We start from the raw sequence: 71,138 nt of genomic DNA on the forward strand, positions 1-71,138 counted from the left end.
AGTTTATAAATTGAAGGGTCTCTAAAATTGACTTGATGCTTTCCAGGAAAGCACAGGGCACCTGCTGGCCTGTGTGTGAAAGCTTGGACCCTATATGTGTGCCCCCTGCCGCTGCTTGGAGCATCTGTGCCAAACCTGGCATCTTGCAGAGAGGTTAAAGCCCAGAGACCTGAAGGTCCCTATTTTGGGAAAGGAGCCCCTTTCCTCTAGTGCCTCATAGGAGAAGGGTCTATATAAGACATGGCCTCTTTGTGCCACTCCTACCCATGGTCCCAATACCTACAGTTTCTCTGCTAATCCCTTTCATGGAACCCATTGTATGCTGATGACAGGTTAGGAATTTGCACTTAGAAGACCCATGAAATGAGTCTGGCCAAACAATTATCTTTCAGATAAATGACATTTCTTAGATTAAAATTGCCATTATTTTAATATGCTTTTATTTGCAGGTAACAGTTGGAAAATGGAGATCTTTTTTATATGAGAGTATTGGGGAATTGATCCTTTATGAAAATTCCTCAGGCAGAGGGTGTAGCTCAGAGGTGGAGTATATGCCTAGCAGACCACAGGCCCTGTGTTCCATCCCTGGCCCCTGCCCAAGCTCAGACAGGAGAAAGGGGCCTTCCCATGACTGGTGAGTATGGTGGCAAGTCTGGCCCTCCAAGTGATGATATAATACCACACACACACACACACACACACACACACACACACACACACACACACTTCTCGTAAGCCTGGTTGACTTTACTTAGAACTAAGGGGAAGGTGTTTCATAAGAAAATCAGTAGCAGTTCTATTCTGCTTGTGCTATCTCCAGAAACCCAGTAGATCTGTCCCTTGGTATATTCAGCTCAGCATCCTGGGCAGCAAGCTACTTTTCAGTCCTCTCATATCCAAGTGGGGAGAAAGATTTTGTCACAAAAGCTGCCTGAGGGCAGGTGGGTGGTACAGGTGAAGTGGAGGCTGCCCTTGGGCACTCCAAGGAAGAGTTATGGCACCTTCCCTGCCAGGTTAGTGAAATTCAAAGACAATTGCCTCTGCCAAGAGAGTATGGGAAGAACTGGAAACCTGGGATGCTGGTTGGGGCCCTGATCACAGAATAACTTCAGATATTCTTACACACACACACACACACACACACACACACATTTTATGTATATAAAATGCTTTGTGTAAAGTTCTAGTTTGTAGCTTGCTCTTATCTCCGTGACCTCCAATCTTGTCCTGTGATTGCTTTTTCCTGTGCTGAGCCTTGTGTTTTCACTCCGAGTCCCATGCTGGGCACTAGTGAACAAGCCTTGCTCTCTTAGTGTGCTGGACTTGAGCTATGTAGTGGTTGGCGTCAATGGCTCCTGGAGGCAGTCCAAAGTCTTATCTTCATGTCCTCCAGTCTTGTCCTGTGATTGCTTCCTTGATTTCCCACTAGAGAAAGAAATACTAAGAACAGTGTCTTTTAAGTTCCTGGTGAATTAATTGCTCAGACAATTTCTGCTAGGGTTGGCACAGATACAGGAAACAAGGCCTCATCCAGTGCAGGTGCCCACAGTGAGAGGTCTGTGCAGACTGTCATGTGTTCTTAAATATTTGTTTCCATGGCTGTAGGAAGGGAATGCATGATACCTATCCTCCAAGCCTGTCACCAGCTTCTATACCCAAAGATAAGTCTCCATAAAAAGGGTCATGTGTAGTCATTTTCAGGGAGAGATGTAGAACTCCAGGGTCCCAAGTGGTTGCTACATACATAGCAACACTATGTATGTAGCAACTGTATGTCTCAGTTTTCTACTTTAGTTCCTGTTCCTAGATGTTTTCAGCAAGGTGATTAGGAGTAGTAAGTTCTCTCAGGTATGGTAATCAGGTATGTAAAATAAACAGAACAGGTTTCTCCTGGAATAAAGTCAGAGTAACCAGAGGGACGCGTGTGCTTTTCCTTGTTTTGTGCCTGAAAATTGTGCTCCAGCCCTTGTGCTAGATGGGGAATGGGGCTAATCGTTCATTTGTGTGTCTTGAGGGGCAACTAGATTATAAACACTTAAACTATCAAAAGCTCCTGCTGTTTTCTAGTCCCTCCTCTTCCTGTCCTCCCTCCATATTTACCTTTAGACCATTTGTCTTTTAAGACTTTGGGTGCTTTTTGGGTGCTGTGTGAATACCCTGGCATTGTCTCCAGGAAACTGACAGATGGTCCTTTCTGAATTTATCATGAGGTGAAAGTTTTCAACATTTTTGTTGGTTGAAAAAAAAAAGACAGCTACTTGGAAAGGGCTTCCCCTGTGTGGAGAGGAACTGTTCCCAAGATTAAAGTAACAGACAGATAGTGGGTTCAAAGTCAGAAGCAAAAGTCAACTCTGAGCCTAGAGTGATGCTAGGATTATTGGAAAGGGGTTTTTGCCATGTAGGAGGGCCTGCCTTAGTCTGCCCAGGGTGCAGGCTTTGCACAGGGCCCCATACTACAACTATGGGACCAGGCCTGCAGGTTCCTAAACAGAAAGCTCCATCAAGAGGAACCACTATGCCTGTCTTCTGTTTCTGTTTTTTTGGTTTTGATTGTTTTGTTTTGTGCTACCAAGTTTCAAGCAGCATTAGAAGCACCTACCCTTACAGCTTTCCAAACAGGAAGTAGAATATAGGGACTTCAGGTTTGGGGGGGTGAGGGCATTGCTGAAAAGTGCCTTGGTTGGGAGTGAGAAGGATATAGTATATTGGGGAACCCTGGAATACACACAGGTTTTTCTAGAACAAGAGTCTCTGGGCCATTGTTTTGTGAAACAACAGATAAATTGGGTCTCATGAAAACATGAAGCCAGCTGGGTTTTCTTTGGAGGGTGGTGTTATTTTAAGCCTGTATAACTCAGGCTGGCCTTTGACTCTTAATTCTCCTGCCTCTACCTCCTAAGTGCTAGAATTACAGGGTTGGGCCATCATGCCTGGGTTCTGAAGATTCTTATGTTCTAATGTTGAAAGTAACACCAGTTCAAGCCCTTGCACATTTATGAGAGAAACAGTGCCCCCTTTTGTGTTCAGTAGGACTAAGCCTGATCCCTCTCCACCACCTAGGAATGATGAGAACAGAAATGAAGGACTACTGTGCATTTGGAGGCTAGTGATGCATTAACATTCTTTGACATATTGATGGAGATATAGGTTATACAGTTTAAAGTGTACAACTGTGGATGAGTTATGATAGGTGCCTGTACCCTTAAAACCATCCCCCACTGTCAAGTCAATGAAAATTCAGCATCTTAGCCAATAACTCCTCCTTTCTTCTCCTCTCTATCCCATCCTTGCAACTACTGCTTTCTATCACTAGTGATTAATTTCTGTGTAAATGGACTTCCACAATGTGTGTCTGGCTTCTCAGTGCCATTTTTAGATGTTTCCAGGTGTTTGTGTGTATATCCACACTTCATATTTATCCCAGTGTATAAATGTCCTCCAATACCTGTTGATGCCTGTTAATTAATATTTACATTCTCTCCAGTTTCAGTCAAATAAAGCTGCTATGAGTATTTGTATGCACATTCCAGCATGAACGTGTTTTTATTTCCCTTGAGTATGTAGCTAGGAGTGGGATAGCTGGTTCGTATGGCGACACATTGTTTAACTTGGGAAAGAACTGCTTAAACTTATTCAAAGTGGTTGTATTATATCTGCAATAGCTGTTATATGAGAGTTCCAGTTTCCTCCACCCTCACCAACACTAGTCTGTCTTAGTGTAGCCATCCTAGTGTATGGAAAGTTTAGCTCTTTGTGCTTTTGATTTGCATTTCCTTCATGACCATCTTTGCATGAACTTGTTGGTCATTCACATTTCCTTTGAGAAACATGCTGATCTCTTGCCCATTTCAATTGAATTGATTGTCTTCTTACAAAGAATTAGAGTTCTAGACATCAGTTCATCATCAAATACTTTTTAACAAATGTTTTTGTTCAAACTATATATTTTAAATTTTTAGTTTGTATTTTTAGGGGGTGCAATGAATAACTCTTGTTAAAAAAAGTCACTAAGACATTATCTTATGTTTGCTTGTAGAATTTTTTATGATTTGGATTTTGGTGTTGATAGTCTTAGGGTTTTGTTTTGTTTGGGTTGGGTTGGGTTTTGATTTATTTTCCAGGCAGTGTCTCCCTATGATGCCTGGGCTAGGCATTCGCCAGCCACACTCAGCTTTGAACTGTTACTGCAGAACATCCTTCCTTCCTTCACACAGACTTAAATAACTTTTAAGTCAAATGGTGCTGGGACTGAAAACAAAAAGCCTAGGTAAGAGGTCCAATCATACTGGGAGCAGTGTGGCCATAGCATGTTCCTAACCTGCCCCTGTTTCCTATCAAAGCAGAGTTTTAATAATCACTTTTAAGAGAAATTGAGAGACTTAAAAGATGGGTTCCCTTTAACATCAAACAGTCCATACTACAAAATTAAAATGAAACCTGTATAATACTTATTTTCTGGACTTTCACTCTTAATTTCAAGGTGCTTCAGGTAGGGAACCTAACAAAATTTAATGAATCTCCTGAAGCCCTGCTGCCCCAAGAGGTTGTTGTGAGAGCATCTCTTTGGCCTCTGTAAACACAAGTAGAACTTTGTCTGTAGAAGCTGGGGGAAAATAGAAGCCCTTAGGTCCTAATGCTAGCCAAGGCCACTCACTGCACAGGGGAGCAAAGTAGAAACTTGGGGAGCATGCACTAGAAGCAAAGCTGCAAGACAAAGACATCAGGGAGGATGCCAAATGTCCCACCTGGCAGAGCATCCAGCTCTGTAAGATCCCTCTAGCTTTGTGGATAATAGGCAGTAAACTAAAGTCAGGGGACAATTTTATATACCAACTTGGCCAGGCTGTAGAACTCAGGTTTTGGTAAAATAACAATCTAGATGAGGCTGTGAAAACAATTTTTAGATAAGACTGATATTTAAATTGGTGGACTTTGAATAAAAGTCCATTTTCCCCTGTTGTAGGTAGGTCTTGTGCAATCAGCTGAAGGCTTTATTTAAAAAGACTGACATTACCCAGAGAAAAGGATCCTGTTCCTGATGGCCCATGGACTTAACCATAGCTCCACCCTCAGTTGCTAGTTGGCTCAATTGTCACTCAGCCCCTACATTATGTGAGCCAGTGCTTTGAAGTCTCCTGTAGACTAAGAGATGATAGATTCCAAGATACTGTGAGAATCCTGACTAATAAAGCCATAAAGGCATAAGCACAAGCATATAGCTATTAAATTTACACTGGAAAAACTATTTAGCATTAAGAAATACTTCAATAAAACATAACTATGATGGAGTAGCACTGTCATGTAACTGGACTGATGTTAAATAAATAAGCAAGAACAGAATTGTACAGCAGTACAATTGTTAAGCTATATTTTAGAACTATGGATAAATGTCAACATTTCTTAAGAAGACACATTTTCCAGTATCTACAACACTTTTCAAAGTTATTTATGAGCAGGCATGTGACATACACCTGTAATCTCTGTACTAGAAAGGCTAAGGCAGGAGGATTGCAAGTTTGGAGATGAAATATGTAGCTCAAGTTAAGTGCCTAAGAGAAGGTCATGAGGGCAGGATCCAACCCTGTATGGCTGAGAAGCTATAGAAAGGGGACTTCTCAGGCAGAGATAGGCACATAGGGAGAATGTCATATGAAGGTGAGAGCAGAAATGAGAGACCTACCTGTACAGATAAGCCACAAAATGGCCAAGTTTACAGAAACTGCTAGGAGCCATTGGACTGGGAGTGGACTAGGCTTCCTTAAAAAAACTCAGAAAGGACTCACATTGATGAGAACTTGATCTTGGACTTCTAGCACTGAGGTATACTTTGTTATGGCAGCCCTAGAAAACATAAGGCCTACTTTAAATCCCACTTAAAGGTGATCTTGGTGGGTGAGATGGTTCAGGAGGTAAAAGCTACATAAGCCTGACTTGCTGAGTTTGATCCCTGAAACCTATAGTGGAAGGAAAAAATGATTCCTTGAAAGTTGTTCTCTGACAGAACCCAGAGAAAGCAGGCCTCCCAGGAGCTCTAACCTGGGCAGTATCTTAAGTAAGCAGACAGCAACACCCACCCAAACAGGTAGTAACTGGGACCCACTGGGACCCACTAGGACCCAGGAAGTCACTCCTGGCCCAGAGCACTGGTTCCTTCCTGTCTGCGCCTGAGCACTGAGCAGATCTTGGGCCCCAGCTCTTACCCCAGGAGTAATACCCACCCCACACAGTTCTGTTACAACCAAGATAATAGAAAAATAGACAGACAGGCTCCAGTCAGAGACAGGGCAGGTAGCACTAAGGAGATCCAGATGGCAAAAGGCAAGTGCAAGAACATAAGCATCAGCAACCCAGTGTACTTGGCATCATTAGAACCTAGTTCTCCCACACAAGAAAGTCCTGAATTCCCCATATCACCAGGAAAGCAAGGTGCAGATTTAAAATCACTTCTAATGATGATGATAGAGAACTTATAAAGGACATAAATAACACTCTCAAAGAATTTAAGGAGAACACAGGTAAACAGGTAGAAACCCTTAAAGAGGAAACACAAAAATCCCTTAAAGAATTACAAGAACATACAACCAAACAGGTGAAGGAATTGAACAAAACCATCTAGGACATAAAAATGGAAGTAGAAACAATAAAGAAATCACAAAGGGAGACTATCCTGGAGATAGAAAACCTAGGAAAGAGATCAGGAGTCATAGACACAAACATCACCAACAGAATACAAGAGATAGAAGAGAGAATCTCAGGTTCAGAAGACACCATGGAAAACATTGACACAACTGTCAAAGAAAATGCAAAATGCAAAAAGCTCCTAACCCAAAACATCCAGGAAATCCAGAACACAATGAGAAGACCAAACCTAAGGATAATAGGTATAGAAGAGAGCGAAGATTCCCAACTTAAAGGGCCAATAAATATTTTCAACAAAATTATAGAGGAAAACTTCCCTAACTTAAAGAAAGAGAGACCCATGAACATACAAGAGGCCTACAGAACGCCAAATAGACTAGACCAGAAAAGAAATACCTCCTGTCACATAATTATCAAAACACCAAGTACACAAAACAAAGAAAATATTAAATACAGTAAGGGAAAAAGGCCAAGTAACATATAAAGGCAGACCTATCAGAATTACACCAGACTTCTCACCAGATACTATAAAAGCTAGAAGATGCTGGACAGATGTTATACAGACCCTAAGAGAACACAAATGCCAGCCCTGGCTACTATACCCAGTAAAACTCTCAATTACCATAGATGGAGAAACCAAGATATTCCATGACAAAACCAAATTTACACAATATCTTTCCACAAACCCAGCATTACAAAGGATAATAGCAGGAAAGTTCCAATACAAGGAGGGAAATTATATCCTAGAAAGAGCAAGAAAGTAATCCTCTTCCAACAAATCCAAAAGAAGATAGCCACACAAAGATAACTTCACCTCTAACAACAAAAATAACAGGAAGCAACCATCACTGTTCCTTAATATCTCTTAACATCAATGAACTCAATCCCCCAATTAAAAGACATAAATAGGCTAATGTCTGGATACATAAACAGGACCCAGCATTTTTCTGCATATAGGAAACCCACCTCAGTGACAAAGACAGACTCTACCTTAGAGAAAAAGGCTGGAAAACAATTTTTCAAGCAAATGGCTCTAAGAAACAAGCTGGAGTAGCCATTTTAAAACCTGCAGCCCGAGAACACATGGCTCCACCTGTATAGGTAGTTGAGGGTGGCCTTGACAGGCATCAGTGGAAGTGGACAGCCTTGGTACATGAAAGTTTGGATTCCCTAGTGTTGGGGAATTTCAAGAGCAGGGAGGTGGGAGTAGGAGGATGGTGGGAGCACACCCTCATAGTAATTGGAGGAGTGGGGATGGGATGGGGTATGATGTTAGCCATCAATGGAAGTGGAGGCTTCTAGTGCCTGAAAGTTTGGATTCCCTGATGTTGGGAAATTTGAGAAAAGGGAGGCAGAAATGGGAGGATGGTGGGAGCACACCCTCATAGAAACTCCCAGAATTATATGGATTAGACATGACAGAGGCAGGCCACCAGAAGACTAGATTTCAGAATTCAAACAAAAAATTATCTTGATACTAAAATTTGTTTTGAGAATTGTATATTGCAGAATACACAGCCTTGGTGTATCTACTCATCAAGGAAGCTGAGCAGACCTGCTCAAACCTCTGATGTCCTGGAATTCCAGTCGGATGCAGTGAAGACACAGTGTCAGAGGCTTATCAATTTACTCTTCCCCCAACCCCTCTTCTAATATCTCAACGCCTGTAATCAGCTTGAAGAAGTTAATGAAGAGTAGTCACCCCTATTCCCTGGGCTTGAGGACTGAGGTGGTTAATATTGGGCTGTCTTTCTAGGGAAAAGTAGTGGTTTTGTTGGAACAGGGAGGATTAGCTAGGATTTATTGCATACCCATAACCTATTGGTAGAAATATGTATAATTGTTATTAAGATGAAGTTATAATTTAAGTGGTACAAAATTTACTGTGATTTCAAATATAAGGTTTTCATTGGTATGAGCTTCCTATTGATATAAAAGTGAGATTAATATTGTTACTCTCATAGGCATTGTGCCTGTATAACACATTTAGGAATAGAAGCCTTAGACCCAGTCCTTCTTTAACTTTTTAAAACAGATTTGAGATGGTTAGCCTGTGAGTTAAGGGCCTATAGCAAATTTGTGGCTCTGAGTTTATTGTTAGGGTGTTTTCTATATTTTATTTAGAAATAGCTGAGAGGAGTTAACAGACAACAGTCCAGATTGCCTTACATGGATAGTTGGTTTTCAAAACATCAGAAGTCCACAGAATTGACATTACAAACATTACAGTATTAATGTTCATTTTGATTAGAGACCTGTCTGTTCCTGAAAGCCTTCTATCTTAGATTCTAAGAAGAAATTGAGCATCTTTGGAGTTACTCCAGTTGTGGTGAGACAGCCACTAGGCAAGAATTGCCTCTTGTCATCTACAGACAAATCACTATCCAGAAAAGGACACATTGTGGAATAATTGACTGATTATATCTACCAAGACAGAGTAATCAGCCCTTAATAATTCTGCATCACTAGGTCTGTCAGATGCTCCTGGGCCAGAAGGCTGAAGATTGGATGCTCCAACGTTTTGTAGTATAGGGACTGTCTAGGTGTTCAGTAGTCTCTATAAATTGGCTAAGTTTTAGAAGCTATGCTTTGTGCTTCCCTTAATTTCAGTTAACTCAGTCATCTTGGATTTCTGACAAGGTTGAAAACGTATAGTCTCATAGCCAATCCTGGCTATTTACTTTGAGAGAAAAGATTTGAGTTGATGTTTTTCAGCTGACATTCATTCTAAAGCCAAGGAAAAAGCCAGGTTTGGAACTAAGTGTTTTAGTTAGGATAGATGACAGAGGTTCTGGTTAGTCAACAAAATGATGGACTGGGTATTAGGTCTATCTTGTGCCTTACTGACCCAAATTGGTATAGTTATGCTCTAATTGTATTTTGAGAGTAAGTTTTATTTTAACAGGAAGGGTGATGTGTAGGAGGAGCTAATGGGGGAGGAGTATGGTGAGGAGGAGCAGGAGAGGAAGAGCTAGAGAGAAAGAGAGAGAGAGAGAGAGAGAGAGAGAGAGAGAGAGAGAGAGAGAAACATGGAGGCAGATGTCCGTGTGTCTCCGACAGTCAAAGACAGTTGATATATCTAGGTTGGGTATTGTGTTACACTTCTGATTGATGTTGAGCATTACCAAACTTATAAAGTCTTTGATTAACATTTAAAAAATTGTATAAAAGCAAAAAGGAGAAGGGGGTATGGAATAAGGGTTTTCTAGGGAGAGCAAATGGGGAAAGGGGATGGCATCTGAAATGTAAATAAAATATCAAAAAAAAGAGAAAGTTGTCCTCTGACTTCAACAGGCGCAATATGGCATGTGCACATCACACACACACACACACACACACACAAAATGATAAAGGAAAGATTAAAAAAAAACTCTTCAATATTGAGAAGTTAGGACAATCTATATACAAGCATTACATTGTGAAAGAAATGAAAACTGAAACCACGAGCTATCTCTAATACCAAGGTAATGAGATGTGTAATAGCAAACCTTTGGGCTGTGGTCTGATCCTTGAGATAAACCATTATTTTTGAGGATCACAGTTATTCAATAAGGAAGATGGTTGAGGAAGTTAGTCTTCTTCTCAGAAAATTAGAAAATAATCTAAAGTTAAACCAGAGATAGAAATAATCAAGATAAAAAACCCCTAAATTTAATGAAGTAAAAGAAAATAAAGTGAACAGTAAATCAAAGCTCTAGCTTTGTTTTCTTTTAAAAGGGCCAATGAGGACTATGGCTCAGTGGTACAAGCACCTGTCTCACAAACATAAGAACCTGAGTTTTTATCCCTAGCATGTATATAAAAACTGAACAAGTAAACATACATTTGTAATCCTAGCACTGACTAGGGGGAAATAGAAGAATCCTCAGGCTTCTCTGGCCAGCCTGTCTAGCCAATTGATGAACTCTAGTTTTAGTGAGAGAGACCCTGACTCAAAAAAGTCAGGTGAAAAGTGACCTCCTTGGTCCCATGAAGGCTGGATGCCCCAGTGTGGGGGAATTCAAGGGTGGGGAGGTGGGAGTGGATGGGTGGGTGGGGGCACATCCTCATAGAAGCAGGAGGAGGGGGGGATAGGATAGGGAGTTTCTGGGTGGGGTAAAATAGAGAAAGGGGATCACATCTAAAATGTAAGTAAAATATCCAATAAAAAAAAAAGTGACCTCCGGTATCTACATGCACATGGACACACACAAACACACATATACACAAATGCAAATGAAAGAGCCAATGAAACAGATAATCTGCTACAATCTTCGTTAAGATATGTGTAGGAATAAGAAAGGAGACATCAGCATAGATGCTAAAAAATAAATATTATGTTAATAAATTAAAATCTATTGAGGAAACTGACTAAAATGATTCAAAGAAGGCATTTATGACTTTTAAGAAACAGCACCTCATCAAATGCTATTTTAGCAAATTTATGAGTGTGCAGGAGGAAGATGCAAGGAAGAATATGAGGGAAAGTGTGTGTGTGTGTGTGTGTGTGTGTGTGTGTGTGTGTGTGTGTGTGTGAGAGAGAGAGAGAGAGAGGAGCACGTGCATGCAGGCGTGCTATGTTCTGAGTATTTACCCACACTGAAGTTCATATGTTAAAACCTGACTACCAAGGTATGAGGCATGACCTTTGGGAGGGGAATAGCCATGAGGGCAAAGTTCCTATAAATAATAACATTAGATCTGTTAGAAGAAATCCCAAGGGCTGAGCCAGTCTCTTCCACCATGTATGTGAGAATACAGCAAGAAAGTCCCATTTATGAAAAGTGAAATTCTCAGCCAACAATGACCTGCTTGCACCTGGATCTTTGACATCCAGGCAGCAGAATTATGATCAATGAATTTCTGCTGCTTATAAGTCATACAATCTATGGTGCTTTTGCTGCAGCAGCTGCAGCAGAGTAAGACAAGATGCAAACAATGATTCTTAAGTTTTCATTCCTTAGCAGATTCACATACTCAAGGGAACTTTTTAATTTTTTAAGATAAAGTTTCATGAGTCCCAGGTTGGCCTTGTAGCTTAAGATGAACTTGAATTCCTGATCCTCCTGTCTCTATTCTTTAAGTGCTGGGATTATAGGCCTACACCATAATACCTGGTTTGTTGTTTGCTTGTTGTTTGTTGTTTGTTTGTTTGGTGCTGGGCATGGGACCCAGGGCTTTATACATACTATGTAAGTGCTCTGCCAACTGAGTGACATCTCCAGCACCACAAAAGAATTTTCAAAGGCAAATTAAGGGGCTAAGGGAAATCAAGTCCCTAATAGAAAGAGAGTGGGGAGAGGGTACGCTTGAGCTGTATAGTCCATGGAACTTCAGCTTGGTAATGGAAATGAGGAAGGCACCCCTTACTGCCTGGCCTAGCTTCCTCTCAGGCCTAGTGCATACTCTATCTGTCACATCACTGCTCCATGTTGCATCCAGACTGTAGTCTCAGGAGCATAGTATATTCATTGTTGAGGAGCAGCCTCAGGTGCACATGTGACATGGGTTGTATAGTCAGTCGGCCTACTGGGGAACATCTAGTTGGGGGCCCTTTAAGATACAAGCTGTCCTGAATGTATTCTGATTTCTCTTGAGGAAACATATGGGTGAAACCTTGGATCTCATGATGGTTGCTCAGTTAACCCTTTCAGATACTGCCCATCCAGTGACACCTATAGTGTCACCAAAAGCACAGAAGCTGTCCATCCTCCCTCACCCGCAACAGAGCATGTGATGGTCAGTCTTTTGTTGTTGTTGATCTAGTTATTCAAATTAATGTTAAATGTTTGGAAAATCTGCAAGGTAACTGTTAAATGTTAACATCTATTAGAAATTAAGTTATGTAAACAAGCAAGATATGACAACATCAGCTTGTCATCCCAGAACTTATGAGGTAGAGGCTTGAGGATCAGAAGTCCAAGGTCAGCCTTGGCTATATAGGGACTATGAGACCAGTCTAGGATACATGAGACCCTGTCTCCAAAAATCAAGAATAAATGAATAATATAAATGAAAACTTATATAAGTTATACTTTTTTTTAAAAAGAAGAAAGGAGCTATCCAGATCTATCACATGTTAACTAACCACATTTTACTGTTACTCTGTATTGATACACATTTAGCAGACCACAGTAGAAATCAGTGCTGTAGTGTGATGCCACAAATCTATTCCTGCATAACTTTGTGCATACTCCATTCTCCTCCTATTTGGCACATTGACAGAGCTATCCCACAGACATCAATGGGCCAGGACACGACAGTGCTCAGTTTACTCCTGCTTTGTTGACTGCCCTGACATGAGAAAATAATAGGGAACATGTTAATACTGCAGATTAAATCAGGGTGCTACCTTTGTGGTCACATCCTTGTTGGTAGTGTGAACATGTGAAGTTTTAAGATATATCTCTGCTTATTTACTTTCAACTTACTCATTAACAGAAAGGAAGTTGTAAGCCAACCAGTGCTCATCATGGGTGGGAAACACATACACATGCACACACAGACATTTACTTTCCTGGAAAGCCAGTGGGAATGAATGCATTAGCACATCACTACTTTAGAGGCAGGTCTCAGGTTGTCTGAGCCATGTGGAAAGATGCTTAATGTTTTACCTGATTAGTCTAAGTGGGCAGGGAAGACTTAGGCACAAACACACAAGACCATTAGGCCAAGGGTACTTGGATAGCTGAGGCAGAAACCTCAGCCCCAGGGATGGAAAAACACAAAACAAGACCACTGTGGAGGTGTCATAAGGTACAGAGAGGGCAGCCAACTGATCCTGGAGTTGAGCCTTTCTAACCTGGCATTATGTAGTACCAGGGACAGTATTGTAAGGGTACCACTTTCTTGTATAGGCTGCCCACATGAGCCTGGCCAGAAGGTAAAGAGATCAGACCTAAGACATATAATGAACACACAAACAAGATTTTGCCTCTCTTCAAGACACAACCCTTTGTAACCTCCACTGCCCTCAGTCTCAGCCAGGCCATGTGATTATTCTCACACAGCCATCACCAGTGTTCTGGCCTTCTTACCCTGCCACCACACACACTAAAGCCTCTCTAGTCATTTTGACCTACTTAGGGGTTCCCAAACAGGCCAGGCTGGCTTGAGGCTGGAGGCTTTGCTCATGTGAGTCACTCTGGGGTGTGGCCACCCCACCTCTTCTTACCTGCCTCAGCATTTGGTGACACAGCTCTCACCTGGTCTGACTTCCCACAAGACAGGAGCACCTCAGAGTGGGGCTCCACAGGCAGGTCACCAGAAACCTGAAGTCCAGCTGAAGCAGCTGGTAAGAAGTTGTCCAAATAAATCATTCTGTAAAGGTCTGAGAGCTGGCCTGAGTGCCATTCTCATCTATGCCTCAGGTCAGCTTGGCCTGGATGGCCCCTCCTGTGGTATTAGTGTGCCATGTCCACAAATGAATAGAGATGCCTGTCTTTTCCTGGTGCCCAATTATCAATTCACTGCTGCTACTTTGCTGAGCAGGATCAGAGGAGGATGAAGGTAAAGGTTGGAGCTGGGCATTGAATAAGGAAGGTATGGACTCATACCTTCATAGCTCTCTGCAGGCTCAGTTACTGATTTCAGTTCCCTTCCTAGAGGATTTGGCCTGATTATCCCAAGGGCCTAGCAAAGAGGTGCAACATTCAAGAGGACCATGAGACATACCAGAGAGATAACCAGGGCTAAGGGTCCAGCACTCCTACCTATTACAAGCTCCTTTTGAAAATCTTTCCCTCTACATACTCACAGAGCTCACCACAGGTCAAGCCAGCATGGGGGCCCATCTGTGCCTTGGTGGGATAATTTTGGGTATGGACAGAGAGAAGTCTGGCCAGTAAGTCAGATGGTAAATAGTTGGTGATATTTATTGAGAAATGGGATGAAAGATGGGAGCCCTGAAGGAGCAACTTGTAGGAACTCACAGCCTGGCCAGAGGGTGCCCAACTGGAAGTGGAGCATGGAGAAGGCTCTAGGATCCTGTGACCAGGTAGTCCAGGGCTGAGGAAGGCCACAAAGGTGCTACAGGGGGCAAAGATGTAGCTCAGAGCCTGGATGAATGGATGGTTCAGGCATTCAGGCTTCGAGGCTTGGACCATCTGATGGCACATACATGGGCTCAATATGAGCCCAGCTGCGGGCCTGCTCATCTGCCCAGGCGAGCAGCTCAGGAGCACGGTGTAGGAAGATCAGAAGCAAGGTGTTCACATCACCCTCTGCTGAATGGGCAGCACTGGGTTCAGCCTGGAAGTAGCGGTGGAAGAGACTGGCCAGGCTGTAGCTTTTGCGACCTTGAGCCCTGGTGCCATGGCTGTGACCACGGTCCAGTCCCCGCAATGCAGGCAGTGTGTCCAGGCAGACAGTGTCTTGGGGCAGATGGGCACCCAGACGTTGTAGCTCTGTGCATAAAAGTGGGAAGTCATAATCGAAGCCATTGTGGGCCACAAGGCAGATGGGGCCCTCCTGACGGCTCAGGAAGCCCTGCAGTGTCCTCACCACAGCGCCATTGAAACCAGCCTTCCTGCAGTGCATCAGGCTTTCGCTGCTCAAACCAGTAATCTCACTGGCCTTGGCAGTAAAGGGGCGCTCCGGGCACATGCACAATGTGAGCTTGTCCAGAACACGGGGCAGCACCAAGGAACCAGAATCATCCCGTTCTGGGTTCTCCAGGGAAGAGCGGTGAACAGCAAAAAGGGATATCTCTGCAATCTCAGGATCCATGTTTGGGAGCCCAGTGGCTTCCAGGTCCAGGAATACAAAGGTCTCAGCCCGCGGTGGCTCAGACATGCTGATGTTTTCTCACAGGAACACTGAGGCCTAAAGCTGCCAGAACAAGTGGCATAAGCCAGAGGGCTAAAGACATGGGAGCAAGGCCCTGCTGCCTATAGCCACCTCAAGTCAAAGCTCTACCACACAGAGCCTCACTTCCTGCTGCTCCACCCCACCTCATGAGGCCTTTGGTGCTAGTAGTAGCTTCTGATGCATATGTATATCTAGGGACACTTTGAAGAAGGGAAGTCCATGGGGCCAGGATCAAGTGACCAGGATCTGTTACTGCTGTCAATCTTTCCTCCTCCCTTTCCTGGGTCTCTCTCCAACCTAACCTTAGTTCTATTACCTAGCCAAACAGGCACAAAAGAAAGTGCCTAGACTTTAACCCAGGGCCCTCTTCCTTTTGCTGCCAGGCCCAGATCTAGCCATTGACCCCATCAAGGAGGGGCACAGGTATAGTCCACAACTGGTGCTTTGGCCCAGCCCCTTGGTGGAAATACCTTGGCTGGGAGCCTCAGGCATTATGCCCTCCTTTCTATCTTTAGGTTTCAGGCACCAGAGAAATCTGACATGGGAACCCTGGTCTCCCCAACCTTTTCTCTGAAAAACAAGTGCTGCCTCAAGCTGGCTTCAACCTACCTCTAGGCTCCTGGCTTTATCCACCTATCCCCACCACACTGGCTTACCTGGGGCGGGCTTCAGCTGGCTTCCTGGGATGCTGGGCACCTGTCTCTGCATAGGCTACTCCAGGCAGCCTTTAATCAGAGGGCATAGCCCGCCCCCAGCCGCCAGTTGGGCAACCAGGAGGCCAGAGGCTGCAGGACCTGTGCAGCCTGCTTGCTTGCCACCCCCTCATGAGCTTGCACACAGCAAGACACACGCCCCATGTTTACAGACCAAGAAGTAGCTCTGACTGCACACAGGCTTCCGATGAGTAATGAGCACTGTCATGAGCCAGAGGAATGTGTCCTCAAAGGCAGGAGGAAGTCAGAGGGTGGTGGAAGACTGTGGCTTCTGCTAAGCCCTACTCACAAGTCTCATCAGATCTGGGTTGTGGTTGGCAGACCAGGATAAACCAGGTGTAATGTTCAGCCCTATGCCAGGACACATTACATACAGACTACAGGTCCTCTTCTCTAGGTCTTGGTTTCCTCCATCAGTGGGATTCATCCTTTGAATGGGAAGACATGCTGAGGACAAGGCCTCAGTCTTGCTTCAGTGAACAGGGAGTATCTTCAGGAACATCTCCAATGTGAACACTGCCTGGTTGCAGCTTACCACCTTCTGGCCCCATCTTCCAACAACAAATAAGGATAGTGATCGCTGTTCTAGGGGTATGACATCCAAGGATTTGACACTTCTGGGTCTGACACCCAATGTGTTCCAAGCATTTATTTAGTAGAGTTGTGGAGAAGGCAGGGAGGAAAGGCAGGAAAAGTGAGGCCATGAAGCAGTGAGGCCTGACCCACATAGCCCTGAGGGTATAGCTGATCCAATTCTTTCAATTTCAAAAATGTAAAGAGGTGACTGGGAGACCTCTAGGACTCTAAGACAGTGGTTCTCAACCTTCCCAGTGCTGCAACTCTTTAATACAATTTTTTAATGTTGTAGTGACACCCAACCATAAAATTATTTTCATTGTTACTTCGTAAGTGTAATCTTGCTATTATTAATTGTAATGTAAATATATGATATGCAGGATATGTGACTCCTTAAGGGGTAGCAACCCACAGGTTAAGAACCACTGCTCTAGTCTTCCTGTCTTGCTCAGCCAAGACAGGAAGTGATGCTTGAGTGATTGACAGGTGTCCTACCTTGATTTGTTTTTGCCTTTTAATCAAAAGTTTGGTCACCTGGATTTCTTTTCTCCATGCTTCTGTAGGTCCCTGAGTCTATGATAAGGTGACTCTGTCCCTTGTTTGGTATCATGGTCTGCACTAATCTCACTGGTACTGGCTGCTCACTGTGCTGCTATGAGACTAGGAGTGGGTGCTGTGCCTTCTAGTTCTTTGTATCCCCAAAGCCTAGCACATAGTAGGTATTTTCAGTACAGGTTTACTTTAAGAATGAACACAGAAGTGTACTTTCTGTCTCTCCATGCTGAAACTCTTTTGGAAGCCATGCCTAATTTGGGCAGCATGTAGCAGTATTTACCTCAGGCTGTCTTTCTTGTCCATGGACTCCTCCAAACAGCATGGACAGTTGGAAGAATTATCCTATGTTTTAAGATTATCTTGGAATTGAAGTGATTGCCCTGGAAAGATGAAATACCAACCACATGGAAATGATAGATGCTATACATTGTTAAATACCAAATAAAGGGGCAGGTTGGGAGATTAAGAAAAAGAAGAACCACTGCTCTAAGGACTTTTCTGCTTCATCTGAGAGGCACCATCAAGATGTGAGAGTGGCCAGAAGGCTAGAAGGTTATCCATGGCCTCTAAGGATATGGTTGATGTTGTACCTGCCCACTGCAGCCACTCCTGGGTCTTTCCATAGAGCAGTTGGTTCAGCTGGACAGTAGAAAACAAGGACCTGCTTGCCCATCAACCTTTCCCAGCAGTGTCTAAGCAAGAAGGGCCTGGCACCCAGCTGTCCAAAAGTACTCAGGGAACCTGGAGGAGAAAGATGCAGTTACAGGAGCAGGGTGGGGCAGGCAGCCATGGGTGTGATAATGGACCTCACCAAGTTGTGCTTGTTCAGTGCTTGAAGGGAGGGAGGTGACTATGACAGGAATACTACTCAAAAAGATACTGGGTCACTGCGGGAATCCCAGAGAGCAGTTTCCTGGATAACCAGCCAGGCCATGGTGAGAATTCCCCAGTGGGTGCTAGCACCCTAGAAACAAAGGAAGAGACAGGCTCCCAAGGACATGATGCAAGGGCCTTTGTGGAACCCTGAAAAAGATAGGAGGTAAAGGGTACATGAGCAGGGAGAGGGGTCATGTCAGGGTGCAGGGGAGACCTCTGGGACTGCATAGGTCAAAGTAACCAGGCAGTATCTGGAAGGAACAGAAGCAGCAGAGAGAGGAAAGGCCAAGACCTACTGGGGTAGGAGAAGGCCTGCAACCAGGCTAACCTAGAATAGTAAGGATGAGGACAGGAAGGGAGGTTGAGCATCCCAGGCCAAAGAAGAGTATGACATATAGAAACAAACAGTAGTCCGAAGGCAAAGTCTCAGGACATGAGTTCCTTTTATTTCTAGCTTCCCTGTCCTACCCATCTCTGCCTACCTTCTCTACCTCCCTCTTCTTCCTTCCCTTCAAACTGCAAGCACCAGACAAGTAGAAATCCATGCAGGTTATGAATAGGACTGGAACTGCCCCTTCTGACAGCTCCAGAGAGGGCTTTATACCCCCACATTATCTTGTGCCTCTGTGAAATCTGTCAGTGAGGATCTTGTACTTCTGTGTTACTTCATCAATCCTGGCAGCTGTACAGAGAAAGAAATATGAACAGTCAAGTGAGTAAAGGGCTAGTAGGCTTGAAAGAGGCAGGAGTTGGCAGTCTATACAAAACCCATTCCTTGCTGCCTTCCTACCAGAGCCTCTGTCCTCCCTATTCTGCTCAGGCTCTCACTAGGCATGACCAGGTGGTAGAAAGGAAAACTCACACCTGGTCCTCAAGGGGCGGTGGAGTGGGGTGGGGCACAACTTCTTCTATGACCCAGAAACACTGATCAGGGAGCAGCTAACTTCTAATAGGACCTCTTGGCTGGTGGTACTAACTAGGCAAGCATCTTGGAGTCCCTGACTGACTCACACTGACCATAATGCATGTCGAAGTTCAGGCTAGGCTGGGTCCCTGCCACCTCAAAGCCCAGAAGTTGTTTCAATGGTGAGTTATTTTAAATCTGATACCAGTATGTGCACACAGTAACAAAGCCAGCAACACAGAACTGTTCTAAGGCTTTTAGAGCAGTTGTTTTCAACCTTCCTAACACTGCAACCCTTTAATACAGTTCCTCATGTTATAGTGACCTCTAACCATAACATTTTATTTTTATTTTATGTGCATTAACATTTTGACTGCATATATTTAGGTACACTATGTGCATACTTGGTGCCTGAGGAAACCAGAAGAAGATGCTGAGAATCGAACCCAGGTGTTCTGAAGAGTAACCAGTGTTTTTAACTGCTCAAATAAATCCTTAAAACAGAAACACATGTTAAAAACAAACAAAGGAAGAACTTGAATTGGACAGAAATTTAATTACTGAGTACCTAGTAATTGTCTGGTCCGGGTCCTGGAGGTGGACGCTTTTACAGGATATGTCCCCCAAAGCAGTGGTGTTCAAACTGTGGGTTGTGACCCCTTTGGGGGTAAACTCTAACCTAACCTTTCTAGCCTCACATATTTCTTTCATGTATGTGCACACACACACATACATGCCCTTAAGCACATTTGTGGAAGTCAAACAATAACTTTCATTTTTTTTCTTTCAAGCTAACTACTTTTTAAAGATTTATTTTATGTATGAGTGCTCTATCTGCATGTACACCAGCACGCCAGAAGAGGGCATTGGATCCCATTACAGATGGTTGTGAGCCACCATGTGATTGTTGGGAATTGAACTCAGGACCTCTGGAAGAGCAGACAGTGTTCTTCTTAACTGTGGAGCCATCTCTCCAACCCTAAAGAACAACTTTCAAGAGCTGATTCTTTCCTTCCACTTTGTGGATTCTGGGGATCAAACACAGGTTGTCAGACTTGCCAGCAAGTGCCTTTACCAAATGATCTATCTTACCCCACCACATTTTTCTAATTCCACATTAGACCAGACTGGCCTAGAACTTGACTTCCTGACTCAGCCTCCAGAATAATGAGATCACAGGCATGTCAGACCTGGTATTCCCAACAAAAGTACAGGCCCATTACTTTTCCTACCAGTTTGTCTACCCTTTCTGTCTTTTGATAAGGAGGGAAAGAAAGCTCATAACCCATCCAGCCTGTCCCCTCTCTTCCACAGTCCCATTGTTAGCTATACTTTCCCTTTTGCATGTCAAAGTTATCAACATTGACATTATTTTCCCATCACAAGGATAGCTCTGGAGCTTAAGACTCACAAGGTAAGCCCATCCTAAACAGCACCCAAAGGATCCTCCCCCCTTTGCTGTTAATGTTTCCAGTGGTATCCTCGTTAAAGAGTTACCCTATGGCAAACTGTGTCCCTCTGAAGATGATAGTTTGTTGGGTTCTGCTCTGCCCTTCTTTTGTGACATCTGCCTTTATCAATCCCTGAGTGTTGCTGGAATCTAGACCCTGGACCTCAACCTATCCTGAGCTATCAGCCCAATGGCTCACACTTTACTACCTGGAAGAAGGCCTGCTTTGCCCTCACATGTGGACTTTAGCAGTTTTCAGTCTCTGGGGCTATTCCTGGGGCCACATACTGGCTTTCTGTCTTAAAGTTTTGGTCTTGTACCCTAGTCATGCTATAGCAGGGGTGGGTTCTAGACTAATTATTTTGGGTTCCACCTGCTCTGGACTTGAAATAAGGAGCCCCCTGCTTTACTTCTGTTTCTGTGGATTCAGCTTCTGTGTCCTACAGCTTGTGCTTACTCTCCCATCTCACTTCTGATCCTGGAGGCTCACTACCTCAGGTAGGTATCACTGTCTGTCTTCTGGTCTTTCCTCTCGGCTGGGCTTTCACAGTTACCCAAGCACATTTGTCTGTCATGTTGCTTGGAAGTTTTCCAAAAACAATTTCCTGTGTTTCCAGGTCTTCTCTCTTCACCATACTGGTTCTCTATACCCTGGCCCGGCCCTGGAGCTGGAGTGTGGAGCCTGAGCAAAATGTATTCCCCCTATGCTGTTCAGAGGTTTGCACCCTTTCCTGTGAAGGAGTCTTGAAGAAGAGGTCCATAGAAAGCAGTAATGACTGACAGGATGATTCAGCTTCAGAAAGAAGCTGAAAGGTCAGCCCTCATCATATGGCCCCTCAAGACTTAACATAAGCTTGTTTGCTTATTCACTGCCATTGTTTTCTCCACAGGCCATCGATGAATTCTGTTCTTTTCTGGGGCAGCTGCTAGGCCTTGAGAACATAGTGGTTATTAGTTGGTTAGATCTACTATCAGAGCATCTGCCTCCAATATTCTCTGGGGCTGTTATATCACTTAGCTATTCTGTAGGTCTGAGAATTTGTTCGCATTTGCTATCTACCTTCCACACTTATGAATCTCTCTCCTATCATTTGTGCCTTCTCCTATTCTCAACTCTGGCAGGGCCACTTTGTCTCCTAAATGTGTATGTATTGCTACAATAGTATCCATTCACACAATGCCATAAGCCAGGAGACAAACAACCTTTACATGAGCTTCTTACTTAATACTCTGGGACATATCACTAACAGGGCTCAGCTATAACATCTGGATCAGTAAGAGGGAAAATGATACAGAAACATACTTCCCCCAGATAAGGGGAAGGTTGTTTCTCATAGAGGCCAAAGCCCATAATGGGTCAGATAGAAAATAGGCAGTGAAAGGCTCAAGTAGCTTTGGAGTGGATATGGACACTGGTCCTTTTCTCTGGGCACATCTAGTGTCCAAGAATTTGTCTCAAAGCAAATCAGGAATTCATACTGATAAGAGCTGAGTCATGATCCCAGCCCTGCTCTACTCACCATCTTCACAACACTGAGCCATTGGGAACCAAAGGATAGGATAGGAGTGCCCAGCTCATACTGCCAAGCTTACTACCAGTACTAATATGCCCTAGTCACCAGTGAGCAGGCACACTGTTAAGGCTATTAATGATCATGATTGTAGAAATGATAGCATAGATTATGAATAATTTATTAATATAATTATATGGACTGCAACGAGAGCCACAGTGACAGTGGTGATTAGGGTAAATGCTACTATAATAAATTTTAAGATGGAGGATCCTCTTGCAGCTCAATAAGCAAAAAGAGATTCCCAAGTATCTAGTATACATGTGGCAGGTGGATGCCAGAGCAGAACACAGAAAGAAAGCCATCAGCCAGAGAGAATCCCAATCAAGGCCTAGTTGTACAGGCCTATAGTCCCAGGTATATAATCTCAGCTACTACAGAAGATGAAGGAGTAGTATCACAAGTTCAAGGCCAGCCTGAGCAACTTAGTGAGACCCTGTCTCAAATTAAAAATTAAAGAAAGAAAGAAAGAAAGAAAGAGAGAGAGAGAGAGAGAGAGAGAGACAGAGAGAGACAGAGAGAGACAGAGAGAAAGAGAGGAAGAGGGGGAGAAAGAGGGCTTGGAATATATTCAATAGCAAAATACATGGGGGCAGGGGGTAGTTCCCAAAGGGTACAGCATAAAGGCTATGATCTAACATCACTACTTGGGGGAAAAAAATCAGTAAAAACAATTATAGTCAATTGCTTTACTTGTTGTTTACTGAAACAATCAAGAAAAATAATACACAAATTCAAAATCTTGGAAGGAAAAACTAGGGAATAAAGGCTGGGGAGTACTGCTGCAGCACTGTGAAAATGCCCAGAAGGAGGCTCCAAGTCCTCCTCCTGGCTGACCCTGAGACTCTGAGACAACAAGAAGTAGAAGAGAAAGAAGATCTGCCAACTGCTTAGCAGTTGATGAACAAAGGGAATCTAGGAAATCCAGAGACCAAAGTGCTTTAGGTTGTTAGCTATAATTTTAAAGGCAAGTGGTGAGAAAATAAATTTTTAAGAAAAAGTTTATGACCCAGCAATTCTGCTTTAAACCTGAGAGAATCAAAAACATATTCACACAAAAAAATCCAGCAGCATTCATATCAACTAAAATGAAGGAATAACCAGTATGTTTCCCAATAGATGAATAAAGCAAAAATATTTATTCATCACAGACATATCAGCCATACAAAAGAATGAAGCACATGGATGAACCTCGAAACCATGTGCTCCATGAAAAAGGATAAGCAAAAGGACATATTCTATTCAATTCCATTATAAAAAAAATGTCTAGAAGAGGCAAAACTATAGAGAAAGACAATAGATCAGTATATGTCAAACAAGCATTTTTCTTCTCTCTTTCTTTTCTTTTCTTCTTTCTTTCTTTCTTGCTTGCTTGCTTGCTTTTTTTTGAAACATGGTCTCACTATGTATCACTGGCTGTCCTGGCACTCACTCCCAGAGATCCACCTGTCTCTGTCTCTCAAGTGCTGGAACATGCACCACCACACCTGGCTTCTGGTATAGAACTTATTAACTAGATGGTTCACTGTTAGAAAGAGTAAGTTTTACATTATGTGAATTATAGCTCAGTAAGACTGCTATTAAAATAGGACTTGAGTGTATCTCACTTGTGCAGCATATATGAAGCCCAGATTTAATCTCCAGTGAAGGGAGGAAGGAGGAAAAACAACTTTTATCTCATGGGTTTACTTTGCCATTTTTTATGATCTCTAAGACATAAAAAGAGATAGAGAGAGAAACAGACTAGAATAGAGAACTCAGAGACCTGATGACTAACAAAGGTGATAGGTTTACAGCCAATGGGGAAAAGAATGAATTTCCATTAAGTGGTACTAGGACAGATGTGTATCCATATAGAATAGAATGAAACTGAACTCCTGTCTCATACTATACAACAATCAACTCTGGAAAGATTTTTAACCTAACCACAGAAGTAAATGCTAAAAAGCCTTGGGAGATAATGTGTCAGAGTAGGAATGCTATCTACAATAAATACAACAGATTCTATCCATAAAGAAATTATGGCTACATTTGACTACATGTAAATTATACAACCAATGACCACACACAAAAGTTATCCAAAGATAACGCACATTTTGGGGGGAAAATATGCATGCTACATTAAGCATCCCAGGACTTGTGTGTACCATATATGAAACAAGCTGAAAATTAATGAGAAAACAAGTGTTTACAAGCAAGATTTCGACAGGCACTTCATAGAAAGGAAAGCTTAAATGATCAATAAACATATGCAAATATGCAACTCTGTAAGTACTCACTGAGATACAGAATAAACATGCAGCAAAATGCTGTTACACATGCCTTAAATATCATCAACCAAGCCATGTCATAGCTAGAGCTGATGAGGACATGCAGCTATGATACATCACTGGTGCCAGGCAGTGTGTCAGGATGGAGTAATTCTCCTCCCAGGAAGACATCCTGGAGAAACTGGCACGTGTCTACACAGGGAGATATGTTCAAAAATGCTCAGGGCATTAGTATCTATAAGACTCTCAAATTGACTGAGTGTGGAGGCTGACACTGTTATTTCAACACTGAGGAGGTTGAGACAGGAGAAGTGCTATGAGTCTGAAGCTAGTCTAGGCTAGACAGTGGGTTCTAGGTAAGCATGAGCTACTATATCAGGCCTTATCTCAAAATCAAACAAAGAATCTTCAATTGGAACAAACCCTAAAGTCCAGAAAGAGTGGGATGAAGAATATTTATAGCACTGACAGCATAGTATGGCACAGGGTCTGCTGGCTAGTTTTATGTCAACTTGACACAAACTAGAGTCACTTGGGAAAAAGTTGGAACCTAAACTGAGAAAACATCCCCACCAGATTGATTGATAATTGATATGGGAAGGCCTGGCTCAATGGGTGGTGCCACTCCTGGGCTGGTAGTCTTGGATGCTCTAAGAAAGCATGATGACTAAATCAGTTAGCATCACACCTCCATGGCCTCTGTATCAGTTCCTGCATCTAGCTTCCTGCCTAAAGTTACTGCCCTGACTTCCCTCAGAGATGAACTGTGGTGTGGAACTGTAAGATAAAATAAACCCTTTCTTCCCCAAGTTACTTATGACCATGGTGTTTTATTACAGGAATAGAAACTCTAATACATTGAGTGAGATGTAGCACTATACAACAGGATCAACAAACCAGGGTCAACTGCCTATTTTCATAGATGAAATTTTACTGAAACACAGCCACACCCATTAATGGAGGTACTGCAGGCCTTTCATTGCAGCACTCAGAAGGCTGAAGCAAGAGAATAACCATGAATTCAAGGCAAACCTGGGCTATATAGAGAGAACTCAACTAAAAAACAAATAGTACAAAAACAAACTTAGAGAGGAGGAGATAGGTTGAAAATAAAATTGGTACAATTTTGCTTCTATCTAATAACAATAATATAAAAAGAAAATGATAATAAGGAAAAGAATAGCAAGAAACTGATGAAAATTCTCACACCCAGGACCTATGGTTGCCAGAGTGTGGTTTATTTTTACATCTACACATTTCTGAGTTATACCACTTTTCAGCCAAGAATGCTGGAAGCACTTTTTTTCCAAGGGAAAGAAAACAAACATTAAAAGAAAAAACTAAGTGGCCAGTCTTCTAAGGGTTGGCCCAACACAGAAAAAAGAGGCCCTGTGTGATGGTTTGTATATGCTTGGCCCAGGGAATAGCACTATTGGGAGGTGTGGCCTTGTTGGGAGTAGGTGTGTCACTGTGGGCATGGGCTTAAGACCTTAGCTGCCTGGAAGTCAGTGTTCTTCTAGAAGCCTTCAGATAAAGATGTAGAACTCTCAGCTCCTCCTGCACCATGTCTGCCTAGATGCTGCTATGCTCCCACCTTGATGATACTGGACTGAACTTCTGAACCTGTAAGCCAGCCCCAATTAAATGTTGTCCATGTAAGACTTGCTTTGGTCATGATGTCTGTTCACAGCAGTAAAACCCTAAGATAGAAGTTGGTACTGGGAGTGGGGTATTGCTGTGATAGGCCTGACCATGCTTTTGTTTGTAAGAATGTGGATTTGGGGACTTTGAATTTGGAAAGCAGTGGAATGCTTTAAGTGGGGCATAATGGGCTATCCTAATAGGAATATGGAAGACTTTGTTGCTGAGAGTAATTTGAACTGTGTAGACCTGGCCTAAGGTTTCAGAGGAGAAGATTTCAGTATGTGGCATACAGACTGTTTTTATGGTATTTTGGTGAAGAATATGTCTGCTTTTTGCCCTTGTCTGAAGAGTCTACCTAAGGCTAAAGTGAAGAGATTTATATTAATTGCATTGACAAAGGAAGTCTCAAAAAAGCCCAACAGCGACTTTGTTCTCTGGTTGAGTCTCATGAAGAGCATCTTGAACAAGCATAGCAAGCTGAGAAAGAAAAAATATAAAGTATGTGGTTTGACTATTAAAGGGGCACCAGGAAATGAAATGGAACTGAACCCTATGTTCTAAGACATAACAGATTAAGGGATTTGGGAGCAAGATCCTACCTAGCTAAATTTAGATCCAGGCATGGTGGTACACACCTTTAATCCCAGCATTAATGGAGACAGAGCCATGCAGATCTCTGAGTTCAAGGTCAATCTACAGAGCAAATTCCAGGACAGCCAAGCTTGGGCAGTGAGGGAGTTGGAAAACAGAAAGCTAATAATAGAATAAGGGTGCCATATTCCAGCCCCAGAAGGCAGCAGAACATAGCAGCTTCAGCCATATGGCTCTGGTGAAAAATATAAGGGACTCCTGGGACAATTGATGCTGGTTAGCTGGAGGTAAGAAATTAGTGGTGATTAAAAAGAGACCAGCATCACTGAGGTGAAATCTTCTGGGAAGTGTTTTCTGAGAGCACAAAGAAGCTGTGTTCCAGAGATAGCCAGGGTTGTACCTCATGCTGCAGCTGGACTTGGTAATATGTAAGAGTCACCCAGGTGGTACTGGTTTTGAAGGCATGAAGGGGTCATGAAGAGCAGCTGAGGCTTGGCACTGTGAGAGACCATGGAAGGCCATTGGTGAAGGTGCAGCCTCAGTTGCAGTTGATAGCTCAGGACCGAATGGGTCATGCAAAGGATTTGAGGCTTGGCACCATGAAGAGAGCCTATGAGAGGCTATTGGTAAAGCCTAGTTGTAGCAGAAGACCCAGTGTATTGGAGATGCCAGTACCATGGGATGATCACCAAGAACTGCAGCAACAGTGGAGTGGATCAACCTGAGCTTAGAGTGCTACAGAGGGCAGAGCTGGAGAAGTGACAGCAGCCCTTCGGAGGAGCCCAGAAGCTCATGTGTGGATCCCAGACATTGAAACAAAAGCTGTAACACTGAAGTTGCCTTGGAGACCCCAAGATGTTCGAGATGCCATAGCCGTGGGCTATCTGCTGAGGAAAGCTGCTAACAGGGAGTAGAACCAGCCCAGGAGAAAGAAGATTGTTGCTGTCAACAAAGATGAAAAAGGAGTCAGAGGGACTGAAGAGATAGCTCAGTGGTTAAGAGCACTGACTGCTCTTCCAGAGGTCCTGAGTTCAATTTCCAGCAACCACATGGTGGCTCACAACCATCTGTAATGGGATCTGAAGCCCTCTTCTGGTGTGTCTGAAGAGAGAAATGGTAAATGCATAAAATTTCTTTAAAAACCTTTTTTAAAAAAGAAAAGAAAAAGGAGTTGGAGATATGAAAACTGCTTTGTCATCAGCCATGGAGATGCAGAGTCTGTAGTTTCCCAAGCTGGTTTCCTGTCTTGCTTTGGGGATTATAGTTAAGTGATTGGATGAATCTCAGAAGAGACCTTGAAGTTTGAACTTTTAACATTGATGAGACTGCTATGGACTATGGGGACATTGGAAGTTGGACTAAATGTATTTTGCATTATGTTATGTTTGGGTATGGCCCCCATAGACTCTTATGTTTAAACAAGCCTATGGGGGCCAGGAAGTGGGATGTGATGGTTTGTATATGCTCCACCCAGGGAGTGGCACTGTTAGGAGGTGTGGCCTTGTTGGAGTAGGTGAGTCACTCTGGGCATGGGCTTTAAGACTCTCACCCTAGCTGCCTGGAAGTCAGTATTCTGCTAACAGCCTTCAGATGAAGATGTAGAACTCTTAGAACTCTGCCTGCACCATGCCTGCCTGGATGCTGCCATGTTCCTGCCTTAATGATAATGGACTGAACCTCTGAACCTGTAAGCCAGCCCAATTAAATGTTGTCCTTTACAAGACTTGCCTTGGTCACGGTGTCTGTTCACAGCAGTAAAACCCTAACTAAGACACCCTGCCATGGAGTAGACCTGGGTTAAGTAGGCAAGGACAGTGGCCCCTCAGCCCCAGGCACTTACCTAGGCTTATCCCAGAGTTGTTGCTGCTCCAACAGTTCGGCTCTCCTTCCTGCCTCCTTGCTGCTTCCATAGCTTCAGCAGAGGTGTCTGCAATCTCCATGACTGATCTCAACAACTGTCAAGACCGAGAGGGCACACAAGCCTTAGTGAGGCTAGTCTGACATAGAAATGGCATCTGTTGCTTTCCACCCAAGCTTATACTGAAGCCCCCAAAGACAGCCAGCCAACAGAAAGAGGCAGAACTCTCATCTGGAGAGTTGCCCTTCAAACCTAAGGCTCCTTTTTCCTCATTCAGTGGGGATTCTACACTATTGTGTTACTTTGGCAGCCCTCAGTTTTTAGTGACATGCTAGCACTGCACATTGTACCACCTGAGCAAAGCAAATGGCAGATGGGAAAAGAGATATCCTACAAAAAAAAGTGCCTTTGTGATAAGAGCTTCCCTCTACTGGCAGAGTCTCATGAGAAACTGGGAAGGCTTGAGTTTTCTTGTTATAACCTAAAATCAACATCATGGCACTGTGAATCAAAGCCGGAGTTACACACATTGTAGCTACAGTAATGAGAATTAGTTCAGCTACTAAGCCTGGCCTAACTTCAGCATAGACACCAGGACATCATACTGAGTCAAATAGAATACAATGCAAGCAATATATAAGCTTCCCTAAGGATAAGAGAAATAAGAATAGAAACTGCCTGGGGGTGGGAGGAATCTCTTGGAGAAAATGTCCATATCAGCTTTCATCACCTCCCCAAGGTACCAGAAATGTTTGTCCTCATCTGACAAAGGTCTCATCACACCCAGAGTTCTACCATGTAACTGGTTGAGGAACCCAGGCTAAGCCCTCTCAAGCTCTTCCCCAGCCTGTACACTTGACATCAAGGGTTGCTAAGGTCCTGAGCCTAGGCCTGGTGGGCATGCTTTCTTGAGGTACTGGGCAGCACAGAGTTGGGAGGGGGAGGTATCTTACTTGGCCACAGGAAACCAGACTCTGATAGACAGCTTGGATGATGGGGCCGCTTGGGTGCAGGCTGGGTACTGGGCGTTGGCAGCATTCACCTAGCTCATCATCATAGACTTGCAGGAAGGCCAAGATGAGCTGGTAGAAGTCAGAGATGACCAGACGGAGTTTCTGGTCTATAGTGCTGGTGTCAGTCCCTGCTTTATGCTGTGCAAAGCACTGCAAAATGAAGAGTGATAATCACTTGAGGCTGCCCTGCCCATCCATCCTAGGTTGTCACCAGCCCACATAACATAGCACAAGTTGATATAACATGGCACAAACTGACAGGAAGAAAAGTCTCCATAAAGAAAGAGACGGGGAGGGTATGAATGGGGCCTCAGCCATGAGGCTAATGTTTGCACAGACCTCAGACTCCACAGTTTAATATCTAGCCTGGCCAACAGATACTAGTAGGGCTGAATTTGAGACAGTATGTGAAGGCATGCAGGTCAGGCCTGGTGCATGGCTGCCATCTGAAGTATATTCTTTCCTTTCATGCTCAGAGCCTTAGCACCTACCTCCACACTCCTGTTGCATCTCACTGAAGCCTTACTGCACACCAAGCTGAGGGGGACACCACTTTCCCTAGTACTCAGCAGAGCCTGATCCCCAAGTCCCACAACCCCCAGAGCTGGTACCCTTCACCTGGTCTCGGAGTGTCTGAAGCTTAGTAGTACTCTCCTCCAGCTGCCTGGCCAGATCTGCCACCTTCTCTCCCTCTGACTGGGCAGAGGGGCCAGCCCTACAGAGGATAAAAGGAGGGACACTGTCAGCTCTCTCCTACTGCTGCTATAGGCAGTAGGCCACTGTGAGGTCCATCTTACTGAACAGAAGCAAGAAGGGGTGGTACTAGGACTAGAGCCCTCCAGGACACCTACTTTGGCAGGTCATCACATTGCTTGTTGAGAGAGGACTGCATGTCCAGGGGCCATGGGTCACTTTCAGGTTTCAAAACTGCCCCCAGGTTAGGGCTAGAGAAGAGCTCCCCAAGCAAGGCCTCATTCTTCTCTGTGGTGTCTTCAAGGTGTTCCTTCAGGCTGCAAAATCAGGACAGGCCCTGAGTACACTGTTACCAACAGGAATACTGGCCCAGCAGTCCCAAGGATGGGGAATTCTACTGCCTACATCCCTCCCAGTCTCTGCCTGCTTTGGCCTCTCTAGTACCCTCTTGTCTACAGATATCCAGGTGCTAATTCCCTTCCTATACGCCTAGGTTAGTTCCCCCAAGGCCTATAGTGCATGGATTTCAGGCCATGATCCAGCATCCTAGAAATACAACTACCCTTTACTGAGACACTGCCTGGCCTCTGAGCAGCTAGCCTAAACCTCATGATGGTGACTAGGGGGAGCTGTCTCAATTTATCAGTCCTATAATTCCTGGATCAGCACATGGCTACGGTCACCAGAGGGGGACACATTCCCTCACCACCCTACCATCTCCATAGGTAAGACTAAGACTAAGACCAGCTGTCAGGGAATTTGCCTGTGCCACTAACATCTTTACCTAGAACTACTGAAGCATCCAGTGGCCAGGCTCCGCATCATATCCAGTAACTTGTCCATGAACTGTAGCTGCTTCTGGGGACACTCACGGCCCTGGCAGGAAAAGCCACACACATTTGCCACTAGACCCAGCAAGGCCTTGCCAGCTGTTCCAGGTACCCAATCCTATGCTGCCCTTGCTGTGGCTAGCAGCAAGGGAGCTGGCCAGACAGTTCCTCTTCCCTGTTCCTGACCCCTGCTGGTAGCCTCTTGAACTGGCTCAGCAATAGCATCCTCAGATTTCTGCCACATTTCAGGCTGCAATGATACCTGGAAGACCACTGCAAATGCAAAATGCAAACTGTTGTCAAAACATATTACAGTGTGATTTTATCACATAGCCAGAGGGGAAGGCTTACTCAGTGGGTGGGTGGCATGCAGCAGGGTCTACTAAAGTAGAATAGAACTCACAGGGATCTGATGGTGGCCTAATCCTCACAGACACCTCCAAGTAAAGATCTGGTATCCTCAGTCAATCAATCTCTCCTGGCCAAGAATGGCAGAGGCCAATAGGCACAGCATGAGGCCTAGGGGTGGCCTGTTCTCCAGCAGGGCCTAGACTTTCTACCACAAAGGCCACAGGCTTCTGTGCACCAACTCATGCAGGACTGACCAGGTCTCCTGCCTGCCCATCTGCCCAAGTGATGCAGGGAGTTGCCCAGTGAAGAGTCCAAGGCTTGCCTTCTTCTAGAAAGTCGATGATCTCCAGGAGCAGATACTATCTTAGAGGCCATAACCACACCAAAAATTCCTGTGCAAATAAGGCACCAAGCAAGGCCTATCCCTTATCACCCAGGCCTGGCACACACTGTTCTGAGGAAGAAAAATCAAAGAGTCACTCAATCACCACTCCCAGCACCTTAGAAAAATCCCCTTCAAGAAAAACAAGCACTGAAAGCTGGTGCTGAATGCAGATGCTGAAGGGAAAGGGCCATGTTGCCCCTGGTGAGGAGTAGATTTGGGGGCAGTACAGTTCCAAGAATCGCAGTTCCAAAGAGACCCAAATGCTACCTCATGACTGAGTTAACAAGACCCACTCCAAAGCTCCCAACTCATGTCCTTAACCTGACAGTGACTTCTGGGACCCTTTTACTCTTTCTTGTTGACTCAACTTCACCATTTTTCTAAGAAAAACATCTGCAGAGCAGTCTTGGGTAGAGGGTCAATACACTGTTTAAACTGGAATCAGTCCAGCCCAGAACACAAGAATTGCTCCACAAAGTCACTTACAACCCTTCTGGATAACCACGATCCAGGCTGTACAAACCCAGAGTGCTACAAGACTGGCCCTAGAGCTAGCCTCCAGCAGGCTGAAGGCCATTACTATACCATACCCTATCTGTCTCCTCTCTATTCTCCAGCAAAGGGCTAGACTAATAATCACTCTGGAAAGGTCTAGAGATATGGTGAGGTATAAGTCTTTGTGAACTCATTCTCCAGATCTTTCTAGAGTGCAATTGTTGGGTCTTGCCCCTGTCTATACCTTACTACATCAGTAAATCCAGTGGATCTGGCTGACTCCAACTTCCCCACTACCACTGCCATTCAAGATATCCGCTTACATGCCTGGCCACTGTTGTAACCTGCCAACAGGTCCCTGACAATCCACTCTATACATTAGCCATAGCCATCACTGTCAGAAATAAAAATAGAAATAGAAATTTATGTCCCTCAGCTCCAAGCTCCCCAGTCCACCATCCTGTATGTCCCAAAGCCTCCTCTGGCCTATAGAGGGTATCACATCTACCCACTCTGTTCTATCCCATCTCCTTGTTTTCATTCCACTCTACCCTAACCAGTATGCTGACAGTTTTCTGAACACATCAAGCACAGACTACTGCAGGTCTCTTGTACTTGCTGTTCTCCTAGATGTTCTTTTTCCATTTGGTTACAGTGTTTTTTTTTGTTTGTTAAATTTTAATTCACTGTGTTAAATTCTGTTAAATCAAATGTTAAAAATTTTAAATGTGGGGCTGGTGAGATGGCTCAGTGGTTAAGAGCACTGACTGCTCTTCCAGAGGTCATGAGTTCAAATCCCAGCAACCACATGGTGGCTCACAACCATCCATAATGAGATCTGATGCCCTCATATGGGTGTCTGAAGACAGCTACAGTGTACTTACACAAAATAAATAAATAAATTCTTAAAAAAAAAAAAAAAAAAAAAAAAAGAACACTGACTGCTCTTCCGGAGATCCTAAGTTCAATTCCCCACAACCACATGGTGGCTCACAACCATCTGTACTGGAATCTAAAGTCCTCTTCTGGTGTGTCTGAAGACAGCAACAGTGTGCTGATATGCATAAAATAAATAAATAATTCAAAAAAATTTAAATGTATAGTGCAGTGGTTGTTAGAATAGTCAAAGAGCCAGGAGGTCATTACCATAGTCAATTTTTAAAAATTTACCTATGTTATATGTCTGAGTGTTTTCCTGCATGGATATCTGTGTACCACATGACTGAAGTACCCAAGGAGGTCAAAAGAAGCCACTATATCCCTTGGAACTGGAGTTACAAGTGGTTGTGAGATACCATATAGGTGCTAGGAATCTGACCCACTCCTCTAGAAGAGCAGCAAGTTCTCTTAACTACTGAATCATCTTTCCAGTCTCATGGTCACATTTTATAAACATCTCTAGCACACCCAAAACAAACTCTAAACCCACTGATAGTCATTTCTTATTGACCTCTGCCTGAGCCCCTAACAATCACTATGTTCCTATCTTTCTTTATGGACTCGCCTCTTCTGAACAGTCCACAAACAGGAAATCTTGCAATATGTGACCATTTATTATGACCTTATACTACATTTTATTATCTGCTTTTCACTTAGTGTAACATCCTCAAACATCATCTATGTTATCACATGTAGCAGCAATGTCTTCTTTCTTAAAAATTACCTAACCAGTTGATGAGCATCTATGAACATTCACAGTGAATTCTGGTACATGTGTGCTAACTGTCTTCCACAGTAGCTGCATCATTTGTATCCCTACTAGAATGTATGAGGGTTCCTATGTCTCCCTAACCTTGTCAGCCTGTGCTATTTTCCTTCTAACTCTAGATATCATGGTATGAGTGGAACATGCCATTGCAGTTCTAATTTTCATTGGTCTTGTGATCAGTGATAAAAAGTATCTTTCCAGGAACTTCTTGCTGGCTTTTCCTTTCTGTCCTATTGCTAGTGAATCAGTCATGCAAGTAGGTTGTAGCTGGAGGATAGAAAAGGATAGTTCTGAGGAAATGAAAAGCTTAGAGAATGGCAGAGAAAAAAGAGATGAAGCAAATGACTCCAAAAATCAGTTTTCGAAAAGTCTGAACCAGACCTGACTATGCACAGATGACTGATTACTAAGCTAGGGGTGAAGCGAGGCTCAAGCCTTAGGGTGACCACTGGGTGGCGCATGTAGGATAGATGGAAAGAAGGTGAGCTGACAGTGGAAGTTCAGGCCAGAGAGGAGGGGTGGACCTGGCTGCATAAACTAAAGCAAGCCTAGAGCCTGCTGGAACATATGAATCTTTTCTCTCCATGAAATTTAACAAGATCCAAGTAACAGCCAACATGAGCAGGACAAAGCCACAATCATCCAACACATGAAAAACCACAAAGACCTCAACTTGCACAAGAAAAGCTGCTCATTTGATGCCAATCCGGGCATTATAGAAAGGCAGATGGACTGACAATTTTAAATAGTCATTAGAAAAATGCTTGAAGAAACAAAGAGAAGGATAGCCCACTGGATACATACTTGGGAGATAAAGTTATCCTTATCTGTGTTGGCTTACTGAGGTAACAAATATTCCCAAGTGAGGGAGGCCGACATGGGGCCAGTGACAGGAAGGAGATGGGAATTCTTTGTTCTTGCTGCTCATAATCTCTGTGAACCAGCTATACTTAAAAGCAAACCCTAACTGGAGAAAGACTAAACAGCACAATGGAATACAACCCCACCAAAAATGATTCATTCACTGGCTCTCTCAATTATCTCCCTGAAATATTTCTTGCAATGCTTAACCTAGGGATTCCTAGAAAAGCAGTCTTACCAGCCATGTAGGCTCTGGAGGCGGAAGCCTCTCCCATCCTTTCACCAGCCCAGGACAAAAAAACATGTGCATCTTCTGCAGGGACAGAAGAGGGTCCTTTCTTACCATTAGAAGATCCTGGTCATCTGGTGCACACAACATCAGCTCATGGCCTAGCTTCACCATCTCTGTTAGAATACAAAGACCTTGTCACTGTAGACCCACCCAAACAGAGAAGGATACAAGACATCCTAGCACTTAGAGCATATAGGATACTGAGGCTTATTTCCCCATGGCAGGGGTGGGGAGCACAAAAGACCAGATGGACCAAGTGTCTCTCATGGCCTATTCTCCTGCCATGCCATCTTAAAGGTGAATAAGACTAGACTACATTTTACAGATAAGGAGTCAGAGGCCCCTCAAGGAACACGGAATACCTAGCCACATCTTTGGGGGTATCCAGCATATCTTTACATGGCCATCTAGTATATAAACAAAGGCCAGAGGGCTTTGGAACAGTACCAGTGTTAGAGCAGTATCTTCACCCCTTCTCAGGCCAGGCTATATGCCTCAGCAGGAGCAAAGCAGGTACAAACCTGTATAGGACATGCTGGAAAAGATCCGCTGGAAGTAGTGTCAGAGTATCTATGTAACAACTCTGTGGCCCTGGGAATAATCTTCAGATGCCAGTATGCCTCCAAGCCAGCCTGCTTCAACAACAGCCCTTAAACCCTTCTGATCCTTCTGATCTCCTCTCAACAAATCCAGTAGAGCACACCTTTTTACCTATTCATTCCCCCAATATCTTGCCTCAGTTACTGTAAGAGCTGTGTTGCTGCCTGGGTGTTCACATTTTCATTACAGTATCCCCAGGGAGCCTGATGAACCCAATAAAGGGCAAAGCCTTCTTTGGAAGAAAAGCCAATGGCCCTCCATGACCTATAAGGCCTGGCAGGACCTATCCATGTCTCTTCATGATTTCCCATACCTCATTATCCCCTCTACCCCAGCCATCTTTATTCCTTACCCTTCCTCAAAGCTGCCAAGCATAGCCCACGTCAGTCCCTTTGCATTGGCTGTTCCCTTGCTATGGCTATTACTCTCAGCCGAGCTTAGTTCTACCCTTCTTGCCATCTTCTGTCAATAAAATCACCTTTATTCCAACTCTCTTTAAGTATCACCTTTCCCTTAACTGATAGCTTGCAGCCTTCTTATTTCATCATCTATGTTTCCCATCATTTAACATATAAGTTCCATGAGGGTGACACAGTTCACTGCTGTACCCTAGCACATCAAATACTGTCTCACACATCAATGAAACTAACGATTCTCTGTCCTTATGTCTCCTACTTCCACTCAGATAAGTACCCAACACACTCTGAGGAGGTGAACAAGGCAAAGGCCTTCATCTTCAAAGAAGGAAGTGAGGCTGGGTCCAGGGAATTCTCCACACTGTGGATGAACAAGGACAGCCTACAGGCCAGGACTTTCCCTATGTGTACCAGAGAACTCAGATCTCAATTCCAAGCCTATGAGGGAAACCTTGTCAGCAGGAAACACAGGTATGATGGGATGCAGGCCTGGTTGTTCTGAGACCAACAACCTACTACTACACCCAAGAAAACAACTCTCCTCAGATAATTAATTTGGCAATGCTGTTTGGTGTTGGGAGCTGACTTAAGCAGAAAGCGTCTAGATCAACTTTGCAGCCATCTGGAACCATATACCCTGATGAAAGACTTGGTTTTCAAAAGCCTATAACAGCTGAAGCACACTCTGATAAATATATTGTTTATCCCACATAGCTTGTTTTGCTGTTTAGTGACCTCAGCTGTATGGTGCACGTGGTAAAATGTTTTCACCTGTGTTCTCCTGCTTGTGTATATAAATACCTCAGAATTCCCTTCAATAAGAGAGACTTGAGAAAATAGAAGAGACTGAATCACACCCTGTCTTGTCTCCATTCTTCGCGTCTCTTGCCCCAAGAGCCACACTCTCTTTTGACCCAAAAGTGTTGAGGAAAAGTGTTGAGGCAGAGTGTGGGCCTCAACAGTTTGGCACACAGTTCAGGGCCTAAGTCCAGCTTACTCACACTGCAGTGGTCAGAATATACACAGGCTTCTGAAAAACCTAGCATTTTTAAATTTTATCAATGTTTGGCCATACTATAAGGAAGAAAAACCTAGCCACTTACACAGATAGCATTTTTTTTTTTTTTGCTCATCAACATTCATGCCAGGTTAAGGACAGTTTCTACCAAAACAAAACCATCAAACTAACATGGTGACAAGGCAAACCACATTAAAGAGCAATCAGGAGGCTCCTAGGAATGTCATATAAACATAATATGAACACTAAGAGACCTCTAATGACACCAGAAAGAACAAAGCTCTCTACCTTTCAGTAGTGTGATAGAACAACTATTGGTCCTGTAAAAAGCTTCCCATTCACTATATCATGGAAGGCCCTGATTCTAGAATGTCAGGAGCCATAATGGGACAAGCTAATAATTGGCAGATGATCATCCTGAAATGCTTGCCTCGGATTATTATATAATCTGCGACAAGTGTGCCCCATTAGCAAGGCTGTGGTGGATGTGATTTTAGGAAAGATTCCTGCTATTAATATGCTTTTCCCATTATTATTATTATTATGATGATGATGATGATGATGATGATGATGCAACAATCACTAAGCAATAGCACACCCCTTTACAGCAGATCTCTGCAGATCCACGAAGATGTACTGTCTTGTAGTGATACTATATAGACAAATAGATGACTTCTTAAGTCTTAATGATGATCCTGTAAGAATTCCTAAAATTATATCAATGATTACTAAGCTCTTTTATATTGGAACTGCTATTAAGTCCCTCAGGCATAGTCGAAACTGTAAAGAGAACTCTGCCAGTCTCCTGAGTGTTATCAGAGATAGTAACTGGACATTCTCCTGCTCAGAGCACATTCCAAGAAGTTGTAAAACAATTAATCAAGATCACTAAGGGAATCCACGATTTATTACAGGTACCAAGACAGAAGAGAAAATATTTGCCTGGGTTTATCTATACAAAACTCCACTAACTTCTTAAGTTATAGTTTCAAACTTTCTGCGAACCTGTGGAGCTAGACAGGTGATGAATGTCTAGCTAGATAATTATGGATATGCATGTAAACATTCTCTGTTGTAAACTTCTATTTCAATTTATGATCCTAATTTTGGTGTGAACTTGTGATGAACTTTGTAACATGTGATCATGTACTCTGAATTATGTATAAATACTGAAGACAAAGAAAAGGAGTGAGTCAGTTAGTTAGAATAGTGAGTTAGGTTAGTTAGAATAGAGTTAGAATAGAGAGTTAGAATAGAAGATAGAAATAGAGATAGAATAGAATTTTTCCCTTTTCCCAAATAGAAAAGAAGTTTTCCTTTTTCCCCACTTAGGACCTTTCTGCTTTTCCCCTTAGATATCTTTCATAGGAAACTTTTGACACTTAGTAATAAACTCTATATAATAACTTTTTCTTAAGTGTCTTTTCTTTCTGCAACCTCAGACTAGCAGATGCAACTTAGAGCCCAGAAGTTCCTGCTGAGATAGAACAAAGGCCACATTGCCTAATCCTCTGCTGTTAGGCTGCAGGTGTTAATCACCTAGCCTGCAGTCTCTTACCCTCAGAAGAAGTTTTTAGGATAGCACAAGGCTATTTACTTAACTCCTTGCTAGTCTTAGGGCTGGGGTGCAAATGCCAGTTTCTGGCCACAGGATCACTGTAGCAGGTCAGCTACAGTAGCATAGGGACTGCCTCAAGAAGAACCAACCGGACTGAGGAGGAGAAGAAAGAAGAAGCAGCTTCTCCCCACTTCACCCATGCCAGGAGTGCCCCCCCCCCGGCACTAGAAGGTTCTAATAATATTCACAGAGTATACACCATACAAAGTAAAACATTAGTTAATGGAAATTTCACAACTCAGTGAGACACTGTGACCAAGCTAAGAATTGCCCAGAATTTACCAGCAAATGCCACACTCCCATAAAGAGACCTACCGTGTATCTTCAAATCCACTGCATTTCCTTTCAGTGAGCTGAACTTGTCTTGCAAGGAGGGACAGACACTGTAGGAAAATAGCAAAGTCAGTCATGTGCCTAATTCCTCACCACCCCTCCGTACCTACTCCCTAAATTGAATTACTTGTACAATTGCTAAATGCCAGTGAAAAGCCACTTTAAAATAATTTATTTAATATCATGTGACTCTTACCATCAACTACTATGGGAAAATACTTGAGAAAAAATTCCCTCAGAAATAGAAATACTCAACGTTTCTCCCCCCCCCCCCACACACACACACACAAGTGATAGGTTCACAAGAAAGGAAGAGTGTGGCCATTTGCAGAGGAGTTTGACACCTAACTATTTGGCCTGAGTGTGAACCTGCTGGAGCACTGGCTTCCCATTTAGCCCTGGCATACCTAAGTCATCCCTTCAACTCACTTCTTCTCAGCCTGAACAGCCCTGATTATAAGGATTTCCAAGGAACTCTACAGCCTCTTTGGCCAAGGTGTCCTAACCTTTTATAAGACTCTATCCTGTTGGAATGAAAGCTGGCTGGGGCCAGAAGCTGACTTTCCTTTGGGTACTTCTTAAGCACATTTCTAGTCAGTGATCAACACAAAAACAGAGGTCAGTGAATATATAATAAAGGAGCAATGGTTGCCTCTACCATTGCTACACTCTTTTCAGAAAAGGTCATTTTATACTGTTTTCTTTTTTGTTTGTTTGGTTTTGTTTTTGGAGATAGGGTCTCACTATGCAGCCCTGGCTGTCCTGGAACTCCCTATGTAGACCAAGCTAGCCTAGAACTCACAGATATCCACCTGCCTCTGCCTCTTTCATGCTGGGATTAAAGGTGTGAACCATGGAGTCCTGCTTCATTATACACTTTTCAAAAAGCACAATTTAGTGCACAGTTTAAAGGAAAGATGTTGCAGGATATTTGATCACACTTTGAATCCTGAGATTGTATTAGTTATTGAAAAAACCCTGTTTCTAGTTGTAGTGTGGCTCGGCCTTAGCACACACTTTTAATCTCTCTGGCTGGAAAACAAAGATGCCCTTAGCGTACACCTTTAATTCCAAACAGTGAAGGTAAAATTAGTTTGTAGAAGGAAGCACCCATGTTTGAAAGTGATGTCTAATTGAGTGGCAGACAAAATGATGAATCAGAAAGATTTAACAGAATAGGATATGCCCAACTCTCACAAGGATAGGAAAGGAAAGCTACTTCAGAAAGGGCAGCATGTGCAGAGAGAGGAGGAGGCGACTTTTCTTGACAGTTATACAGAGACAGGTTGCAGAGAGAGAACAAGCTAGACAGAGGTGAAGACAGAATGAGCCAGAGGAGTCAGAAGGAGTCAGAAGATTAAAACATATTGTCAAAGTTAATATGAGGCCAAGCAGAGTGATTCAGGAGAGGCTGAGAGAGAGAGAAGTCAGATTGGCTCAGTCAGCTGGGAGAGGAGTTTGAGCCAGAGCAGCTGAGTTGATCCAACCAGCTACAGCTCAGTTAGAACAAGAAAGGATGGGCTTATTCAGCAGTAAGTCTCAGAGGCTGAAAACATCCTAGGCCTAGATAAGATTGTATGGAGGCTAGAAGCTTCCAGGACTAGGCCTAGGTTAGCAGACATAAGTAATAAGCCTCGAAGAGGAAAATTAAATCAGGTGAATAAAAGTTGCTTTTACAGAGAGATGAACCCATGCATAGGCTCCCAGTTTTATTTTTTAAAGAAGGTTTATTGTTATACCGCCCATCCATTCCTGTACATGCTGCCTATGCTGTTGTTTTATGCTACCTTGGCAAGACTAAGCTGGAATAGTGCCTGTCCCTTCATAGATGGACTAAGAAAAACCTTTGTTCTTTGCAAGTTGGAGTGGAAAAGAAGGGAAACAATCTAGAAGGCTTGTTTCTGTCATTGGGTTTCTGGGAAATGTCCCTCTCTGATCATCAGGTGCCCACCAAGCTGACAGTAATCACAGCTCAGTGACATGAACCACATCAAATGCCTCAACACAATCAAAAACCCAGATGTCCTGGCACAGAAAGGGCTTTCATTAAAGTCCATCTTGTACTGCCAGGGCCACCTCCCTACCATCTTGGTCATGGCTCAGTTAACTAATCAGCTGAGCTCTGCTTTAAGTTACTAGAAGGCCCCTATTGTGAAAGAGGCTCTGCTGACTTGGCTGTGCAGCCCTGGCCTTCAGGGGAAGCACACAGATAAGCTTAACAATGAGGCTCTCCAGTAAGCATCTGGCCTTGAGAGCTGCTTTCCCGGAGATGGCTTAGTTAAAGGACCCTCTAAAAGGACACATTCCCATCTCCCCCAAGACACTCCATGGAAAGGAAAGAACAGAGAACATTACCGTATACATATCCACTCCAGTATGTCCAACCGGTACTTTGAGGGCCTACACAGCAGTTCCATAATTGTCTTTGGTTCTGTAATATACAGACCATCGAGGAAGGGGCAGTTTACACCCTAAGCAAGGAAAAGGCAAGTCAGAAGGAAGCCTGTTACTGTAGGGTGGCAAAGTACTTCTATCAGTTTGTGCCCCTTTCTGGTCTTGTCAAAAGTTGAAGTCCTTCATCTTCACCCCACATTTGCTCCTGTGACTTGCTGCCGCATCACCGTTAAGTGTGTTCCCTCTAGGTTCCACGGCCACAAAACTAGGAACGTGCCTAAGAGTGGATTATGAAGACTAAGATTAAATCTGAGGGGCAGTAGAGGGAGACTGAAAGTGATCACTGAGTCAGTAGCAAGGGGAGACTGGAGGGAGGTTAGCAAGGGGGCCAAAGGGCCTGGGATAGCTTCCTAACTTAATAGGGTCATGTTCCTCACTGCTTCATGTACTTTAAACCCACCTGGAGTCCCTGTCTCTGACCCAACAAAACGGCAAGGTGTTCAGCCCATCTGTCCCCCAAACCCACTCCATCCACTTTCAGTTCTTTGAGATTGGAGCCTGCTTCTTTCGTTTTTTTGCATGTACTCCAAGTTCCCAGCCTCAATCTTGCAAAATTTTTGTTGGAACAGCATGAGCAGAGATCCGAGAACCCCAAAGACCTAAGACAGATGGTCCACAAGTCGCCCCCAAGGCTTTGGAAGGGCCTGCCACTGTGGACTCCTGTGGTGCGGTCAATGTTCACAGGAAGCTCCAAAAGGCGCTGGGACAGGGCCCTGCCTGGTCCCCTATCATGGAGCGGTTCCCCTGGCTCACAATACCTTCAGCTTCTCGAACACCTCCACAGCTGCCTTGACCACACAGTCATCACCCACATCTTCGTAGTAGCTGTCATCAGACCCGCCACCAGCCTTTTCCGCCATGTTTCGCGCTCTGAACTACAACTGGTTCACGCCCCCAAGCTTACAAGCCAAAGTCGCGCTGCTAAAAGCTCACCAGTTTCACCGCGCGGCAGGGGCGGAGTCAACCGTCAGGACTGGAGTCACAAAGGCCCACCCTCTTTCCCAAAGAGCCTTCCCATTGGGCTGCTGCTCGGTCACTGCCTGCGCGCGCCTCAGGGAGCAGAGTGCAAAGAGGGTTGGGCGAGAATAGTACAGAGGCGGGCTAAAGGCGGGGCTGGAGAGGAGGGATGGAGGGGAGGAGGCGGGGCGAGTAGGACTTAACCAAAACCCTAGTAGCTCCTTTTAGAGGTACAAGTAAGGCTCATCCAGGAGGGGGCGCTCCTACCTTGTTCGGGTTGTCTTTGTCAGTAGCTGATGGATCCTGACTGATGAAGGCAAGCTTTTATAGAAAAACTAAGACCATTTGTCAGCCCAGAGTTCTGTCTTGTCTCCTTTGCACACGAAGTAAGAAGAAAAGTTCTACTTCATTGGTTTACAAATGAGGATGAAAAGAGGCAATCATTTCTATGAAATTCCTAAAGTGAAGTCTGACAGGTAAATAAATGTTCCTTGTTATCATTATGCTGGCTGGACCCCACATCTCCATCCTACCTTTGGCTCTCAAGGATGCTCTTGTGCCTCATTCCTGCCTGGTCCACTCAAAAATCTCTCTGTATCCCAGGCTTCTCAAACTCACCACATTTGAAGAACTATTAGCCAGCCTCCCTCCTTCCTAGAATTCCAAAGCCCCAGTATGCTATCATTCCAACCCTAGGATCAGCTGATTGGATAAGGTAAGAAGGAATTGAAGGGTGATTGTTGTTCAGGAGCCAAGAGCCAGTAGCAATCTATTGCACTCAATCTGTACACCCTCTGTGCATTGCACTGCCATCTCTACAAAGAGAGATCATAGAGACAGATCAAGAGGCAAGGAAAAGCCAGTTGTGAAGCACATGCCTGTAATCCCAGCACTTACAAATTTGAGGCCAACCTCAACTACATAGTGAATTCCAGGACAACTTGGGCCACTTGAGACCCAGAGAAAGAGAGAGAGAGAGAGAGAGAGAGAGAGAGAGAGAGAGAGAGAGAGAGAGAAAGAAGAAGAAGAAGAAGGAGGAGGAGGAGGAGGAGGAGGAGGAGGAGGAGGAGGAGGAGAAGGAGAAGGAGGAGAAGAAAGAAGAAGAAGAAGAAGAAGAAGAAGAAGAAGAAGAAGAAGAAGAAGAAGAAGAAGAAGAAGAAGAAGGTGTTTGTCTTAAGGTTAGATTAGGAGCATACCTGTAAGACCAGTGTTGAGAAGCTGAGAAGCTTCAGTGCAAGGCCCTGTTTCAAAAAGTAAGGCAGAGGACTGGAGAGATGTCTCAGCCATTAAGAACACTTGCTGCTCTTGCAGAGGAGCCAGGTTTAGTTCCCAGTACCCACATGGCAGCTCACAACAAGCTATAACTCCTGTTCTAGAAGGCCCTCTTCTAAACTCCTTGAATACTACATGCATATGGTGCATAGACATAAATGCAAGTAAAGACACATGCACATAAAAATAAACATTAAAAAGAATGTAGAGAACAACTGAAAAAGATACCCAACAATGACCTTTGGCCTGTATACTCGCACATACTCCTCCCATATATATGTATGTATGCATACATGTGCTTGGTGCGCGCGCATACACACACACACACACACACACACACACACACACACACACACACACAGGTAGGGAGAGTTGTTGCTAGCAGGCAACTGAAGTCCTCTAACTGGAGAGGTCTCTCAGTGGAATCCTGGAAGGAGGGAACAGGCAAGAGCGTGGAGCTAGCAGAAATGGGCCTAAAATCTGAGAAGAGGAAAGCCCAGCAACTTGGCTCAGGGGCTCAGTTCTTTGCAAAGTACTTAGTGGCCCCTTTCTACCCTCTACAAGGTTGCTGCGGCCTTGGACCCTTTCTGGAATACAAGGGGAGAAGGGGCTTTAGGCTGTTTGCTTTTCATTTTACTTTTTGTTTGGTCAATTTTTACTTTTTCCTGCCATTTTCTGTTTTTGTTTTTTCTTCCTTTAAAAAAAAAGAAGAAAATTTCATTTAAATCATGACCCTAGCCCAGACATTCAAATTCTTGTGGGTTTTTCCTGTGGATCTTTCCTAGGACTGGGGAATTTGGCGGGAGAAACCACTGTAGTGTGGCTGCCTCCCTCCACCCTTCCCGTAGCCTCTACTCCTGAGGAATGGAAAAGAAACCAACCCCTGTGTATTCTGGAAGAAAGTCCGCCTTCTCCACCCAGTCCCAGGGAGCCAAAGCACTGAGCAGGTCTTTCCCCAACTCAGCAACTTTGTCTACTGTTGGGAGCCGACTTTAGTAGAAAGCGGCTAGATCAACTTTGCAGCCATCTGGAACCATATACCCTGATGAAAGACTTGGTTTTCAAAAGCCTTTAACAGCTGAAGCACACTCTGATAAATATCTTGTTTATCCCACATAGCTTGTTTTGCTGTTTAGTGACCTCAGCTGTATGGTGCACGTGGTAAAGTGTTTTCACCTGTGTTCTCCTGCTTGTGTATATAAATACCTCAGAATTCCCTTCAATAAGAGACTTGAGGGAGACATGAGAAAATAGAAGAGACTGAATCACACCCTGTCTTGTCTCCATTCTTCGCGTCTCTTGCCCCAAGAGCCACACTCTCTCTTGACCAGAGCACTTAGCAACAAAAGTGTTGAGGAAAAGTGTTGAGGCAGAGTGTGGGCCTCAACAGTCTACAGCTCCAGGTGGGGCCTGGAGAAGCAAAGTCCATCCACAGAAACCATGGAGGCTAGCCTCCTGTACCAAGGCCACAGCAGTAGGAGGCAGTCAACCTTCCTATTCAGTCATGGCACCTCCACTGGAGACTGGGGTGGAGATGTAGAGAGTCATAGGACTGCTCAGTAACAGGAAAGAAGAGGCTCAGTCACAGACTCTTCAACACAGACTCAAGTTCAACATAAGGAAGTATATCTCCAAGAAAGCCCTGTCTAAACATTAGCTGGCTGGAGAGAAAGGATGCTACATGTCTTGGAAGGTGTGTTTGCCAGAGAAGTGTGTAGAGACATGGAAGAGGGTTCCTACAGTGGAATAGGAAGGAGTAGGAAGACCCCTACAGACAATCCTACCCAGAGGATGAGTTCTACAAGGGAGATAGGATGAAGATGAAGCATCAAGAGCACATTGTGATGGGGCTAAAAGATCCTGAGGCCTGCAGGGTTGAGGGCCTTGGACAGAACTAAGATATATAGGAAGTAAGAGCCAGCCCATTATCTTGAGGAGAAAAACTTGGCAGTGTATTGCAGCATGGCATAAGCCATGCATTAGTGCTTGGCACATAGGTTGGAAACGGAGAACAGTTGACAGGCACTAATCCCACAGTACCAGGGATGGACTGGCAGGCTGTGGAAACATGTGAGGAGAGAGACCCTTCTACTTATGAAGTTGGGCTCCTGGAAAGGAGACATCCTTCCTTCAGAGCATTAGGCTGCCCCCGGAAGATATCAGGATAATAAAATGTCATGAAGAACTCAGATTGCTACTAGTATTAGACCCAGTCTTCTATGGGGACCTTAGCTGGGATTCTCAGTGGAACACTACTAATAAAAGAGACTGAAGGGAATAGTAGAGATAGGCCTTCCCAAGGCAACGCTTCTCTACAAAGGTGCTGACTTGTTAGGCTGGTTCAGGGCCAGGAGTAGTCACAGGAAACTTTCAATGGATCAAGGCAACCTCCATTCCAAGATATTCTACCTCTGAAGGTCTCCAAGAAGGACCATGGACACCAAATTCAGACTCAAACAGCAAGCTGGATGGCACATGCCTTTAATTTCAGAACTTGGGAGGCAGAGGCAAGCAGATCTCTGTGAGTTTCAGGTCAGCCTGATTTAGAGTGTGTTCCAGGTCAGAGAAACCTGGACTACACAGGGAGATCCTGTCTCAGAGTGAGAGAGAATGAGCAAGCAAGAGAGTGAGGGCAAGGAGCAAGAGCCAGCATTCGAGAGAGAGCAAGTAAAGTCCATGTGCTTTTCTTCAGGGAAGGAAATGAATCCCCAGCAATGAGGACAGGCTGAGGATAGCCCAATTTGGGACTCCAATGAGATCCCAGACTAGTCTCTAGGGTGAGCCCAGCATTTGCCCAGGTGTACATGAGCTGGTAGTGGGAGTAGCCTGTGTTTTCTCCTTCCCCAGGACTAACAATTTAGGGCAGGGTCTGGGCCTCCTGTGGACTGTTGGTTCAAGTACACACCTCCAAATACCCCTCACCCTTGCTGTGCCTGTAAATGGACAAAACAGGGGATGAAATGTACAGCTGCATATGCTCAGGGCTCAGCCGAGGCCGGTGAGGAAACAGCGGCAGGATCACCCCCTTCATAGGGAGACTCTTGGGTCTAGACTTCTTGGCAAGGCCAGCAGAGCTGAGTCACATGTGTCTGGAGCTAGAGTCTCTGGCGCCAGGACTGGAACACAAACGTGCCCACTCAGAGGGCCGCCAGGGAGGGGGTGCTCGACTTTTCATTCTTATCATAAATCCCTCTTTTCCCTAAGCCAAGCCCCAGTTTCTATCCAGCATCTGTCCCATGCTTGAGGCCCACCTAGTGGGGTCAGACAGCTTTCATGGAGAGTCAAATGAAGCCCACATTTTTGGCAGGAGTCAACTGGAATTTCAGACTAGGAAGGAGGATAGAAAAGTGGTTCCAAAGTCCTCCTTTCTGCATGATGCCCTCTCTAGCCCTCCTTCCACTGGCACCTTCCTCAAGAACACCCACACTCCAGCCAGAGAAGGCCTTGGACCCTGCCTGTCAATGCCTTGCATCCTCCATTCTCTCTCCAGCTATCTTCCCCACAGCAGTTGTGTTTCCTCCCTCCCCATCTCCCAGTCTCATCTCTGGCAAGGCAGCCTACAGGATGGTGTAAGTGTGAATGTGAATGGTCTTCTGTCTACAGTGCTCACAAAAGCCTCTGCAAGAGTACACTTCTTTAATTGGGAGCAGATCCTCTGAGGTTTCAATGGCATTAAAATAAGCTGAGTTTCCTCTAGGGAAGGGTCGCTGGCAGCAGGAAGAGAGCATGGAAAGTTTTACTTTTCTCTTCTGAAACCTTTAAGTGGGAAAGCCCCTGTATCTTTACTGGCTTACAATAGCTGCCTGCATGTGCCCTAAGGCCTGCCCACATGTGCAGACTCAGTATGCTTGTGTACTTGTGCACATTCATTCATATGTGCATGTGCACACATGCACGTGCGCGTGCGCGCGCGCGCGTGTGTGCACACACACACACCAAACAATTATTCTGTCCCACACCCTGGAAGGAGCGAGGGTACACAGGAGAGACTCCATGCACTGGACAAAAGCCAGAATTCCCCATATAGAGTGACAGAGTAGCAATGCTATTAATACGTCTCTCCTGAGCTCCAGATACTTTCCTGATACCAGCTTGGATGTTTGCTAAACCTCCTTACAGTCCAGCTCCTGAGCTTACAAAGGTATGAAATTGATACTCATTTCACCCAGGGCAAGGTAAGATCAACTTCTCCCCTAGACAGCTCAGTCACCTTTACACCTGTTCCCACTTCTGTCTTTGTGACCCCAGTGAATCTTTGTTTCAGCCAAGGACTATATTTACAAGCTGAATTGTGCAATTCTTTTGCTGAGAAGCCCACAGTGGCTCTGTTTTCTTTGAGGACAAAGGTAATTTTTCCTGATCACCTTTGACATCTTCCTCAGACAGACCCTCCTGTCCTTTCCCAGTTTCAGTCCCTCCCTCAAATTACTTCACTATCCCTCCTGTTTCTGAATTTAAGTCAAACTACCCCCAACTCGGGGCCTTTGCACTGGCTAGCCTCATTTTTTAAAGTCTCTTTACTAGAATGCTTTTTACATAGATATCTCATTTTCATTAATATCTTTGCCCAAGTCAATTTCTCGAGGCCTTTGTCAGATCATCTGTCAAAAACTGCTGCTTCTTCTAGCTACAATATTCAGACTCTTTGTTTCTGATGGGACCTCTGTGCCTGCACTTGTGGTGGCTCAGGGGTGTGTGGTGAGAAAAAAAAAAATCTGTTCTCCAACCCTCACCTGATGGGAGAAGAGTCCTAAGGTTGTACAGCTTTGAGAAGACTTGAAGGACAAAAAGCTCTGCATATAGGGAGAGAGCCATGTGGGAAGGAAAAATAAAGTTGGCAGGAGACCCTTGGAATTCTGGAATTGTGCAGCTAGAAGCTATGGTGATTCTATAGAGCAGATTCTTCTCCCTGTCTGCAATCCATATCTATAGCTTTCTAAGAGTACTTGTTTGCCATATTAAAATAGAAAGACTGAGGCACTGAGCATGGAGGTTTGCTCCTGAAATCATAGGACCAGTCAGGTCACTACAGAGCATTAAGTCTGAAGCCCTTTACAGCAAGTCCCAGGCTTCATACTAGTTCCTGGAAAATCCCAGTATTCCTCCCACACTCTTCTCCAGACAATCTGTGCTGGCCTGGGGCCCTGGCTGGCTCAGTCTGAGTGTGCAAATGAACTCTTGACAAGAAGGGAGTACAAAACCCAAAACTTGTGGGAACTGTTGATGCAGCTGAGATCCTCTGGTTCTGCTCTATGGGACCCTCAAGGACCCCCAAGGTTCCAGAGATGTCTGGGCACTCTGGATGGACAGAGTAGCTTGCAGAGGTATCATTTCCCAAGAACCCATCTGGATTGGTCACTACACTTCCAAACTAAGAGAACAGTATCCAGCCCAGGGATCCATAGGAGCTGGGGAACTGAGAGCACCTCAGAACTTGTTTGGGCTTCCTGCCTAGGTGGGGAAGAGAGAATGTCTTTCCCTCTCCCAGACTGGCTGTGCCAGAGAAACCTGGGAGTAGGCTTCTCCCCACCCCCAGCCCAACTAATGGGAACCAGATGGCAGGATGTTTAGTCAGAGCCTGGGGAGCTTCAAGAACAGGGGAAATGGGTAGGGGGCCAGGATTCCAGAATCCATCTCAGTCAGGGGGAGGGGCAGAGCCAAGGGTATCTCCAGGGACCTGGATTCTAAGCCAACTTCTGTGATTCCTAGATCAGGAGACTTGAGGGAGTCTCTCACCCTTTCTCTATAAAATGGTGGTGGTGGTGGGGGGGGGGTGTTTCCTTTCTCTGGCCTTCCAGAATAAAGGACGACTGCATGCTTCAGGCCTCTCAGGCCTGAGGAATCCCTTCTCCCAGCCTCAGCAATGGCCTCTCAGACAGAAAACTGAGCTCCTGCTATTCTCTGTCAGATGTTGGCCTCATCCTTAGCCCAGTATCTGATTTGTGTGGTGGTGTCCCAATGTTCAGATCATAAACAAAAACCCTGCAGGGCAGGATTGGGGGAAGGAGTAGGGGAAAGGGCTGTGAATTGACTTTGTGTGGTTCAGAGTGGAAACTCCTCCTCCAGGACAGTGATTTCCAGGTTCTCAAGCAGGGAAATGGAGAATCCAGTGAAAGTCTACTTGCCAGAGACTCCTTCAAACCTCAACTCCTGTCCCTGACCCTCTCATAGGGCCTTACACACTGCCCTATGGCCCAAGACAGACTCAAACTTGCAGATAGAGCTGAGGCTGTAGCCCTTTTTTACTCTCCCTCAACTACTTCTCTTTCTCCCCTACCCCCATCCAAGCCTTGCCCACAATTAACTCATTTTTTTTAGATCACTTCCAAACATAAGTCAACACTGGACAGAACTGTAGGAAAAGCTTCCTCAATGCTGGCCCCAAACAGCTAAGCCCTGTGGCAAGCTGTGCTGCCTGCCAGTCCCAGCCGCCTGCCCCCTCATCCCCCAGAACTAGGTTTAGAGCTGGGGCTGTGTGGATGCCCAGTGGCTGATGTCCGGGCCAAGTGTTGGAACAGAGATTGCTGACACTCCCTGAGAGCTGTTTAAGGGGCCCATGTAGACAACTCTTTGCCTTCTGCTCTAGTTTCCACTCCTTTGCCTCTATGCAGCAGCACCTTCATTTGTCCTTTCTACCTGGTACTATCCTAACCCACAGGGGCCCCTCAGATTCACCTGGTGTTGGGGAAGTACAGGGGCATATGTGGCCTGGGACCCTTGATCAAAAAGTCTGTAAATCTTGTGAGATGGATACACCCTACTGTACACACATTCTGATGAGGAATACAGGGTACATATTGTCCCCCCATTTCACAGAGGATAAAGTAGAAGCCTAGAAGAAAAGGAAATGGCAGAAACATTGAGAGCCAGCCCTATCCACAGGAAGGACAGTATCCAGGCATCCCAAAGTCTCTTCTGTCTGTGGGATGGGAGACTTCTCTACTACGTAAGGCAGAAATCCAGGGGATGAACAGGTTTTGTGGACACCAGAGTCTTCACTACCCCAGACAGCCCCGGTACCTGCCCCATCTCCTGGGGACCCAGAAGGCTCCCTCCCCTCTCCTTTTCCTGCCATGAAGATGGGACCTGGCAGCCTATCGTGGGTATTCTGCCCTGTAATGGGCTTCATAGGCCCACAGTATATGGAAACAGATGCCCTATTCATGGAGGTACTGGACCTGGGCCAATGGAGAGTCAAAATGGGCCTTACAGAAACACACACACACACACACACACACACACACACACACTTGGATCCAGGAAAGATTCCCTGTCTTTCTCTTCAGGTGAAAGCAGTGGACATTGTTGTGACCTGGGCACCAAAGACTCATTGGTTTTGTAGAAAAGTGATCTTGAGAATGGATGGAAAGACAGAATGAACAGAAGTGGCTTTCAGAAACAAAGTCAGAGCTAGTCACTCAGGCAGGATTGTCTCCAGTTGTCCTACCATCACTGTGGTCCACGTGTCCCATCCAGTTGTGGCCATCATGCCACCTCTCTCAGCTCTTCATGCTCTCTGCTGACCAATAGGGCCTGCCCATGGGGGCTATAAAGGGTATGATGTTTCCATCCTGGCTCTTTGGGTTGGGTGCTGCTCTGCAGGGGCCTTGGCCAGGCAGGGGCTGAATGAGAGAACCTATTTTGGCCCCACTAGCTCCAGCAGCTTTGCTCATCCTGCAGCCACCAGCCAGGTGGTCCAGGTCCTTCAACAGTGAGTAGCTGTCACTAGCAGAAAGAAAAGCACCTTGCTCTACCACTGGAGTGATCTTGGGTTAGAGTAGATGGGCAGAAAGGCAGTTACTGGAGGCTGCCCACCTGAGGCATCTAGAATGGGTCAGGATTTGCTGGTAGGGAGTTAATCTAGCTAACCTAAAGCCTTCTGCGACAGCAGAAGCTTGGAAGGCTGGAAATGTGGGAGCTGGTTGGCAGGCAGATCTCAAAGGTCCCAAGACAAGAACTATAGGTGTGGCATGTTTAGTGTTGTGGTTGGTGGCCCTGTCCTATGCCTATGAAGGCAGGAGGAACAAGTTGTGTGGATCTAGGCCCTTATCCTATTCCCTGAACATAGAGTAATGATAGTCCTCTGAGCCACTGGGCTTCTAGGATATTGGAAATCCCTAGAAATTATCACCCTTTCATTAAGGTGGCTGACAGCCCGTTAAGATAGCCTTCAAGCTTAAGTACCTCAGTCACTGGGGCTGCCATCCCCAAAAGTGAAACATGCCAGGTAACAGTAACATCTTCATCTCCTCAAAAACATTAGACTCCTAATTGGCACTGGGTGGGAGCAGAAGGGGATGCTGAGGGAATGCCCTCACCCTCTGCCCTTGGGAGGTACTGGAGAATAGGGACCAAGGAGAACTTTGGCCCAAGATCTGAGTAAGCTGACCTCATCAACCAAGGGCAAGCAAAACTTGCCTTGTGACCTGGGAACCAGTCTGCATCTTGTTCCAATGGACTTGGAGAGCCTCTAGAAGAATCACTGCTTCTGCTCTAAGAGGCAGGATACACAGACAATGGAATAGGACAGCACCTTACTTGCTCCCTGACTCTCCTCTGGAGAAGGAAGAATGGTGGTGGAAGGTCTAAAGAGAAAGGGGTTGTGACCACTCTGCCATCAATATCCTACAGTGGATGAGGACTAGACTTACAGGCCAATCCAGCCTACATTGGCACATTTTGCAGAGCTGGGCAACCCAAACAGGCCTGAAGATGAGCAGCTAGACTGGTGACAGAACTAGACTTGGTCCACTCTAAGGAGCAAGTTCACCAAGCCCCTATCTAGAAGTCACCTGCCAGGCCAGCCTCAGCCCTGAGAGAGAAGTCACCTCCAATAGTGCCTGAGCAAACACAATGAGCAATGGAATGGACACACAGCAGCCCCAACCCCAGGTAATAGCTTGTTCTAGGGATCAGGACAGAAGAGCTGAGAAGCAGAAACCTTTATAGACCATCAGGGTTCCAGGAGCCCAAGAAGGAGCTGTAGTCATAGTGGAATGACGAGAAAAAAGGCAGGAGGTCAGAAAACTAGGAATCTGAAGCCCAAGAGGACCTTCCAACAGTAAGGACTAGCCAGGGCTGATAACCCCCATATGGTGTCTTCTGGGTGTGGTAAGGCTACTTGTGAGTGTCCAAGCTGACCATGGTTTTGTCAAATAAAGCATAAATGGTAAGAGAGGAACCCTCCAAAGATATGGCCCCAACCAGACTCAGTCACTAGAAAAGCCTTTGTCATCTCTCAGGTTGGGCTGTTGTTTGTGACTAAGCCAAGGCTGCCTTTCCCCTCTTATAGGGACCTTCTGTCAATCTGGGCCAGAAGCTTGGCACCAATAGAAGGACCAGAGCAGAGGCTGAGACACTGGCAGGAGTACCTTAGAAGCTACAGGCTATGTACAGAAGAGTCCAGGAAGCAGACAAGAGCCTGGGCCTGAGATAACAGATCAGGGCACCACAGAGCAGGCAATGCCTCCATGCCAGCCTTGTGAACACTGGCCCAGATGGTTATTGCCTGCTCTGGACAATCAGAGGAACTAGCTACTTTAAAGAAATAAGAGGACAGGAAATGGAGTGTGGGAAATAGTTGTCCTATGTGTATAGAGAGAATGAAACTGCCAAGATTTCAACTTGTATGTTCCTGGGACTGTCAAACCTGGAGTGGCTAGATCTGAGCAAAAACAAGGTGAACACCTGAGGCCTACATGCACATGCCTCTAAGGTGCAATGCAGCCTCTTTGCCTACATGCTGGGTGCCTGGGCCTGGGCCCAGATGACCCTAAGGGTCCATTGTTCATTGCTTTGCATTGGCCTACAACATCCAGCTGCTAGGGGTCAGGTCTCGAGAAGACACTGCAAGAAACTCTCCAGCATGGATGGATCCCATGATTTAGGATACATGAGCCTACTGGGAAAGTCCCCTTTGCAGTAGTTATCCTCAACATGCCTAGATTCGACGAGAGATCGGAAGCCACAGTGGAGCCAAATTGAGGTATTCCTTGACTAGGGTGGGCATAGAGTCATGCCCAGGAAGGCTTGTTCCCTAACTAGTAGCAGATAGACCTTCATACTGCCTCCTCCACCCTCCTTCTAGAATCAGAGGCAGCTGAAGCAGCTTAACCTAGATGGAAACCATTGTCCACATTGCCGACCTTGCCCTCCTCCCTACATGAGTTCAAATGAATGACAACTTCCTGCAGAGCCTACAACACAGCAGCTTCTAGAGCACAGACAAGGGGTTTGTACCAGGGCAGCTGGAGACGCAGCAAAGAGGCACAGCAGTAGGAACAGCAGAGTCAGCTCATCCAGCCCCTCTGCCCTCAAAGAGCTCAGCCAGCTGCAAGGCTAAGAGTTGCATGACAGGGACAGCTACCTACAGTTTTTGTTAATTTAGTTCAAACTAGAGTCATCTGGGGGGAAAAGAGCCTTGATTGAACTGCCTCCAACAGATTAGCATGTGGGACATTTTCTTGATTAAGATTGATGTGGCCTGGCCCACTGCAGGTGGCACCACCCCCAGGCAGGTGGCCCTGAGTTGTTTAATAAAGCAGACTGAGCAAACCGTGAAGAGCAAACTAGTAATGAGCATTTCTTCAAGACTTTCTCTTCAGTTCCTGCCTTGCCTTCCCCTCATGACAGACTGTAAACTGTAAGCTAAAATAAACCCTTTCCTCTTCAAGTTTCTTTTGGTCATGATGTTATCACAATGGAGAGCAAACTAAAATAGTCAGCTTTCTTGCCCTTCTTATACAGTTTAGGACCTCGAGCCCATAGGATAGTGCCGCTTACATTCAGAGCAGGTCCCCAGTTAATCTTCTCTGAAATTACACACACACACACACACACACACACACACACACACCTCACTAATGTCCTAGGTGCTTATTAATCAAATGAAGCTGGAAATCAAAATTAACTATCACCTTAAGTACATCCCATGTCTTCTTGGGCCACACCATCTCCTGAAATGTCTACCACCATTTGGGAGTGCTTTCTGGAGATGTGAGTTGTGAAACTCAGGGGAGCCATGGCCTAGCCAGACAATGCTCCCAGGATCCTTGGCATAGATGAAGTAGTGGGCCTTCCTCATGACTCCTCGTTCTAGGAGCTAGGCACCAACTTGCTCAAAAAGATGATAAAGTGTCCTGAACTGCTGCTATACCTTAGTGTGCTGGGATCCAACAGCAACTAGATTCAGCAGGACTACCTGACATCCCAGGCATGGATCAATCTCTCATGAGTGTTCACCGTGGGGGAATATTGCTCTGATAGGCATATGGAAGTTAGAAAAGAAGGAAAGGCTCCAGAAACACAGATAATTGGGCAGGAAAGTATAAAGGGCAGAATAGAATCAGGAAACTCCAGAGAATCTATAACAGAGGCCTATTTGAGATATATCTTCAGGGCCCTATTACCACCAGCTCCTCTAAGTTGTTGCCAACTTCTAAGGCTTACCCCCACAACTCACTCCTCAAACTCAAGATCCTCCTCCTTCAGCTATATCCATGCCTGCCCTGCTGGCACTCAGGAACCCCATGTGGAGCTGGCCCAGAGCTGGTTTTAGCTGAGCAACAGCTACAAGAAGAAACATGAAAGGGAGGGGCAGTGCAGAGACTAGTAGTGTACTAGAGCTGCCATCAAAAAGTCCCACAACCAGGTGTTCTAACACAGTAGAAACCTAGAATCTAGGTATAAGAGAGCAGGCTCCCTCAGAAGACCCTAAAAAAGTCTTTCCTCTGATTTGGACAGCTGGTTAGGGTGTTGGTACATACAGACCTTTCACCATGGCAATGACCAGAGGCCATGGAGTAAAGGATCCAATTCTAGAAAGAGTGGGACAGGCTAAGGGAGGATGGGAGAGGGCTGTCAAGAGGCTAATGACGGTCTGTTGATCACCAACACAGGACAGGCTGTAGTGGGGGCAGAAGGCAAGGGTCCATAGACAGTCCCGCCCATTCCCAGGACCAGAATCTCCCGCCCTGTGTCTTCTTGTTCCAGGAAAAAGTTACCAAGACGTTTGGGTTTAATTATTCTTTTTTCCTCGTCCCCTCTTGCCAAGGGGGCAAAAGAAAGCAGACAGCAGCCTGGGAGGGGCCACCCAGCTGCTTTCCACTCCCCCCCCCCCACTGCCTGCCGATGATGTGGGGCCTGGGCAGGGGGCTGGCTGCTAGTCAAATACAGGCTCAGTCCCTGCTTCTCCTTGACTGCAGCACTGTGGTGTTTTCTTTGCTGATGGAAGGCATGGAGATTGTAGCCTGCAGGGATAAGAGACAGAGGAGCTCTCTCAATGTATTGCTCCACTTACAGGACCGGAGAATGAAAGGTCACTGTAACAAGTCACTTTTTCTGCTTTCACCCACTCTGTCCATTACCACCCTCTGTTCTTTCAGACATGCAAGGGCAAGATCTTGTTTGCCAGCAGAGTCAAAGCCTCAAGGATCCACCATGGAGTAACAGGGGCTCATAGTGGCCCAGAGTAAAGTGGCAGCCAGATTGCCTAATCTCCACCATCAACCTAGCTTCCCTATATGCCTCTTCCCCAGTAGATGTTTCTCTCTCTCTCTCTCTCTCTCTCTCTCTCTCTCTCTCTCTCTCTCTCTCTCTCCTGCATGCTGCTTAACCTTTCCTGGATATCCATCTCTCCCTTTGCCACTCCTTTCACGGACATGTGTTCCTGAATTCCATTTGTGGCACACATGTAGCCCAGGACTCCAATTCATTACCACACACATAGTATTGGCCTGTGACACCCCATCCACAGCCTTCTTCTGTATCTAGGCCTACCACAATGTGGTTCTTCAGACCCAGCAAAAACAGGAGAAACACCCAAGCTAAGCTCCACTTGACCTTTGCACCGCTTGGACAGTTTTGGATGCCCCCAATTCTTCACATGATCGATGAAGACCCTTAAATTCAGCAAATGACCTGGTGGAGTTCAAGAGGCTTAGAGAACACTGGTTTATACTTTAATGTAATAAATGCACCTCATTCAAAGCTTTTGGCAGCCCCCACCTCCACCTTAGATTCAAGCTGCATGCACTGAGAGCCCTGGTTCTCCTTGCCACAGAGTCCCTGGCCATATCCTACATGCTGCTTCATTAGCATAGAGCTCAGAGACCTAGTTCCCATAGTTCCTCTGAGAGCCTCCTCATCAGAGCCTTGAACCCTTGCATCTCATCCTGATTGTTCCAGAAACCATCTATAGTTGAGTCCTCTTCTCTATTAGGTGTTCCTGTCCTGGTCTAGGACATACAGTAGCATTTGGTTGCTGGTGCAGGTTGGTAGGGAAGCTCAAAACACCTTTTGTCCTAAAGTAACCAGGAGCTGATGACTGCTGCATATTAGTAGCTTTGAGACCCTTTATCCATTCCTTATACCATAACCCTTATCTTTATCCATGCATACCCATCCTCAAGTCAGACTGCCTAATATATCCAGGATCCTACCCACAGTTTGAAGATAAAAGACTAAAATGCAGGCAGGTAAAATAATTGGCCCAATGGCGTGCATCTCACTTCCTGTGGAATCAAATTATAACCCATGTGGTTTGATGCCAGAGAAGGGAGTAGTCCCATTCACCCAGCAGTTACTGGGGCTTAAGCCTTGGTTTGTGCAAAGCCAGGCCTACCTCAGAGGTCCAGCTCTGGGCATCTAGCAGTGACTATTTCCTGATCCAAGTCACTGACTGACTACCTGACCTAGATCGGCCTGCAGTGCCAGAATGGTGATGGCTCAGCCCTACTGGGTCCTGAAGACAGGACTGGCCAGTTGTTGATACTCGGTTGAAGATATGCTCTGAGGAGCCCCCATGAGGCCACTGGAGTTGTTGTCTTCGAAGGGACTCTAGCTGTCCTGAGCATGGCAAGTATGACTCTGGCAGGCCTTTCCCTTCTTCCCTTTTCCCTTTGCCTTGCTGAAAAACCCTTAGGTTACTTTCCTACAGCCAGCCTCCAAGGTCTATTTCCTTATTTGGCCACTTCCTCCTCCTGAGACTGACTACCAAGGTTCAGCTTGAAGACCAGTGATCAACCCTCCCCCCCCCTTTGGCTCACCTAATTAACATGCCCAATTAAAATTAAACACGTCATCCTAGCACAGGGTTTCTCCCTTTTACCTTTATAAAGTGTCATTTGCCTTTGGGCCACATGTGTCTCCTCTATGTCTAGGGACAGCACTTTGACGCCCCCTTTCCAAGACAAATACTCTTCCACCCTCCCTTGTTCCCTTTCCCTTCTCCTTCTTCCTCTATCTCCTGTCTTTGTCCCTTATCCACACCCTCTGTCCCTCTGGGGCAAATATATGTTCTTTGTGCTGAGAACTTGGTCTTGGGGGTCCTAGGCTGTACTTTGCCTGTGCTGAGAGCCACAAGGAAAGATCTGAGGTCCCTGCTTCCAGAGCTTACAAGACCAAAGTATCAGTTGACAAGGCAAGTAGAATGCAGCAGGAGAAGGACAGTCCCTGCCTTGGGGGTGTAAATGGAGGAAGGGGACAAAAAGACCAACTCTGGAGCCCTATTACTGCCACCAGTTCCAGCTGGGCTCTGAGCCTGTGAATTCATTCTTGCTTTGGTTTCATTCTGCAGCAATTCCCTACACCCTGCCCCATTCTCAGCAGAAAAAGGACAAGTAGACTGGGGGTAGGGGTGACTAGGAAGCTGGTGGAATGTTTGCTTTGGATTCATCCTCACATTCCTTCTCCTCTGGGGTCTGGGCCCACAGATATGGCACTTCCTGTTTGGGTTGGGTCAGAGGTCAGAATCCCTGGAGGCACTGGAGTTGCTTTCCCAGCTTTCCCAACTCCTCCTCCCCAGTCTAGCAACCCCAGGCCCTGCCCATCCTGCTCTGGCCTCCTAGTCCATCCAGCCCTACTCTCTTCATAGTCTGAATTCAGACTCAGAAGGCACAGGATGTATGGTCTACGTAGCTCCAACATCCCATCCTCCCTATTCTTAGCCCTGCTAAGCTAATGAGTCAAGGAGGCCCACTGTGTATCAGAGCAACAAGTTCCAGACCCTGGTTTAGAGGACAGGGTGGAAATCCCCTGCACAGATGGAGGAGAACAAGGAACAGGAACTCCTCAAGAATGGTTCCTGAGTTATTTCCAGTTTGTCCATGAGGCTATGTGGTGGTAGAGCATGGGGCAAGGAACAAAACTGCTGTGGTGTTCCCAACACAGATGCAGGGAAATTAAATTTAGAAATTCTATGAGATGATACTTTGACTCACCTGATGATCAATGTTGAAATTGGACTACAATCAACCTAGCCTCTACTATCCCTAAGAGCAATCTAGAATTAGGCTGATACCAAGATGAGACAAAGGGAACATGGTTTTATGTCCCCATGTCATCACTAATTAAGGATGCCCAGCAAACAAGGCATAGTTGAGGCAAGGATGATCTAATTCTCCAGAAGAGCCAGGGTCTTGGAGCTATAGGGTCTCAGCAGCTGGAAGCCAAGGCCTTCAGTCCAGTGGTGATGTGAAAGGAGCTGGCTAGCAACAGATATGATCTGATTAGTACAAGGGACATCCCCCAAAAGAACCGCAGGCAGGGCTAAGCTTGAAGTATCCTCCATTTCCTGAGGCCATGCTTACTTTGCCTACTTCTCCCTTAGAATGTCACTTGGCAGGCACCAGCAGTATAGGCAATCCAACTGGGAACCTCAGGCACTGAGCTTCTGAGAGAACACAACAGTAGCAACCCAGTTGGTGGTGATAGCAGGGATAAGGTACCTGGGGTCATATGGCAAAAAAGGAAATACTCATCAATCTCCAAATTAAGATGGGGCACTGAGGTAACAGAAAAAAGCTGAGGGTAATGGCAGCAGGGACCAGAAGGATACTCCCGTGGCTGTCAAGTTCAAGTGGACAATGAGAATGGGGAGCAAAGCATTTGTTGAGGCTGGCCTGTGTCTCCTCCAGGGGACTCAACAGGACCTTGCATCTCTACTCCTTTTTTCCTGTCCCCCATGCAATCAGCTTCCAAGTCCTGCAACCCACTAGCCTCCGTGCCTGGCTTTCCCACATTCCATCACACCAAACCTCCCTCTTGCTTTAGATTCCAGATCTGGGTAAGCTTTGCTCAATATGCTATGCTTGTTGGTACCAAGGCCATCCCTAGATCCTAGTCCCATAGAAGCTGCTACCACTTGGGAAATGCTGGGTTCTGCAGTCCTCAGGCTATGTCCTTTGCTAGGAACTTAGCTAGAGGGCCTGAAAGACAGGGCCTGGCCTGCTCTTCCCCAAACCTGCTTAGAGACTTCAGTAGAGTTACTAGAGCCTTCAGGATCCACAGGCCAGAGCCAAGCAGCACTCCTAAGGTGTAGCCTTATTCAAAGCACAGGGCCCCAAAGTCCCTCATGGCCTCCTTCTGGCTCCTCAGCTTTGACGACAACTATCTACACAGGCCACAATACAGTCCAGATCCACTTTCTTTCTTCTGGCCATGCCCCAGACTGTACCTCCAAAGATAGCTAGACGCAAGCAGGCTGAGCCTTCAAGGAGCCCCCTTCAATCCCTGAAATTACAACCCTGGTGGCCCAGAGAGGAGAAATGCTGTGTGATTATGTCCTCAGGGGAAGGTCAAAAAAAGCTCCTGGTGCAGAGTGCCAGCTTTTACCAGCCACGCCTTGGCCATCAGCACTGGGAAGCTTCCAGACAGTGGAGGCTTGGCTCACTACTACTACCTTAGCTATCTCTTGGGCATATTGGTAGAAGTGGTGTCCCTAATTGCTCCACCTCCTGTACCCACCTAGCATCCATGTTATACCACCTTGGGGCTTCAGATCATCACTCAGTAGCCACTTTAGTAGTAGGAGGGGCTGCCCTCTATAGACTATGGGTCTCATATCCTGACTCTGTTCAGCCATGGAAGGTGTGGGCATCAGCCATGAACATAGCCAGGGAGCCAAGAGTGGGTACCTAGCAAGGCTGTGAACTTGGGAGCATTCTGGGCAAGGTGCTTGCTAAAGAAGTGACTCTGATGTGCATGTGACATGCCTTGGAGGCTGAGTCCCCTTGCTCAGGGTTGGCTATGTGGGAGCTCACAGGAGCACTGCAGAGAGTGCTGAAAGACAGCCTAGGATACTGCCTTCTCTGCAAGTCTTTCTTGTCCCTTCAGGCTGGTGCGCTCTTTTCCCATCATCTCTTTGATTCTCCATGCATGGTCTTGCTCACAGTCTAGTAGTATGCAGATTCCATGTGGACAGGGCCACTACCTGCTTCAACTCAAACACTGCAGATTCCCTTGAAGGTGCAAGGTAGACGTCTCCTGGGTCTCTGCAGCTTAGCTTATTCAGAAGCCAGGCATTGAACTGATCATTAACACTGGCTGGCAAAACAAACAGGAGTGTTGTGGGGAGCCTAGGTTCAAGCTGCAGTCACCCACTAGGCTGGCTGGATAAACTAGGGGAACAGGACAGGGAAGAACTCAAAACGGAGCCTAGCTGAAGGACCCTGAAGCCAACCCAGCTATATGAGGTCTGGTGGATAGAAGCCCCTGGGGCAGTTTACTCAGCAGCTGCCACCTCTGCAAGGGACACCTGCCAGGCTTCCAGGCCCTGCTCACCCCTACCCCAGAGACTCTTACCAAAAGGTTTTTATGCTCACAGAGAACCAACATGTTCACAGCTGCCCTATGGGCTCTCTCTCTCTCTCTCTCTCTCTCTCTCTCTCTCTCTCTCTCTCTCTGCACCTCCCCTTCAGCTTTGAAGCTAGGGCTGCAAACAGCTTCAAAACAGCTGCAGGGGGACAGACTGCAGTTGATGCCAGGCCCTTTCTACACAGGCCGGGTTGAGATTATACTGCTTAAGAAAAGGGTCCTCTCCTTTTCTTAGCCCCTTTCCTCTGTGGCCCTTCCACAAAATATAGGCCATTTAATATGTCCTATGTACTGCCCTTCTACCAGTTCTTGTCCAGGGTGTTCCCTGGGCAGGCCAGAGAGTAACTGTCTAATGGTGGATGGAGGGCTGGCTTCTCAGAACAAGAAGTCAGCAGTGTTTCCTAGCCAGGTCCCCAGGGATGGCAGGTGCCCATGGCAGGTGTTCACAGCAGTACAGCTTCTCCCAGCAAGCAGTGCTGGCTGCTTAAGGATGTGTTTCCCATATATCTAAAGGGTTAGGCTCCTCATTGCATTCTTGGCTCTGGTCATAAGAGAAAGGGCTTCTCAGGCTGCAATGCAGGTGGGGTGGGGTGGGGTGGGGTGGGGTGGGGTGCGGGGTGCAGGGTAGCTCCTCAAGATAGCCTAACCTTCTCCAGGCTTCTGGGGAATCATACAAGCTAGAGTTGTAGGGGACCTATTCCTGTCTTGGGTAGCCTGAAGTCATACACTGTGGCTGCCTTGTGGAACCTGAAGGCTGTAGTAACTCTACTGTGCCTTGGTTCCTGGGGAGCTAAGACAGCTGTGTAGTTGCCTCCTCCTTAGGAGTTCTGGAGACTTCAGGAAATTCCTGTTCTTCCTTCCTGTCTTCCTCCCCTCCCACTGCCCTTCTCCTGACTTCCCTCCTCCTGACTCCCTGCCTCCTTCCAGGCATGGGAAGCCAGAGGACAAGAGATTGCTGCTGCTGCTGCTGCTGCCCAGCAAGGACGTTCTGTTCCCAGCCTTGCTACAGCTGGGGTCCAGGTTGCTTCCCAGCCTCCTCAGAGAAAGTTTAGGCATGAGGAAGGGGAACTAGAAGAAGGAGAGGGGCAGGCTCAAAGACTGAGGTGCTGCCTGGATGGTCTGGGAGTGGCCCCCAAATTAGAGGGCCAGGCTGAGTGATTCAATGGGCCCTGGGCTGGGCATGCAGTCATAGTTTATTGCAGACTGTAAACCACAGACACAAGGACCTTCCAGGCACAAAAAAAGCATATTTACGGAAATGCTGCCCTGACCTATCCCCTAACTTAGGTTTCCCCTAAGGAAGAACCTGGAAGTATACAGACAGTATATTCTTCTCCTGGCCCCCATGCAAAGGGTCACCTTACTACCCCAAGCTCCAACCAGAAAGGAAGACAGGCTGGCTTACTGTTCAGACTCCCACCTACCCTTAGGGCACATTTTCTCAGTTGTTCCCTACACAAGCCAAAGGTTCTCTTCTGCCTGCTCTAGTCTGCTTATTATTACTGGCTCCCCCAGAAAGTCTTCCTGGGCCTCTGTCTGATGCTGGGTGTAGTAGCCCTGTTGAGGCCAGAAACAAGAATACATACCTGCCTCCTTGTGGAACTCAGCTATGCGCTAGGAGTTCCTTTAGTGCAGTGGTTCTCAACCTGTAGGTAGTGACTCCTTTGGGAATTGAAGGACACCTTTCACAGGGGTTGCCTAAGACCATTAGAAAACATAGATATTTGCATTATGATTCATAACAGTAGCAAAATTATAGTTATGAAGTAGCAATGAAAAGAATGAAGAATGCTATTAAAGGGTCGAAGTATTAGGAAGATTGAAAACCACTGGTCTAGTGGGTCATGGCAGCTCTACCTTGTGATAACTATCTCCATCATTCTTCTCCTGGCCAGGGCTCTTAGGGGCCTAAATAAAAACCCCTAGAACAGTTTGTGTAGGCTTAGGCAAGGTGGCACCATATTTAACAAAAGCTTTGCAGGCAGGTGCCTGGGTATATATTCTGTGAGTTTTCAGCCTTAAAATAAAAACCTTGGCTAGGTATGGTGGTTTGTGCTTCTAATTCCAGCACTCAGGAGGTGGAGGCAAAAGGATCAGGAGTTCAAGGTCATTTGGGACTATACAACAAATATGAGTTCAGCATGGGGTACAAGAAACCTGATCTCAAAAATCAAAGCCAAAAAAGATTTATTGAAATATAATATTGAAATATTTATTGAAATATTGTTGAGTACAGTAAAGCCTCACTCTTTTGTCATCTCAGCACACAGGAGACAAATGAAAACTCTCACCACAAGTTCAAGGTTATTTAGTGGGACTTTATCTCAAAATTAGAAAAAAAAGAAGAGATGAAAGATACATAAAATACAGAGCATACAGTTTAAATGAACTACTCAGCAGTTTTCATTCAGTATGTTCAGAGCAGTTTCATTGTTTTAAACTGAAGACTCAGAACTGGTGAGATTCTGTTTCTTTCTATTTCATTATGGAAATCTCACATGAACAGGCCAGACATAATGTGACCTTGTGCCATTGGCTACACTCACCAAGCACAATGTTTCATATGTGCCTTGGACCTGCTGTAATCCCAGGACTCAGGAGGCAGAGACATGAGGGTCTGGAGTTCAAGAGCAACTTCACTTACATAGTGAGTTGAAGGCTGGCTGGGGCTACATGAGATCCTATACATACATACATACATACATACATACACACACACACACACACACACACACACACACACACAAATGAGCACACAAAAATCAACAGCCCCAGAAGCCTGAGTGCTCCCCAGTTTCCTGGTCTGGACCATGGAATCCAAAAGCACCCACCGGCTCCCAACCCATATCCTGCTTCTCCCATTTTTCTCCTCTCTGCAGCCAGAAGAGAAGATTCTTGAAGGAAAGCTCTACACTTATTCTGGCTCCAGGCAAAATTCTGCTGGAGATTCTGTCCCCAGCTAAGAACTTGCAGTGAGGCCCTCTATCCAGTGGCTCTCTCTCTCTCTCTCTCTCTCTCTCTCTCTCTCTCTCTCTCTCTCTCTCTCTCTCTCTCTCTCTCTTCCTCTGCCCCTCCCCTGAAGTTTCTTTGTCTGCCCTTCCTTACACTCAGTCCCTGGTCCTTCTTCAGATTTCAGTGTGACTCCCTGATTCAGTCTCTCCCACCATCTAAGGGCTCACCTTTACATCTTGGAAGCTGCCCTGGCAAAGGAGAGGTAGGGCATTACTGGACAGGCAGATGCTACACTCTCATTTGTACCCTTCAAGAAGCAGCTGAGCTTTGGCAGCCTAGCCCAGTTAGATCCTGAAACTGAAGGGAGGAAATGCCCACCAAGAGAGACCATAGTTACTGCTTACTGGCCAGCCTGTAGGAGTTGAGCAAGAATATAAGGAGCTTGTTTCTCTCCTCCAAATCAGCTTCACCAACTTATCAAAGGCTTCAGGGAAGTGAGCCAAGAAGGCTTGTAGAATCTGGGGGCAAATGCCTCTTTTGAAAGGAGGAAGGGATGGAGAAGAGGAAAGGCTAACAGAGTCAGTGGGAGCCTGGATCAAGCCCTTCCAGAAACCTACAATCCTCTACTTCTCTGATCCCCAAAACCGCCACCCAGCTTCAGAAGAGGTTCTGGGTAGCCATCAGGTTACCTTTCTTCATCTTCCTCTCACTTTCTTCTGCCTGGCAGCATGACAGCAAGCACCTCAGTGTCCCCTTTTAGACAGTGGAAAGTTTGGCTCTGTGAGACTATCTGCCCAAAGACACCAAGGGCCTGTCCCTAAGTAAGTGAATGTGTGTCCTTTCAAACTATGCTTGAGGCAGGGGCCAGGGTGGGGGGCGTGAGGAGGAGGGGTGCCACATAGCCCAGCCATCTACAAGAAAATTATTTCCTTTGAAGCTTCCAGGGGGCAGGCTTCCTGCCCCCTCCTTCCAGCTGCCCTTCCTCCCTCCTTTTCTCCCTCTCTGCTCCACTAGCCCCCTCCCTCCTTGTCTCCCTCTCCGCCCCGTCCCTCCCTGTCGGCCCGCCCGCCCAGCCTTTAGCCTCCCTCCCACCGCCTCTGTCTCCCTCTCTCCACGAACTGCCCAGGAGCGAGCAGCTGCTCCCGGTTGGCCCTGACGGACAGACAAACCAACAGTCCACCAACTAACCAGCCTGCACCTGGCTGCTTCCCCCTCCCCAGGTAGGGCCTGCTTAAGCCGGGAACTGACTCTACTCTCTCCACAAAGACCTCAATCTGTCCTCCCTGTATTCATTTCTGGCTATGCTGTACCCTCACCAACCAAAGATGTTGGCAATCCTGCTGTCTCCACACCAGCTCTTTTGCATCTATAGTCTTGCTGCCCCAGTGTCTACACTTTCACTGTCTCCTTGGGGCTCTCTGTATTCCCCCAGGGCACCCACCAAAGACTTTGTGTCCTTTTCATCAACACCACATTTCTGCCTCTTCTCCCCCTCACCCCCGCTTTTCCCTGATCTTTCTTCCTACCCTTCCTTTCCCTTTCCTCTCTGCCCATGCTCAGTTGCTAAGCTCACCTATGCTTTGCTTCTCTGCTTCTGGGGGTGGACAGGGAACTCCCCCGGGGGAACTGCCCAGAGCATCACTGAGGCAGGGCTGGGTGGATGGCATGCTAGCCCTATTCCTTCACGGCAGGGCCCAGGCACACCCTTCACTCCTGCTAGTCTTGCTCTCCCAGCTCAGCCTTTCTTGGGGTCTTGGCACCTGGCCAAGTCAGGGAAGATGGGGCCAATGCAAAACTCAGCACTGGCACAGACTCCACACTACTCCCTTGGAGTAGTCAGAGAGACTTGTGCTCCCAGGCACACTTCAGATACCTTGCCTAGATATTCCATACTCACCACAGACTAATGTTCTGCCTCCACCCTCTCCTGGGCAAGGTATGGGTCCACAGTGCCCCAGCTATAGGGGTCCTGGGTTGCCTGCCTAGTTACTTTAGTACTATCTGTTTCCAGAACCCTCTTGAGCTGAGATGCACAGTGGGCAGAAGATGGAATGGGGGTAGAAAATGGGGAAATTGTGCCATGTTCTCAGGGAGAAATGTGGCTTGGAGCCCTGAGGAACCTATCAAGGTAGTCAGAAGAAGAAGCAAGAGAAACAGAGTCAACTGGGCATTCACCAAGTCTGGTGAAGGTTGGGGGACTGGAGTACCATGTCACTAGACTAGGGGTGGAACCAGGCTCCCATCTGCCTAGAATAAGAGGTCCAGGACCCTGCAAGATGGAGCTGTAGGTGGGGCAAGCAGAGGAAATCTTCATTAGGCCAAGAGTATAGCACCTAGGTGACTCCAATTTCATGTTTAGAAGCTGCTGCCTCCCTAGTCTGCCAGTTTTCTGTCTTGTAATGACTGGAATTGAGAGAAGCTTAAGATGTTCCCTATGCCAGCAAGAGTCCCAAGGGCTGGCATCTGGACATGCAATCAGTTGCCAGTGCCACCTACACCCTAGGAGAGCTTGTGGGTGGGAAGGATTGCTTTGTGGAGACCATGACTATGTATTGCTGCTGAAGGCGAGAGGGGGATGAGCCTTTGAGGACAGGTAATGAGAATACACTTAATAGGAGGATGTGGGTCTGCCTCTAAGCTACACGGGCAAGGCAGCATGAGGAGGCTCTGATTCTGGCAGTAGAGAAGGCTCCATAGCCAGCTGGCCGCCTGGGTGTGGCAGCTGAGCCTCTCTGGCCCACTCCTACACTGGCTCTCTCTCCACCCCAAAGGACTTGAGTCTACCACTGCTTCTCTTCCTTACCCAAAACAAGGGCCAAAGTCCTACTACTTGCAAAGTGAATCTGAACCAGCTAATTTAGAAGCCCAGATGGGTCTGCCAGTCAGTGACCATAATGTCAAATAACTTTCTAGAACTGACCCAAATATTTTTTTCAGTCCCTCTAAAGTCCTAGGCTGTTGGGAGGTTGGCAACATGGTGGAATAGAAGGGAAGGGATGCTGTGGAGGTAAGAAAGAGCTTTTCTCAGCAATATTCTATAGCCCTCCAGTCACAGTGTCAAACCCTCTAAAGAGAGATTTATAATGAGGCTATATTTGACAATTTACACTGGGATCCTCTCCAGAGGACTTGATTCTTTGTTACCCTTTTTTGGGATGAAATGGGGACTAGACTCCATTCCAACTTCCCTTTTGCCTGGGCTCACCCACCAAGGTCTCTCATGTTCCCTGTACCATAAGTCTGTCCAGGAGGAAGTCACTTGTCCTTGGTTCCACAGGATTCTCAGCACACCTCCCCAATGAGGCCAAAATACCAAGGGCCTCTGATACTGCACCTACTGGAGTCCTCGGCTTCCTTGTTCACCCTCCCCACTACCTCCACACCCACCATTACTCCCTCCTGCTCTTTCTCCTTTGTCCCTGCTCTCAAATGCCCCATCCATTTTCTAGTGTGGCCCTCACATCCCAACAGTCCTGACAGTAGGTCTTCTCCATTGTAGGGAGGCCAGTTGGTTGTAGAGAGGCACCCCAGCACAGGACCTCACTCACACCAAGGAATAGGGGCAGTATGAATGAATGATCCTAGAAGACTGAAAATGATCTTGGCCTTTCCCAGCTGAATGCATAAGGCTGAATCCCACTCCAGCCAGAGGTCCTGGCAAGCAGCACAGAACCTGGTGTTGGTGAGAGAGTTTGAGAACCTCAAGACATGAGAAGAAAGGGGGCTCTTTGGGGTCTAGAACCTTTTGCCTTGCTACTAGTTCTCCAGGAGTGGGACTTGGGATGAGCAGGTAGACAGACAGACACAATGGCATCACAACCTGATTTTACCTCACTGTGAGGCCATGGGCAAGAGTTTGGGACAAATTCTCTGAGCCTACTAGATACCTATTAATGTTAACAGTGTCATGGTCACCAAAGATGGTGTAGGTAAAAAATATCACTCAAGTCTCACCATTGAGAAGTAACAACATCCTCCTGTTCTTTGAAAATTTGAGCACATGGTAAGAAGAAGCCCACACTTTGTTGGTAAGTGGGAGGAGATGGGCAGGCATATGGGTCAGTTGCAAGGGGACTAGGAAACCTAGTACCTCCAACTGATCAGGGTTATCTGCTGTCTGGCTCCTTTTCAGAAGTTTCTTGGTAGGGCAAGGAATGAGGGATAGAAGGCCCTCCTTTGATGCACCCAGCACCTCTGGTAAAGTCCACCCCCAATTCTGGTGGAGGGCTGTACCTGACTACCCAGCTACTCTGTCAGTACCACAGCCACAAGTAGTAAGATTTGGCCCTGGCCAACCTTGTGGCATGCAGGGAAGCACACATCCCATCACTCTATTTGACACTCAAGTGTTAGGCTGGAGCTAAATGACCTTAGAAGGCACCAGGAAGCAGGCCAAGTACAAGCTTACCTTTGGTGATCAGAGAAAAGAACAGTGCCTAATTGTCTCCTGTCTCCCATACATTTCTTCACCTGCACAGTCCCAGGATCCCAGCACAACTTGGTAGAAGCCAGCACCTTTCATTTATCAGAATTGAGGTAGGGTTGCTCAGCAGGGCCCAATGCCCAAGGAAGAGACTGCTGAGACTGCACTGGGTGTCTGCTCCTTGGCAGCTGCCAGCCCCACATCTGCAGGCAAGCTCTCAGAAGCTGCCAGACCTCAAGGCTTGTCCCTGCCGCCCTTGGCCTGGCCTGAATGTCTGGCACAACCCTTCCATGTTCTCATAGACTGCCAGCACGTCTTGCTTGGCTGTTGCCCAGAGCTATCCTGCGTGGAGAACTACACTGGCTTTCAGAGGGGCAGACAAGGAGGGCCCTATTTGGGGTGGTGGCACAAACTCCAGGAAGCCCAGTTCTTTCCCTTGTTCAACCTGTGGTCGCCAAGCTCAGCTCACCACGATGACCACTTTTTCCTTTGCTATGAGGAGCTGGTGCCCAGCAAGCTCAGAGCTCACTTTGATGGAGCACAAGAACATAGCCAAAGAATCCAACAAAGGTAAACTGAGGCCTGGAAGCACCAGTAGCAGGAGGAAGCAGGAGGAACTTTTTATAAGTTTTACAGGGTCTGTCCACAGAATGCCTCTTCCTGACTGCGACTTGGCCTTGGTTCTCAGTGTATGGGGATGAGGGATCAGTTTGAGGGAGTGGAAAAAGGGAGGCATGTGAGACTATCCATAACACCCCCTGTCACTAACACCCCACATGATGATTCTTCCCACCCCCTGACTTGCTGCATTGCCCACCTACAGATCCAGAGTTTCTCTCATCCATGGCCCAGCAGCAAGATTGAATGTTCAAACCCTAGAGCGACCAAAGCTAGACTCTGTAAACAGGGGTCTTAAGAGAAATCAGTTCCTATTTGTAGGCCTAGGTTCTCTCATCCATAAAGTGGTGCTACTGGTGGTGCAGACACCAAGAAAGGCTTCCTTCTGCACTCCCTTAACTTGATTGAATCACTTGTGGACTCTGTATTTGGCATGCTCCCTTCCCTGCAAAATATGGGTACTAAGTCTAGTGCCAGTTTTCTGAGTATAAATGAGGGCTGTACTAGGAAACCTGCCTGACCCTCACCCTTCAAGCCTTGAACTCTGAAAAAGCAGCCAAATTCTATCTTGCCTCTACATGGGCTTTGAGCCTTCTACCCCAGCTTGAGCCAGGAGCAGAACTAACACCAGGCTGGGATCTCCCCTGTATCACTCTCCTAGCCCTTTGTGCATCCCCACAGCATGTCCCCTCAAATCTAGTCTTATAAGCCCACCTAGGTTTCTGTAGCTCCTTTCTTTGGGTGGAGGAGGCTTTTAATCTGAAAAGGCTGCAGTGCCCACAACAAAACATCATGTTCTGAGTATCTGAGGGCCACAAGGCTTCCAGGGAGATTCCTACCTAGGGAAAGGATGCTTTGTGGAGATCTCCAGGCCACTCTATGTTCCAAAGCATCTGGGTTGGTTCCACACAGATGGTCCTCTGTCCAACTGCATCCCCAATCCATGTCATCTCTCCTGATCCTGGCCTGTGCAGGTGGACTGTGTATCTTGTAGCTCACCTGAGCAGAAATTCTAGCCCTAACTCTTCTTCCTACCGGATAGCAGCTTTGGCAGAGGGTGCAGGCAGAAGGGTGGTCAGTGCAGAGGACTGGGGGCATTACCTCACTTCTTCCCTGCCATTCCATCTTGCTGTCTGGCCTCCCTTCAACTTTTTTTTTGCCTGGTCTGGGCTGTTCCTGCTCCTCTTCTCAAGCCTTCTGGTCCATCTGCCCTGGGCAAGATCCTCACCTTGTCCTGGATAGTGCAGGCTAAGGGAGAACTGACCTTTCTAGGTACTCTGGAGCCAAGATCTTCTGAGGGATTCCCATGTTTTGCTAGGTCAGGCTTGGGTGGGCATCTTGAGACTACTTGGAAAAATGAGGGAGGCTGGACACTCCTTCAGCTGAGAACTTCCTGTGACCTCAGGAGTCATCAAAGAAATTGAGCAAAGCCATTCATTGTCTGTGTCCCCTACTTTGCTGTGTGACCTCTGGAGATCAGGAAGGCTGGTCTATTCTCTCCAGGAAGAACCTCTGCTCTAACCTCTGTGCAGGGCCTTTCTGTCCACTGGTATTAGATGGGAGCTAGGGAAGGCCTTGAGAACCACTGGGGTTCAGTCTGTGTGAATGCCACCTCTCCCACAAACCTAAGCATTTTAAGCAACAGCACAGGGTGAAATTTCTTCTGGGGCTGACAGCCATTAGATGGGCAGTGCTTGTGCCTAGGTCTAACCAAACCAGGATCTCCCAGCCCCCCCCTTCCACAAACACACACACACACACACCACCTACCTACCTACCTACCTACCTACCTACCTACCTACCTACCTGCTGGTGCTGAAGAT

At 46.0% G+C, this 71,138-nt stretch overlaps 4 protein-coding genes across 6 annotated transcripts in view; 2 read left to right on the top strand and 2 right to left on the bottom strand.

The window, feature by feature from the left end:
- Zfp92 (ZFP92 zinc finger protein) overlaps window positions 1-3,524 on the top strand; it is a 15,659-nt gene extending 12,135 nt beyond the window's left edge. Inside the window, exon 5 of the mRNA XM_034484768.2 lies at window positions 1-3,524. This exon is cut by the window's left edge and continues 1,556 nt beyond it. The gene's annotated coding sequence lies outside the window, so the exon portion shown is untranslated.
- An 11,033-nt stretch (window positions 3,525-14,557) lies between these two features.
- Window positions 14,558-16,201, bottom strand: Trex2 (three prime repair exonuclease 2). Its single transcript, XM_034485645.2, has 2 exons — window positions 16,083-16,201; window positions 14,558-15,447 (listed from the first exon to the last, which is right to left on the bottom strand). Exon 2 carries the CDS (start codon window positions 15,409-15,411, stop codon window positions 14,701-14,703), a length of 711 nt encoding a protein of 236 aa, XP_034341536.1. The 5' UTR covers window positions 15,412-15,447; window positions 16,083-16,201; the 3' UTR covers window positions 14,558-14,700.
- Window positions 16,202-18,570: 2,369 nt separating this feature from the next.
- On the bottom strand, window positions 18,571-42,462 carry Haus7 (HAUS augmin like complex subunit 7). Its single transcript, XM_034484679.2, has 10 exons — window positions 42,260-42,462; window positions 41,403-41,518; window positions 39,030-39,097; window positions 35,114-35,175; window positions 30,925-31,016; window positions 30,299-30,457; window positions 30,066-30,162; window positions 29,388-29,597; window positions 28,417-28,531; window positions 18,571-18,828 (listed from the first exon to the last, which is right to left on the bottom strand). Exons 1-10 carry the CDS (start codon window positions 42,359-42,361, stop codon window positions 18,758-18,760), a joined length of 1,092 nt encoding a protein of 363 aa, XP_034340570.1. The 5' UTR covers window positions 42,362-42,462; the 3' UTR covers window positions 18,571-18,757.
- A 22,874-nt stretch (window positions 42,463-65,336) lies between these two features.
- Bgn (biglycan) overlaps window positions 65,337-71,138 on the top strand; it is a 12,238-nt gene continuing 6,436 nt past the window's right edge. For all 3 annotated transcript variants that reach the window (XM_076918831.1, XM_034485300.2, XM_034485301.2), the window contains exon 1: window positions 65,337-65,494. The gene's annotated coding sequence lies outside the window, so the exon portion shown is untranslated. The remainder of the gene's footprint in view (window positions 65,495-71,138) is intronic.

This window comes from Arvicanthis niloticus, chromosome X, assembly GCF_011762505.2.
Source record: "Arvicanthis niloticus isolate mArvNil1 chromosome X, mArvNil1.pat.X, whole genome shotgun sequence".
In the NCBI taxonomy this organism is placed as follows: Eukaryota; Metazoa; Chordata; class Mammalia; order Rodentia; family Muridae; genus Arvicanthis; species Arvicanthis niloticus.

Coding starts and splice junctions, on each gene's coding strand:
- Trex2 (XM_034485645.2), bottom strand. CDS start 15,411: ATGTCTGAGCCACCGCGGGCTGAGACCTTTGTATTCCTGGACCTGGAA.
- Haus7 (XM_034484679.2), bottom strand. CDS start 42,361: ATGGCGGAAAAGGCTGGTGGCGGGTCTGATGACAGCTACTACGAAGAT. Junction 29,598..30,065: donor TTCAGACACTCCGAGACCAG/GTGAAGGGTACC, acceptor TTCATTTTGCAG/TGCTTTGCACAGCATAAAGC. Junction 18,829..28,416: donor CAACTCTGGGATAAGCCTAG/GTAAGTGCCTGG, acceptor TTCTCTGTACAG/CTGCCAGGATTGATGAAGTA.